Source organism: Bombina bombina, chromosome 5 (genome assembly GCF_027579735.1).
Source record: "Bombina bombina isolate aBomBom1 chromosome 5, aBomBom1.pri, whole genome shotgun sequence".
Taxonomy (NCBI): Eukaryota; Metazoa; Chordata; class Amphibia; order Anura; family Bombinatoridae; genus Bombina; species Bombina bombina.
The window spans coordinates 747,789,699-747,861,787 of record NC_069503.1 but is presented as its reverse complement, the minus strand read 5'-3'; the positions used below and the strand labels follow the sequence as shown (position 1 = coordinate 747,861,787).

The window sequence follows — 72,089 nt, the reverse complement described above, 5'->3', positions numbered from 1 at the left end:
AAAGTTGAAAGTATATAAATACTGAGCCAGTTACAGAAATGTGGTTTGGGGTATGTCCATTTGATTTGAGTGGGTAGCGATTTATCTCTTCATCTAGTTTGTTTTTAGTGTCTCTATTCTCCTGTTTGAGTAGGCCCTAATAATTGTGGTCTGTAGGGAGTTGATAGGCCAGGGGTGCTCTAGGTTCCAGAGAGGGACTAATTAGTAGGCCTTAGGTCTTTTTTTTTTTTTGAGGAGATAAGAGAACAGTTTAGTTACAAAAAAAGAAAAGAAAAACGCAATCACAGGGATCCTGTTGCATAGTTAGGCAAGTGACAAGAAGAGGGTATGCCACAAAAGGGTACATGAAAAGTTTGTGTGAGGCATACAATGAAAACAATCAAGTCTATTAGGATGGGTTACGAATTATATGCTGAAAACAAAGATAGAAACCAGAAGTTCTTGATCCTGGAAATGTTAAATTAGTCCTAATTTTTTATATATAATATACTGTTTGTCATAGTGAGTAGTGATCTGGTGTAGTTGCGTAAAATTAAGAAACACAAAAGGAGTAGAATAAGTGGTGAGAGCACCTACACAAATAAGTGAGTGATAATAGTATTTGGCTGCTAATGTAAACTTCGATTGGGGAAGTCAGCAGACAAGAGCTGCTTTAAATTGGGATGGGGGGTAGAGGGGGGCGGGTGTAGAAATGTGGCTTCTAAGTAAGTCAATAAGTGTAATATGGTATGGAGAGGACACTGAGCATGTTTTGGGGGAGGAGTATGGGTCAATTAGAATATTAAGGGGTAGTCGCAGTAGGACAGGCTATAGGTAGGGAATGGGAGGCTGATAGAAAGTATTTATAGGGGAGCATGGGGTGTCAGTAGATATGTCAGTGAGGGTAGGAGGAGGGTATGCTGAGTGGATGGAGCGTTATGTTAAGTAGGAACTGGAGTTCATACTGGGAATGAAAGATGTGGGTGGAGGAGGAGGAGGAGGGAGTATATATTCCTATCCGTTATGACAGAGGTTGGTAAAAGGATAGGAAAGTGCATGGAGCTATATGAGCTATAGAGTTGAGGGTAAGATAGGTCTGTTTACGAGTGAGGGCTGTTCAGCATGCGCGTATTGAAAAGAACATTGAGATAATCGACTAGTATGATGAATAAGGTTAGAGCTGGGGAACATAAAAAGGTTAGATTAACTGGAGCATAGGTGTTAAATAGGTGTTATCCAACAACAGACTTTTACCTTTTGTGGCTTTATAGCCATTTGCCGAGTAAGATACACTCGATAAGGGACTAAGCTATTTTGGTAACATCAATTTATCCATATTTGTTCATTTGCACTGTTTATGTTTGTTATTAGTGTTATTAGTGTTTTATATTTTGCCCACTAATTAGCGCGCCTTTTTTTCCCTCTCCTGGGGATACTACATTTTGTTAAACTATAGTTCTATGTCTTGAGTTATATTAGCATTGGTATATGTCCCATGGTGGAGGTATGTTGGGGTACCTAGGATAGATTCATGCGGCTTTGAGTAAACTAAGGAGTAAATGCAGTACATGTTTAGATACAGACATAATATATAAAGCTTAAAGAAGACCTGTATTAGTCGAGATACCAAGAACAGATGTGCAAAACTTTAGATAACTGTGAACAAAGTGCGGTTTAGTTAAATGCACTAATCTTAAGCAAACATATAACATTTTTAGGCAGATGATACACTATCCTGCTTTATATTAGTGTGAGGATGCGTCCCAGGGTGAAGCTATATTGGGATTACCTACGGAGCTTTGAATAAACTGAAAGTTAAAGGGACACTGAACCCAATTTTTTTCTTTCGTGATTTAGATAGAGCATGCGATTTTAAGCAACTTTTTAATTTGCTCCTATTATCATTTTTTCTACGTTCTCTTGCTATCCTTACTTGAAAAAGAAGGCGTCTAAGATTTTTTTTGGATCAGAACTCTGGACAGCCCTTTTTTATTGGTGAATAAATGAATCCACCAATCAGTAAGAACAACCCAGGTTGTTCACCAAAAATGGGCCGGCATCTAAACTTACATTCTTGCATTTCAAATAAAGATACCAAGAGAATGAAGAATACCAAGAGTTGAATGTTGGGATTTGAGTATATCAGTTGTGATATCCAAGTATAATCACTGCACCATTGATTCAGCATGCAAAGCTGCAGAGGTCTCATATGAAAACGAGCAAAGGGGATCGCGTCCGATGCTGCAGTCATAAGACCTAAAACTTCCATGCACATAGCCACTGAAGGGAATGATCCAGACTGAAGGTTTATACAAGCTAAAACCAATTTCCTTTGTCCCTTGTCTGTTAAAGAAAGATTCATGGACACTGAATCAATCTGGAAACCTAAAAAGATGACCCTTGTTTGAGGAATCAAGAAACTCTTTTGTAAATTGATCCTCCAACCATGCCTTTGAAGAAACCACAGTAGTTGTTTCATGCGAGATTCTGCTAATTGAAAAGACTGAGCTAGTACCAAGATATTGTCCAAATAAGGAAACACTGCGATACCCTGCTCTCTGATTACAGATAGAAGGGCAACGAGATCCTTTGAAAAGATTCTTGGAGTTGTCGCTAGGCCAAATGGAAGAGCAACAAACTGGTAATGCTTGTCTAGAAAAGAGAATCTCAGAAACCGATAGTGGTCTAAATGAATTGGAATATGAAGATAAGCATCCTTTAAGTCTATTGTGGACATAAAATGCCCTTGCTGAGCAAAAGGCAGAGTAGTCATTATAGTCACCATCTTGAAAGTTGGGACTCTAACAAAAGGATTTAAAGTTTCAGATCCAGAACTGGTCTGAAAGAATTCTCTTTCTTTGGGACAATAAATAGATTTGAATAAAACCCCAAACCCTGTTCCTGTAAAGGAAGTGGAACAATCGCCCCTGAAAGCTCTAGATCTGAAACACATTTTAGAAAAGCCTAAGCCTTCACAGGATTTGTTGGAACATGAGAAAAAAAGAATCTTCCCACGGGAGGTCTCATTCTGAAACCTATTCGATACCCTTGAGACACAATATTCTGAATCCACTGATTCTGAACAGAACCTGACCAAGCTTCCTGAAATAATTTCAATCTGCCCCCCACCAGCTTAAATTCTTACCCTGGAAAGATAGAGATAGTAATCTAGATTTAGACACACCATGTCAGCATTCCAAGATTTAAGCCATAAATCTCTTCTGGCTAAAATAGCTAAAGACATAGATTTAACATTGATCTTAATAATGTCAAATATAGCATCACAAATTAAATGATTAGCATGTTGAAGCAGAAGAATAATGCTAGACAAATCAGGATCTTCTACCTGATGAACTAAACTGTCCAACCAAAAAGTTGAAGCAGCAGCCACATCAGCAATAGAAATGGCAGATCTAAGAATATAACCAGAATGTAAATAAGCTTTTCTTAAATAAGATTCAATCTTTCTATAAAGGATCCTTAAAAGAAGTATTATCTTCCATAGGAATAGTAGTACGTTTGGCAAGAGTGGAAATAGTTACAAAATTGCAAATACGGAGATGCAGCATCTTGGTTAAAACTTGTCTTTACTATCTTCATAAAACATAAACCATGTACAAACAATTGCCCATTAGCGTGATGTTAAGCTTATGCGTTTCGGCAGTGGTGCCGTACTCATAGCTCCCTAGATTTACCTACTACTTAGGGCTTTAAAAAGGGGGTAAAATCATTCTATTCGCTGCTGGGCAAGGAGATGATAACTCTTGATTTGAGGCTTACCTTTAAAAGTACAATGCCTCAATTAAGCACTTTATAATTCTATAGCTTAAATGTAACAAAGTTTATGTTATACATATTACATTTAAAACTGTCAAACATTTTCAAAACACTACAAATTGTGTTTGCATGTTACTTGGTACATACTTTTCTCAAATAACGGGATTTATTAATGGCTATATGCCTCTAATGGATAAATAGAGTGACATAATATAAGCTATACTGAGTAGCTAAATAAGTACGCCACTGATAGCGTTTACCTGTCTGGAAATCCCTAAGACCTACACCATCTAAGACATACAATGGAATTAAATACAGTATCAAAAAGCATTAAATTCACAGTATCTTGGAGTGAAGAATCAATTTTCTTGAAACTAAAGTGTATAAAGATGGTCCCCTGTTAAAAACAGATTTTTACAGGAAAGACACGGATAGGAACAGTCTTTTACATTTTCCTAGAGCCCATGCCCCTTCTCTTGTTAAGTCACTACCCTATAACCAGATGCTTAGAGTGAGGTGTATTGTAAAGGATTAAACTCTGGTCTTTAGGTGATTAAAAGAGATGGGGACTAGATTTGTGGAGTGAGGTTATCCTTATGACATGATTCAAGAAGTTATTGATAGAGTATTAAAATCCCCAAAGGAAAGGGTTAACAATGAGAATTTACAGAAGAAAAACGCCCTGACAGGATGGTGTTTATATCAGTATTTCAGTGCCTGTAGTCCAAAAGTACAAAAGATTGTCAGGAAGCATTGGCATGTCCTAAGAGAATGTAACCCAGAGGGGCAAGCATTCCGCTAGCCTCCCGTGCCAGCCTATACTAGACTCCCTAGTTTAAGGGATAGAATTATTAAAGCAGATGTGGGCAGTAAAAAGAAATCTAAGCAGGGGTTTATTACCTCAGAAAATAATGGCTGTTTCCCTTGCCTTAATTGTTCTAGCTGTAACAATATGATAAAAGGAGATTTATTTATTCATCCCCTCACAGGACAGAAATTCAGGATTAAGGGTTATTATAATTGCAATGTCAACTTTGTAATCTATCTGATTAAGTGTCCGTGTGGGTTAATCTATATTGACGAGACGACACAGAGGGTCATGGACAGAATTATCCAGCATAAATCCAATATTATTACTAAGGATTTAAAATGCCCCAGTCGCTTATCATTTTCTAAATAAGGGCCACACTATTGCTCAATTGAGATTTCAGATAATAGATTATATACAATCACCTAGGCGGGGTAGTAATAGATAGCCTTTTGGATTCATAAATTGGATTCTTTAGACCAATGGTTTGGGTGAAGCGCTGAATCTAATCTCCACTGCCTCACTGAAGGAACTATCCCCTTCCTGGATAGTAACAATTTAAATCACCAAAAAATATTAAGAAACAGTGGGCGCATAAAGCGGGAGATAAAGTGGATATGTCTATTAAAAATGTCTCTATTAAATATAGACAGGAAAATAACTTCAATATTCAATAGAAAAAATTCAAAATAATAATAATAATGTTCAATCACTCTCAACTATAGTTGTTCATGCAGCCATTCACACACTTCCTAAAACTCTAAAATATATCAGAATAATTCAAAATATATAAATGCAATCTAAATGAATACTGGGAAATCAGACTAATATCCAGAAGTGTAATACACTTCTAATGATAACTAAAATGAAATGTCTATTTCGTTAAAAATCTGAAAAGTCTGAAAGATTGAGGTATATGACAGGCCCGCTACAGCAGGGTTAAATGCAAAGTATATAGTCTCTTTCCATAAAAATGTCCCAAATGTAAGCAGCCAACAGCCGTCGGTATTAATCACCGGCGCTGTGTTATGTTTGCCAAGAATGTTTATGTGGAAAACAAAGCTAATTTGCCTTTATGGGTTTCTCCGTTATTAGTCTGTGGGACTTAAGGCTATCCGCCTTCTTACCGTAGTTCCAAACAGTGTCTCAGTCACTCTGTTTAAACACTGTTTGGAACTACGACGGCTGTTGGCTGCTTACATTTGGGACATTTTTATGGAAAGAGACTATATACTTTGCATTTAACCCTGCTGTAGCGGGCCTGTCATATACCTCACTCTTTCAGACTTTTCAGATTTTTAACGAAATAGACATTTCATTTTAGTTATCATTAGAAGTGTATTACACTTCTGGATATTAGTCTGATTTCCCAGTATTCATTTAGATTGCATTTATATATTTTGAATTATTCTGATATATTTTAGAGTTTTAATAAGTGTGTGAATGGCTGCATGAACAACTATAGTTGAGTGATTGAACATTATTATTATTATTATTGTTTTGAATTTTTTCTATTGAATATTAGTTTACTTAAATTTTAATAAATATTTATGATTATACATCAACGGTACATTTGAAGTTATTTTCCTGTCTATATTTAATAGAGACATTTTTAATAGACATATCCACTTTATCTCCCGCTTTATGCGCCCACTGTTTCTTAATAAATTGGATTCTTTAATCCCTAATGGAATAAATAGGGAACTGGATTTAAGTGTATTTATGTAAAGAGTGAAAATTAATATATTTGGAAGATTTAAATGTAAGGTTTTTTTTCTTAAACAGTATCTTTGGTATTCTAGAGATTAGATCTTTGCTGACAACATCTGTGTTAATATGTGTTTAATTTTAGAACTTTGTATTGGTATAGGTTTATACCACTAGAGGTCAGTATAGCTAAGAAAATGTATGCACACATTGTATGAACATGACTAAGGGTACATAACCCGAAACGTCGTTCCTGTAAAACCTGCTCCTCCCTTGTGAAAATAAAGAGATTCTTTTGAAGATTACAAGTGGTGCTGCTGCATTTTTGTACTATATTACACTGTGGGATTTTTGCAGTAATCCTTTGACAGTGTGCACACACCTATGGGTTTAGAGTGCTGGATATTGTTTGTAAGACATACAGTGTTACGATCAGTTACATGTGTGAACCCGATATACTATATATATATATATATATATATATATATATGTTATTACAACTAAACCCAAAACCTTTTGGAAGCCTATTTCACAATTTCCATATTGCATACATATTTTATATGTAAACAATGAGGTAATTTACCATACAATTCAGATATATGTATGTATGTATATATATATGTATGTATATATATATATATATATATACCGTATTTTCCGGCGTATAAGACGACTTTTTAACTCTTGAAAATCTTCTCAAAAGTCGAGGGTCGTCTTATACGCCGGGTGTTGTTACATAACAGTACGCACTAGCTGACCCATAGAGACCTTTGTATCCATGACAATGACGCTTTACTATTACGGGAACTAAGATACCGGTAGCGGAAGTTTGGGTGCTTGAAGATGCCATATTGGAAGCGGGGGAGAAAAAAGGGAGAGAGAACATAGAGAAAGGGAAATAGATTTGAACTGAGAGGTGAGCGGAATGGGGGAATTTGTGTGTTATGTATGCGGGTGCAGGGGTTGGCGAGGCTGCTTTGAGTAGGAGGCGCAGTCTCGAAACGTTTAGGAAGTAAAGCGAGAGACCGGGGTGCTGGGCCCTCCTTAGTTGTGGGATGTGATGGTGGAGCTAGTGTTCTGTCATCAGCCTATAATAACATAAGGTAAACAACGCCTCTCTGTGGCTGCCCCATAATGTGTGGCCGAAAAGCAAGTCTAGTTGCTGCTGTAAGTGATGGATGTGGAGCGATCATCACTAGTATATAATGAACCACAAGCAGTGCACATTAACTATAAGGAACAAACTAGCAAAAACTTGCTGCGAGGAAGGGTTAAACCTTTGTCAGAATATGAGTTGTACCCAGTTAGACGCTGGTAGCTAAAGAGTTAAACTACAAGCGTTAAACAGGCTGCTGATTCAAAGTATACATATGTCAGTAATATAAATAAATATGTAAAATAACTATATTGTTTTAGGAACTAGACAGAACTTTTCTCAGACAGGGAGTAAGGGTGATTAATATCCTAATCCTAATTTCATTGAGGGGGTAAGGGGGTAGTCTTATACGGCGAGTATAGCACAAACCCTATATTTTTAACAGGAAAAGTAGGGGGTCGTCTTATACGCCCAGTCGTCTTATACGCCGGAAAAGACGGTATATATATATATATATATATATATATATATATAAAAGATTTGATAAAATTAATAACCAGAAATATTAGTGGAATTATAGCCAGCCAGATACCAAGATTATACACTTTAAAACGTTACATATGTATACAATTCATTAATCTTGACATTGACTACTCATATTTGGTTCCAAGAAATTATTAGTTCCAATAATTAATAAGGTCATATTCTGAATTAAGGCCTTTAGGGTATCTGGTTTGAAGCTGAAAAATCCAGAAAATCTCTCATTTTGCCAAGGCATGGTCTCTGCCCCCGCCCTCTCTTACCCACATTTACTGTTTCAATAATGGTCTATTTAAAGCTTGCAGCTTCCTTATTATGGACCCTATTAAAATGTTGGACTAGGGGGGTGGTCAGAGTACCTGCCTTAATGTTAGAGAGGTGTTCCCTAATACGAGATCGTACCTCTCTAGTCGTCATACCTACGTATTGCAAATGGAACCTGGTGCAACTAGCCAGATATACTGCATACACAGTTCTACAATTCATGCACTTCCTATGATTGTACATTTTATTAGTGACCTCACTCTTAAAGCCTTCCCCTATTGTGAGGTGTTCACATGCCTTGCAAGTGAAATTGCTACATCTATACACTCCCTTAAATCTTAACCAGGAACTTGTATCTTCTTCTCTGTGTGGTTTTCAATTGTGTGGGTGCCAAAATATTACCCAAAGAGAGTCCTCTTCTAAAGGCACATTTTCAGCCTTGTTGTATAGTATCTGCCAATGCATCATCTGCTGCCAGTAATCTATAATTTTTCTGCACAATACCACAAATTTTGTGATACTGTTCACTAGGGTTGCACCGATACTAGTATCGGTATCGGTACCGATACCAAGTATTTGCATGAGTACTTGTACTCGTGCAAATGCACCGATACTTAAACCGATACTTCCACTTCCTACCCATATGCTATCTTGTGGCGTTTTTTTCAAATTGCATGTTCCCATTTCATTTTAAACTGGAGTGGAGACTAAACTAAAAAAAAATTTTGCTACTGTTCTGCCAATACAAATTGCTGTTATTTGTATTATTGTAGGAGAAATCACTGTACCTCGTTCAGACAAACCCCTGAAGAACTGGGCAGTTAATAAACAGATTTCCAGCTCTGGCTAAAACGGCCCAAAAATATCTTTCTGCACCATGCAATAGTGTGGAAAGTGAAAGACTGTTCAACTTAGAGTTGAACCTCCATACAAATGTCAGATTGATGTTATATAACAGCCCTACAACCCAATTGTATCACCCCTTTAAATGTAATATTTTATTGTAATATTTTTTATTTATAAACATGTTCAGTGAACTTTTTTATTATTTTATAATGTCTTTTGAATTACAGTCCTTTATAATTATAATGAAGGAATCTTAAATAATTAGTCTGTATTGTGCTTGGTAAACTGTCACATGACATAAAAAAAAAAAAGTATCGGTAATTGGTATCGGCGAGTATTTGAAAACAAGTATCGGTACTTGTACTCGGTCATAAAAAAATGGTATCGGTGCAACCCTACTGTTCACTATAATCAGTAACAAAAAATGTCCCTTTACTTTCATCTTTGTGCTGTTTTTGTCCCTTTTCAATAGATTTAGTAAGTAGGTCCTGTCTCTTGGTATTAGCCACCTCCTTTTTATCCCTTGGATCACATGTGGTCTATATCCCCTGTCTTTTAAGCGTTCAGTTAGTAAGTTAGCATGCGTCTCATATTGTTGTTGCGTGCTACAATTTCTTCTTAGTCTTACAAATTGTCCTTTTGCGACTGATCTGAATAACTGCTTGGGATGATTGCTTCTGGCAGGGAGAAGGGTATTACCGGTGTAGCCCTTCCTGTTGAACATTTTCCTGTTGAACTTTTGCACCTGTATACAGTCTGCAGGAGAAGTTGCCTAGGTAACTATTAGACTGGTTGGTCATGTGATCAAGTGAAACTGAAAGAAGAGTGTAAGACACAGGAGGAAGCAGACATGTCAGAGCAGTGAAGGTGTGTGTGAGGCCTGGCTGTGAGAGAGCTGCAGACTTCATCTTGTGAAGTAACAGCATTCCTCTGCTGATTTAGTGTATGCTGCCAGCTGCAGTCTGACCCTGTGAGAGAGCTGTGGAGAAGAATGCAGACAAAGTAAATGACTGGCAGACCTTGGAGTTTTCTTTCAGCCTGTGCAGATGAATCCTGTTTAGTGGTAAGAAGTATCCTCTCCCCTTGTCATACTGACAGGGCATTCTGTCCATCACAGAAACTTATAAACAGCTCTTCCTGTGGATTGCAGTTTCCTATGAGCTGTAACTGTTTAAATGCATGTGGATTACCTTAAAGGATTACTTTCTGTTATAACTTTTAAGCTAAACAACTAACATATTAAAGTTAATAAACATTAATTAAAACCTAATGACCTATATTTTCTCCAAAACGAAGTTTCATAACGTTCTAAAAGTTATATCTTTTATTCGCCGATGATGTCACGTTATCCTGCCCACTATTTTCAGCACTGAGTGTTCAAAATACTTAAACCAATAACTTTGTGTTTAAAGCGCCATTTTTGAAACCTAGGTATTGTAAACGGATTGGTACAGAGCAAAGGATACCCACGGAGTGGGTTTGGAAAACAATTAAATTTGCAGAAAAGATTTCTGATATACGGTAGAGATGTGTTAATGAAATGCTATTAATAAAAAGCGTATTTGGGGTAGTTAGTAACAGGCATAGAAAATATTTACTTACAGTGGCCCTTTAAAGGGCCCCAACATTTCTGTGCACCAACTGGTACCCATCAGCCATTAGGGTGAAGCCTGAGGGTGGGTTCGCAGGTGGTTTGGGAGGGTGCTGGGCCTGGTTAGAGAAAGTTGGTGTGTTAGTTAGCCACTGTATTTCTTGCCCTATTTTTATTTGCCATAATCATTTAATACATGTTCATACTGTTTTACTGTTATTACTGTGTGTGTTGTAGTTATTTATTATGTTCCTGTCTGGGAAACCCATTCTTGCCCTGGATGCCCAGTCAGGTGGAGGCACTGCCACAGTCATGTACCCCAACTCCCAGGTAGCAGAGACTCAGGATCAGCCTGCAGAGCACATTAAGGTAGCTGGGGTAAAGACCCACAGGGGTAATTGTGGGCCTAGGCCAAACCCCGTTACATTTGGTGGTACTGCTGAGATAAATTGGGGTACACCCAGTAAGGATAGGTTAATTCCCCGGCCCACGCTCCCATTTGTAACAGATTGAGCCCAGCAACAGAAGGTACCATTGCATCATGCAGTGATGATATGCCAGGTACCTCCCTATAGTGAGATAAAACATGTCACCAAGTGCGTAGAGATTGTACTGGGAATAGAGATGGCTACCATCAGAGATATCCTGCATGATTCATACGGTCAAACTTACATGTTAGTATATTCCCATGCAGATTTGAGAGGCCGTCATAGACCTACATGTCTATACCTTCTTGAAGCAGCTCCTGAAGGATGTCGCTTAGTGTACACTCTCCCTGATAAGGAGCAAGGGGTTACACTGCAGCAACCCTCCAGTATAGGCCAAAGAGACTTTAATGTATCAAGTTATTCCCAGATTCTGTCCCCTTTGTCAGAAAAACCCGCCAGGAGATTACCGGTTACCCCTGTAGAGACTGGGGCCATCCCCAAACGAAATGTCTACTTTTCCAGTGTGCAAGGGACAACTGCCCCTAAGACCCCAGATCTAGTGGTTCCCTCATCTCCAACATCCCCAAAACCAGGCGATTCCCTATTGAGAGCCACAAGTTTAGGAGAGAGTAACATATCTGAAATACTGCAAAAACTCTCAGAAGCCATAGTAACAGCTACCCATACCCACAGTTACCGTAAGCTGAAAGTCTTTTCTGGGAATCAGCCTGTACCTGCCGGGGAGGAACCCTTTAAGGCCTGGAAGGATAATGCTGTAAAATTATTGGAAGAATGGTCTTGTACGGATAACATAAAAAAACCAACGGATAATGGAGAGTCTTCGTTTCCCAGCTACGAATATGATAAGGTTGTTTAGGGGAGTGAATGAACAAGCTACCGCACAAGATTACCTGAAAGTTTTGCAGGATGCGTATGGAAAATCAGAGGACTCTGAAGCTTTCTCATGTTCCTTCTGTTTAGTGGCTAGGAACTTGATTAATAGATCATCAGACTATATCAATCGATTACAATTATCACTGGGAAAACTGTTTCATAATGGAGCAGTCACTGCATCTGAGTTGGATGCTCGACTATCCAAACAAATTCAGAAGGGAGGCCTTAGCAATGATCCAGTCATGATCATGTTAAGAGTTAAGTTGGATGATCAAGTCTTGTCCTATTCCACACTGATCCGAAAAGCAAAAATACTGGAGAACCAAATGTCCCCATCTCCTCCACAAAAAGGAAATTCTTTTAAAGCCGCAGAGAAAGAGGATATGGAACGGTTCATCCTTAAAAAAAAAAAAAAAAAGGTAGCTGAATTAGAATTATTGTCTAAGTCATCGCCAAGAAGAACAGATTATTCTCCTACCAGGAGGCAGCACCGCAGGGAGACCACAGGAAGGTTATTCCCAAAGGAACAGTCCCCCCGAGGGAACTGTTTTAAGTGTGGAAAATCAGGGCATTTCAAGTGGGAGTGTCCCACTAATTCATCAGAGACAGGAGTGGAAGTGCTAGCTATTGAGCTGGAGGAGGCTCAAGTTATCAGTCCTTTCAGGAAAAGAGAAAAAAAAACACACCCATGTTATCTGTGGGGGTCAAGATCGGGCCCAAATCTCTGATACAGTTACAAATAGAAGATATTCATGCCTCGGCCTTGTTAGATACTGGATCCCAGGTCACCATCATTAATAGAGACTTCTATGACCATCATCTAAAACATATTCTCCTGGAGCCAGCAGGAGAGTTGCAGTTGTGGGGAGTGGGATCTCAGGCCCAGCCTGTAGAGGGATGTATAAGAGTAACAATAACCATCCCACAGTTAAACACAGGAATGATCTGCCCTATGGAATTGGAAGCTCTTGTGTGCTCCATGAAGAAAACAATGTGCGCCCCAATAATTTTGGGTACCAACACAAGAATGGTGCAGGACATGTTCAGGGCCTACCTAACTGAAGTGGGAGATGTATCTCTAACCAGACTGATGGCACTCTTTCCCTAGAACAAGGCTGACTTCCATCGACTAGCCCTACAAGCTAGACCAGGATCATGCCACTACTCAGGGAAAGAACCTTTATTTGTAAGGCCTGGAGAGACTAAGACTCTACGAGCCATAGCATCTATGCACCATGAAATATCAGGAGGAACCAGGCAATACCTCATTGAGTCCTTGCCTGAGGAGGATGCAAAAAAAAAGGGTGGACTCTCATACCTGAGGTGAAAGACTGGCGGAATCACTGGTGTAAAGATTTTACCATAATAAGAAACTTAACACCCACAGAGATCAGAATTGATCGTCACCAGAAGATTGGTGTGATTCACTTATTGGACCAAGTCTCTTCAGTAATGTCTGTAAAGGCAGAACAGGGAGGTGATCATGAAGGACCTATAGTTTTTGAACTGTAAGATTCTCCTCTACCACAAAAGTGGAGAGATAGCCTCCGATCCAAATTAGCTACTCGAGAGAAAGTCTTCTCCTGGAAAGAAATGGATGTGGGATGTGCAGAGAGTGCCACACATGCTATCAGACTTTCTGACCCAGCTCCTTTCAGAGAAAGATCAAGGAGAATACCCCCTCGAGATGTGGAAGATGTCCGGGATATACTCAAACAGATGGAAGAATCTGGCATTATTGAAGAGTCCAGAAGTCCATGTGCCTCACCCATAGTGGTAGTTAGGAAAAAGATCAATATACTCTGCCACGGATAGAAGATCTGCTAGATGCCCTTTCTGGAAGCCAGTGGTTCAGCGTCCTGGACTTGAGGTCTGGGTATTATCATGTACCCATGAAGGAGGATCAGGAAAAGACAGCTTTCATCTGTCCCTTGGGATTCTACGAGTTTACCAGGATGCCCCAAGGGGTCACTGGAGCTCCCGCCACCTTTCAAAGGCTGATGGAAAAGACTGTGAGGGATATGAATCCCAAAGAGTGCCTAGTCTATCTTGATGACCTCAGTGTTCGGAAGGACACCAGAAGAGCACGAACAGCGATTGCTGAAGGTTTTGGAATGACTCCAAGCAGAGGGTCTGAAATTATCAATAGACAAATATCGGTTTGCCCAGAACTCTGTTACATATGTAGGTCACATTGTTTCCGCACAAGGTGTGACAACTGACCCGACCAAAATTGAAGCGGTGATGAACTTGCCCAGGCCAGATAACATCAGTGAGCTGCGCTCATTTCTTGGATTCTGCGGTTACTACTGGAGGTTTGTGAAAGACTATTCAAAGATTGCTCGAGAGATACACAACCTGTTATAGACTACCTCTGATATAGAGGGTGCTAAGGCGCCAAGTCCTAAAGACTCCTTCTGAAAGAAATGGACCTCAGGATGCGAAGAAGCCTTCTTAATCTTGAAGAAAAGACTCACAGAAGCTCCTGTATTGGCCTATGCAGATCCTGAGAAACCATATGTGCTCCATGTTGATGCCAGTATGGAAGGCCTAGGGGCCGTATTGCTTCAAAGCTACCCGGAAGGGTTAAGACCAGTGGCCTACATAAGTAGAAGTCTAACTGGTGCAGAGAAAAACTATCGGGTCCATAAGCTAGAATTCTTGGCGCTCAAGTGGGCAATTGTGGACAAGTTACATGACTATTTATATAGAGCAACATTCGAGGTAAGGACGGATAACAATCCGCTTACTTATATTCAAACAGCAAAGCTGGATGCCACAGGACATAGGTGGCTAGCAGCATTGTCGAACTATAGTTTCAGCCTTAAATACAAACCAGGCCCTAAGAATGTCAGTGCGGATGCTCTGTCCCGCAGACCTAGACTTCCTCCTCATGAAGTAAAGGAGGAATGGGAAGAAATCCCTGTGCCTGGGGTAGGAGCCCTGTGCAAAACATATGTAGTGGCTGAGAGGCAGGATGAGTTCTCTGAACTCAGAGGAATAGACTCCATGTGTCACTCCCCAGAAGCCGTACCAGAGGTATTCTGTGCTCCAGCAATGTTCTAACAGTGGTCTCACATAACCAATGAAGACAAGAAGAAAGCCCAGTCACAGGACTGGTATATAGGGACAGTCCTCAAGGCAATGAGAGCCAAGAACCCTAAATTACTGAGCTCTCTTCCCATTGGACAAAGATATGTACCAGAGAGAATGGAGTAAACTACATCTAGAAGATGGAATCCTTTATAGAATTATAAAATACCATGACCACCCTGGTCGAAAGCAGCTAGTGTTACCTCATAGATATCGGGGAATGGTCCTGAGAGCCCTCCATGATCAACATGGGCATCTTGGGGTAGACAAGACCTATGGCCTGGTACAAGACCGGTTCTATTGGCCTCGCATGAGAGAACATGTTGAACATTATGTGAAGACCTGCAGAAGATGTGTTCAGAGAAAGACTCTGCCTGTGAGAGCTGCCCCTATGGGCCACCTGAGAAGTACAGGACCCCTGGATCTTGTGTGCATGGACTATGGATTGAGAATGATACTACTGGAATTGGGAATGTTCTGGTAGTAACAGACCATTTCACAAGATACGCTCAGGCTTTTCCCACTAAAGACCAGAAGGCTGTGACCGTAGCCAAAGTCCTCTGGCAGAAATATTTTGTGCACTATGGTCTGTCCAATCGAATACATTCTGATCAAGGTAGAGACTTTGAGAGTAAGCTGATCAAAGAACTGTTGGATGTTGCAGGTTCACAAGTCTAGAACACCCTACCAACCTGAGGGTGATGCCCAGCTTGAGCGTTTTAATAGGACACTCCTAGACATGCTCGGGACTCTGAAACAAGTAGAGAAGCGGTTCTGGAGTAAGCATGTAGAAGCCATGGTCCACGCATATAATTGCACAAGGCATGAATCTACAGGATTCTCATCCTATTTCCTAATGTTTGGAAGGGAAGCCAGACTACCGATAGATGTTGGGGGTGTCCCCAGATGGGACAAAGTCAGACTCTCACTTCCAGTATGTGAGGACCCTCAGACAAAACCTTCAGTGCCTATGAGTTGGCCACTCAAGCTGCGGCAAAAACGGAGGAACGCAGACTAGCAATAGCCACAATAGTCTAACCTTATTTATTGATTCAAAGAATTCAGAAAAAAAGATGTACTGCGCCTTTAAATAATAAAAGCGCAAAAATTTCTCTTTACTGAGCCAAATTATACTAAACAGTTCAAATTTGCCAAAAATCACTACACTATTTGAGAAAAGGCTAAAACACCCTTTAAAGAGAATTTTTATTTGTAAATAGACTTTAAACAACGATAACAGCCCCTGCACCTAGGGTATTCGAGATTGATTTAACAACGATCCGGTGACTGAAAATCAATTGTAGACCCCACTGGAGCTAGTGCCTGCTACCTTCTAGTGAGGAGAAAACTGCGTGTGTGCAAAAATAGGCCCCGCCCACCGTGGGCGTCTCATTAACTGTCTCCATAACCGCATGGGAAGCAGTTTCAATAAGCCATGTGGTCCCCTTTATACACACATTAAAGTGTCACAGCTGCCTCTCCCAGTGTCAAGCCCCTATTGAGTTACATATACCATAGATCAATATGTATATAAAACAGTAATTTCAGTAACACCATCCATATAGGTCTACTGCTTACCCCTTTCCTTACAGGGAATAAGGTCAGCCAGTTCTGATATAACAAGTCTCCTCAGAAATAAAAGACTAAACATACCTCAATGCTGCTTGTAGCATGACACCGTTCTCCACACTGAAGATTTCTCTTGCACTACCTTCAGAAGCTCTGTGGGAACGAGAATGGATCTTAGTAACGTCTGCAAAGATCATCAACCTCAGGGCAGAAAAAAATAAATAAAAAAAATGGATCTCTTCATTCCTCTTGGGAATCCAGACTGACGATTTCTGAGGAAAATAGTACTCCCCGGTACCATTTTAAAATAAAAAAAATTCTTGATTGAATAATCTAAAACCAACACCTCACTTTACCTCTTCCTATTACTAACACAGCCAAAGAGAATGACTGCGGGTGGAGGGAAGGGAGGAGCTATATATACACACACAGCACTGCTGTGGTGCTCTTTGCCACATACTGTTAGCAGGAGGTTAAATCCCACAAGGATGAAATCCGTGGACTCGTCATCTTGTAGAAGAAAAACCTTACCTTTTAATCTTCACAGCAGCTCCAGCTTCCTCCACCCATCGCAGAGCCTCTTCCTGAGTCTGAAATGATAAATCAGGCTTCCTCCAATCAGGGTGTTGAATCAGACGCAGATTCCCCTGGAGGGGGAAGCTGTGATTGGAGGATGACCTATCCATCATTTCTGACATCAGAAATGGCTTGCAACAACCAGAGGCAGCTGGAGCTGCTGTGAAAATAAAAAGGTAATTTTTTTTCTCAACAGGAGTGAAATGTAAATTGATGAATTAAAGTGCCCCTGTTTTTAATCAAATTTTTAAAAACCGGGCACTTCAGCATCAAAAGTGACACTTTAATGACTTGCAAGGAAGCATCCGTAATAAAGGAATTGGCTAACTTAAGGGACTTAATCCTGTCCTGGATCTCCTCAAGAGTATCTGTCTGAAGACTCAAACACATCGAACCAGTAAGCTGCAGCGCTGGTCACAGTGGCAATACATACCACAGGCTGCCATTGGAGACCCTGGTGAACATACATCTTATTTAGCAATACCTCCAATTTCTTATCCATTGGATCCTTAAAAGAACAGTTATCCTCTATGGTAATAGTCCTCTTAGCCAAATTAGAGATCGCTCCTACCTTAGGAACTGTCTGCCATGACTCCTTAATGGAATACGCTATAGGAAACATCTTCTTGAAAATAGGAGATGTAGAAAAGGGAATACCAGGTCTCTCCCACTCCCGTGCAATAATTTCTGTAGCACGGTCAGGTACTGGAAAAACCTGCACTGCGGAGGGAACATTAAAGTACTTGTTCGACAGCTAGATTAAAAAGTTACAGTGCATCTTTATTAGAAGTGATCGAGGGGACTTCCGGTGGGAGGAGCTGGCTAGGAACAGAGCACGCCGAGTTGTGGCGTGGTGCTTCGTCAACTCGAGAACCATTCTGTCTCCCCTACTGTATTTCTCCCGTTGCTGGTGCGGTTCTTGCACCCTAGGGAGCTGGGCGAATTTCACCAAGTGCCCAAGTTGGAAGTCCGTGAGAGCTAAGATTAGGCTCCGTTGCTAAGAGCCGCAAGCGGCGCTGCCGCAGGAGACCACCCAGTTCAGGAATAACTTGCTACACTAACTGACGGCGATAGAGGTTCGCACCCCTCCACCCTCTGTCGACTGGTCCCTAAACAACAATCTGCACCGTAATCCTGGAGTCCTGCATGTGTGGGAAAAGAAACAGCTAGACGGCCTGGTACCGGATCCTCTGTGGGATGGGTACTGTCCCCTAGGGTACGACACTCCTCCAAACCAACTTACTAACAGAAGTGGCAGGCTAAACTGGTCGGGTAAATCAGGCACAGCACGGTGTTGGCAGCTTCAGGTGTACAGCTCAGTTGATGGAGCTCGCTCTCTGGATGGAGTCACTGCCGCGCTACTGCATTGCCCTGACCCCTGATGCCGTGTGCCTGTAGGTGAGAGTTGTTCCAGTATCTGGTAAGGATCAGAGGGGATCTTGATTTCTGCTGATACTCTGCCTGGGACTGTTTGAGCTCATATCGGCTGAGGTCCCTACAAGTCAAGAAAGTAAAAGCGCAAGTATTGTGCCCCTGCAAAGGGACTGGTTACATGACTGTCTGCAATTTTCCTTTTTCTACCTAAGAGAACGTTTTTCTATATTGCCAATGCCTATATGGTAATGTGAACTCAATCCACCTTGGAGCAACTGATACAACTTGTGGAGTGTGTATATGATGTCTGCCCTTGTATTAGTGTTTTGTGCAGCCTAACTAGCATACTGTCTGTAAATAACCTATACATCTGCTTAAGGTCCTCACGGAATAAGCGGCACAAACAGGGGAAAAAAGGCAACATAATATTAAGATAATCAGAGCTAAAACTCTGGAAGGATGAACTGTCCGTGTTTGATATGCAGTGAACTTGAATAAGTGCTAATCAGGCAGTAAAGGCTCAAAAGAGCTACTAGCCAGTTTATAAGTACAGGTAGCCCTCAGTTTACGCCGGGGTTAGGTTCCAGAAGGAATGGTTGTAAATCGAAACCGTTGTAAATTGAAACCCAGTTTATAATGTAAGTCAATGGGAAGTGAGGGAGATAGGTTCCAGGCCCCTCTCAAAATTGTCATAAGTAACATCTAATACATTATTTTTAAAGCTTTGAGATGAAGACTTTTAAATGCTAAACAGCATTATAAACCTAATAAAATAATCACACAACACAGATTTCACTTGCATTTTTCTGCAAACAGTTCTTTCTATGCATTCCAATCTGGACTGATTTATAGACAGGAAGATCTTGTTAATTTAAAATCTGCTCGATAGCTCATGTCTGGTTAAACTGATTCATTTCAGCTTGCTTGGCTTTGCTGCAAAACAAGCGGACAGCTCCACCTACTGGCTATTTTAATAAATGCACTGCTTCTCAATGCTTTTCAATAGCAGTCACATGACTGGAAAAAAAGGTTGTTATTCTGAAACGGTGTAAATTGAACCGTTGTAAAATGAGGGCCACCTGTATAGCTTTGTTGTTTTTCTGTGTGTGTTTCTTCTGGCAACTAGCTAAATCTGAGGGTATACCGTAAGCTGTGTGCATATTTCAAGTGAACCTAAGCAAGAGCTGCTTAGGCAGTAAAAATTCAAAAGTTTTTTGCTCTATCATCAGCCAGTTTATAAGCACAGATATATTGTTTTCTTTCTCCTTTTTTCTCCTTGGTTTTTCTTCTTGCTTCTGCTGGTATTTAGCTAAACTTAAGTGTGTACTTTAAGATAAGTTTTTATGATTAAACAACTAAAAATCTATGCGCTGGTGGTAGATAATACTTCACATAAAAATCAGATACCCCAAGTCATCTGAATAAATAGTTTTAGTAGCAGTTATGATTGTCTTATATGTGTGCGCCTGTGTGCAAACACTGGCTTAATATCTACCAAATGACAATGGTCTTAGTAGTATTTGTATTTCTATGTCTATGTTTATATAAAGAAATGTATAGAAAAAAACGTTTTTTAGTTTTTAAAGAATTTTCATAGAATAATATCTTAAAATTATTAAGTTCTAATTCAAAAATAAAAATAAAAAATAATAATAAAAAAATATACAAAGATTATTGGTTAAAAATAATATTCTTTTATTAGAATCAATATAAAACAGTCAGTCGAAATTCCTTAATCTTAAAGTGGTTATGTGAGAAAGTTGGTACCAACCAATTGTATTGAGGTGTAGCTAAAATTAGTATATGATATATGTGTGTAAAATTAGCAAGTCCAGTTTATACCTTGGTAGGTATTTAAAAATACTTTTTGTAAAAGATTTGGCTTTTCGCTCATAAAATGCACCGAAGGTAGAAAATAAGGTATAATTGGTAGAAATACAGTTGTTAGAGATCGTTGTTGAAGACAACTATTGACACCTGGTTCAACAATAGGTGTTTATTTTCAGCCTTTTTGAAATAAGCCTTTTTGTGATATGACCAAAAGATTTAGGCTAGGTGTTTGAGCCGTTTTCTGTATGTCACAGTAATTATATCACAACAGTTATTGAACACTTAGCTTGTCTTTTGCGATATTATTAGTCAACAGACTTTGAATAAGGTACCTTATTTGCAGTTCCAAGTCATATAAGAAGCTTGAGAAAGGCTCTTTGGAGCTGAAACGCGTTGCTTTGGATACAGACTGCTTACTGATCACCTTGGATACAGACTGCTTACACTGCACTGGGGAAACCTTGCTCTTTACCTTCTGTCAATCTCGCATTTGGTGGGCGTGTCAAGACCGGACACGGAAGTGACAGAGGCAACTTTCACAGGAGACATACACGCTGCAACAAGCGCTCCTAGAAACTTTGAAAGGACAAAGAAAGTTTCTCATCTATACCTCATTTGGACACGCAAGAACCTTCTTATATGACTTGGAACTGCAAATAAGGTACCTTATTCAAAGTCTGTTGACTAATAATATCGCAAAAGACAAGCTAAGTGTTCAATAACTATTGTGATATAATTACTGTGACATACAGAAAACGGCTCAAACACCTAGCCTAAATCTTTTGGTCATATCACAAAAAGGCTTATTTCAAAAAGGCTGAAAATAAACACCTATTGTTGAACCAGGTGTCAATAGTTGTCTTCAACAACGATCTCTAACAACTGTATTTCTACCAATTATACCTTATTTTCTACCTTTGGTGCATTTTATGAGCGAAAAGCCAAATCTTTTACAAAAAGTATTTTTAAATACCTACCAAGGTATAAACTGGACTTGCTAATTTTACACACATATATCATATACTAATTTTAGCTACACCTCAATACAATTGGTTGGTACCAACTTTCTCACATAACCACTTTAAGATTAAGGAATTTCGACTGACTGTTTTATATTGATTCTAATAAAAGAATATTATTTTTAACCAATAATCTTTGTATATTTTTTTATTATTTTTGAATTAGAACTTAATAATTTTAAGATATTATTCTATGAAAATTCTTTAAAAACTAAAAAACATTTTTTTCTATACATTTCTTTATATAAACATAGACATAGAAATACAAATACTACTAAGACCATTGTCATTTGGTAGATATTAAGCCAGTGTTTGCACACAGGCGCACACATATAAGACAATCATAACTGCTACTTTAAGATAAGTTTACCTGATAACATTAAGTTGTGTGGGAAATTTATACTGGACTATAAATTGTTTGAAAGAATTATGGAAATTATGATAATAACTATATAGTAATCTCACTCTTTTTGAGGAAGTCTACTCTATAGGCTATTCTATAGCTGTACTGCACAGCGGTTCCTATCCTAGAATATAAATATCTAAAATATCATTATCTTAAGTGCGAAGGTGCTGCATTATAGTTTCTATAACATCCCAAGCAACTTACATTTTAAAGGGAAAAAAAACAAAAAAACAAAAAAAAACTGTATCTTTAAATACTGTCTTTCCCCCCCCCCCACCAAATCACATTCACAATATTTCCACTGAACTAATTTGTTCACTTTTTTTCTATATGTGCGTGTATATATATATATATATATATATATATATATATATATATATATATATACACATATACACGCATCTGTGTGTGTGTAGACACAATATTTTAAGTATTTTTTGAGCCACACCCTCAATTTTTTTTTTTTAATTTTTTTTTGTCAATATAATAACACAATTGTATTAATTAATTTTTCACTTATACACCTTATTACTTCAGTAAATAGGGTTTTTTCTTTTTTTTTTTTTTCACTTGGTAGTGCTCTCTCTATTTAGTAGAGTGCACAGTAAGGGGGAAAAGCCAGTGTGATATATGGACAGATATATTACGACCTCTAAGTTTACTTCCCCAAACATGCCAGTTAAACAAAAAGATAGGAAGAATCGTATATCAGATACCTTACCTGAAGCAGTAAAAGAGACATTAGCACTTAAAAATGACATTCAGCCATTAATAAATCAATTGTCAGAAATTTTTTTACCTCATTTCGAGCTGTTACAGTCCCAGATGGCTGGTCTCACGGCTGAGATTAGGCAATTCTCTAATAGACTTAATGAGGTGGAAAATAGAGTATCCGAAACAGAGGATGCCATAAATGATCAAGCAAGTCAACTATCTAGTCATACTAAAGATATTAAAAGTATACAAGATCGTCTAACAGATCTTGAAGATCGGTCCCGTCGCAATAATTTAAACATAGTGGGACTACCAGAGGCTAGTGAGTTTACTGACCTCCTACATTTTGCATCTATATCTCTCCCTCAAATACTAGATTTACAACAACAAAATACACCCCTATTGATTGAAAGAGCACACAGAATAGGCCCTCAGAGGAGATCAACTAAGGGGATAATTCAAAACAGACCTGTTATGATTAAATTCCAAAATTACCAAGATAAAATGACACTCTTGCGACTGTACAGGAAAAATGGCCCAATACATATAGGGGATGCCAAAATCCTGATTTTTCAGGATTACTCCAGTGAAACCTCCCAGAAAAGGAAAATTATGGCTCCCTACTGCACTAAGCTAATTGACGCAGGACATAAGGCTAGGCTAGTTTATCCAGCCAAAATAATGATAGAAGACAAAGACACTATACACACCTTGATAAATGAAAAAGAAGCAAGACAGTTCTGTAATGACCTAAAAGTTAAGCTATAATTAAGGAACTGGCCAAAAGCTTGTAAATAGACGATGGGGTCCCCTGCGATGCCGTCACTTGACAGGCTATTCTTTTTAATTTCTTATTCTTATTGTGTTTATATATATATATATATATATATATATATATATATATATATACATATATATTTTTTTTTTCTCTTTCTCCCCTCCTTCCCATCCCCCTCTTTCCCCCCTGCTCCTTCTCGGGTGTCTCTCTCTATCTGATTTTTAGTTAGAAAACAGGAGACATCCTTAAGTTTGTTTCATGGAACATAGGGGGTATAACTTCCCCTATTAAGAGGAAGTTGATTATCAAACAATTAGGTAAGCATAAACCTGATCTTGCATTCCTGCAAGAAACCCATCTTAAAATCTCAGAAGTAAATAAATTAAAGTATAAATGGGTTGGCCATGTAATTGCATCATCATGTAATAAAAGGAAAAGAGGAGTGGCCATACTGTTTAATAAAAATCTGACATATAAAGTGCTGAAACAAATTTTAGATAAAGAAGATAGATGGCTAGTGGCTGAGATTGAGGTAGGAAATATTAAATATATCTTTTGTAACATATATGGACCAAACCAGGTTGATACGGATTTCTGGAATAAACTCACAATGCAATTATCTCAGTATATTGGGCAAAACCTGATTCTGGTGGGAGATTTTAATTTAATCCCAACTGCATTGTTAGATAGATGTACTACAAAGACGGCTCATTTTACCAATGCAAAGGCTAAAATATTTTCTCAGATTTGCAGAAACCTAAAAGTTCATGATATCTGGCGTATTAAATACCCAGATACGCAAAGATTTTCCTGTGAATCTAAATCCTACAGAGCACTATCTAGAATAGATTTTTTTTTTATTTCAAGTCCAATGTTAGCAATGAATATAGATGCTCAAATAGCCGATATAGTTATTACAGATCATGCTATTATTTCCATAAATATATATACTAATAACCCAATTGTTAATTCAGGAAACAATTTTTATTTTCCTAGTTATCTATCCCAAGATAAGAAGTTTGTTGATTGGCTGGCCCAAAAATGGCAAGAGTATCAAGGTTTCAATAAAGAATATCTTGAAAAAACTGAGATTTATTGGGAAACCGCGAAAGCGTATCTGAAAGGTGTAATTAAGGCATATATGGTTAAAAAGAAGAAACAAGCTAATGCACGTGAAGTACAATTGGCTAGCCAACTTAGTAATGCCTACAATAAATATATTAATAATCCTGTTAGATCGCTTTGGACTAAATATCAGATGGCTAAACAGGAATGGGATCTCTTTTTTAAAGAAAAAACGATGTGAGAAGACATAAGAATCAATGCAAAGTACAAGGGACAATTCGGTAGATCAGCGAAATTCTTGGCTAGACTGAATAAGACAAGGAAAAAAAATAATATAATCGAAGCAATCAGATATGATCAAGTAAATTATACAGACCCATCAGATATCAAAGAAATTTTCTATAAGTATTATCAAAATATCTATGCAGCGGCTGAGATAAATATTGAAAATAAAAACAGCTTTTGGAGTAGAGTTAAAGTTCCCCAAATTACATCAGCTTTTCTGGAGACCCTAAACAGTCCCATTACTACTAAAGAAGTGGCAGAGGCTATAGATCAAGCTAAGAATAACAAAGCGCCTGGCCCAGACCAACTGCCAGCAGAATTTTATAAGATTATCCGAAATGATTTGCTCCCTATTTTAGTTAAATTGTTTAATGACTATTTCCCGGCGTCGGCTGTTACATTAATTCTTAAGAAAGATAAAGACCCTCTTAACCCTGCTTCGTACAGACCTATATCACTCTTAAATGTAGACTATAAACTACTTACGTCTATAATGGTGAATAGACTTAAGACAGGAATAGACCAAATAATACACAAGGACCAATCTGGGTTTATTCCGGGGAGATCCTCTATTAGAAATTTGAGACGTGTTACTACCATCATAGAATATTTTTGGGTCAACAATCAAAAAATAACCAGGAAACAAGATCAGGCGATATTAACAGCCAACGCCGAGAAGGCCTTTGACTCAGTAATCTGGGACCATCTATATACTTCCTTGGATAGATTTGGTTTCAGGGGGGAATTTTTATCAGTGATTAAGTCTATCTACAATTCACCCACCTCGTATATTTTATTTAACGGTACACCAACCACTAGATTTCAGATTCATAAAGGGACAAGACAGGGATGTTCCCTGTCGCCCCTTTTATTTAATATTGCTATAGAATCTCTTGCAATCTTACTAAGAAACACCTTAGAGGGCATCGATATTGGTGATCAAAGAATCATCCTATCGCTTTATGCGGATGATTTGCTACTATTTTTACAAAACACTAAAATTAGTATCCCCCTGGTACTTGAAATCTTCAGACAGTTCAGTTCCTTCTCTGGCTATAAATTGAACCTTAGCAAATCTGAAATTTTATGGATAAATCAAAATATAGATAGCTGTAAAGAACACCCATTTCAGGTAGTAGAAACTATAAAATATCTGGGCATCAATTTAAACAGAAATCCTAACTATTGGTCTCTTTTTTTTTTGCTAATACAGAGGAGAAATTGAGCAGGTGGACACTGTTCCCAATCTCGCTCTCAGCCAGAGTTATGCTGATTAAATCTGTTCTTCTCCCGCAATTAATATATCTGTTTCAAAATCTTCCTCTCTTTGTACTAAACAAAGATTTAAGGCGCTTTTATAAAAACTGCGCTTCTTTCCTATGGAACAAAAAAAGATACTGTCTCTCGCGAGCTAAGTTACATTACCCACCAGAATTTGGAGGATTTGCTCTTCCTGACATAAAATGGTACAATAATTGTATTTTGGCACGTTTTGCTTTAGATTGGATTACAGAAACTAGTTATTTCTCTAATCTTTTAATAGAAAGACAGTTGGTTGCTCCTCTCTCCCTTAAGGCTTTAATTCATTGTCCAGTCATCCAATTACCAAAAGATATTAAAAAACTGTTAGTAATACGTAATGTGATCTTAGCATGGCAAAAGCTATGCGTTGCCCTTGATGTAGATTATCGAATATCTGCACACCTTCCTATCATAGGTAATAACTTATTCCCCCCTGGTCTGTCATCTGACATATTTTCAAAGTGGGAAGAGAAAGGGCTAATTTATGTTTCACAACTATTAGATAGTGACTACAAAGTAAGAACATTCGAAGCCATTTTTCACGAATGTAATATACTGAATAATTTTTTTTATGCGTACTTACAACTTAGGCATTTTATAAATGGATTCCACAATATTAGACAAGATTACAAAGAATTTGGTGTACTTAAAAATTATATTACCTTACATAAAAATAGTATCCATACCATTTCGTTAACTTATAATATTCTAATGTCGAAACAAGGGCAACTAGGCTTAGAAATGTTAACTAATGTCTGGAGGCCTTATTTTCAAGAAATAACATTAGAAAAGATTAAATCCAGTATTAAGCGAGTAAAAGAGGCTAAAATTCCTACATCCTGGAATGAATCACAAAATTAATTAACAAGGTGTATATTACACCAAAAATGTTAGCTAAGTGGACAGGCAGCAATACAGGGGAATGTTTTAAATGTAAACAGCCCGATGCTGACCTCCTGCACTGTCTGGTTTTGTCCTAAAATTAAGCAATTTTGGTTTAAAGTATTTTTTTGGTGGTCCAAAATCTCAGGAGAATTTTTTAATAGATGTATTTCAAGTTTTCTTCCCAACTAAGGAGATTACCATAAAATTTTCTAAGACGATTGATACATTAATCTTATTAGGTCGTATTTTAATTTTTCGAAGCAGGAAAAATAAGAAAGCTCCCTCATTTAATTTATTTAAACAGGAAGTTTATTCGCAAATTATGTTTGAACAACTAAATAGTGACCCTTTTCTTCAAATCAGATTCAATGTTTTTTTGATAAATGGCTTCTTGTAATATTGGACCAACCACATAATTTACAATATTCACTAACAAAGTGCTTTCACAAATCAGATCTTTTTGGTACATTGATTCTCAGGAACATATTCCCAGTAGACTGGTACTAATAAATTATTTATGCTTAGACATTTAACATGTTGAGATGGAGATTTAGGAGTTTCCTTCCTTCCTGTCCTTCCCTTCTCCCCCTTCTTTCTGGGTTTTTTTTTGTAGCTTTTTGTAGTTTATTTCATTATTTTTTAGGTAAATAAGAAATAAATGCACAACAGCATGAGAATGGAAGTTTATGATCGGAGAAAATATTAAGTTGAGAATGTCATGATATTTTTGTCACTATACAGTAATTAGTGCAGGATTTAAGTACCATTTTTGTCTTAGTTAGCAGAGGAGGTTCTGCCCAATGTTATAAATAAGATACAAATGGAAAATAGTTTTTTTTGTTTTGTGTTACCTGCATGGTCTACAAAGAATTTTGTGTAAGTGTGACAAATGTGTTATTGAAATGTATTTTGTGCTTGAGGATAAAAGATTTAAAAAAAAAAAAAAAAAAAAAAAAAAACTTGTTCAGCTTACTAGAATTTTTAGTGTTGACCATAGTCGTGTTGAGTCATACAGAGTAGCCAAAATCTCCTTAAATAAGCGACGGTGTTCTAGCTTAAATCTGAAGGATACCACTTCAGCATTAGGAATTACAGAGTCTGAGATTTCACCAGACACTACAGACGTGTCTTCTTCCTCAGACTTTTGAGAAAGGACACCCTGGGTAGCCAGAACTTGATCAGAAACCTTGCTAATGGATGCCTTAAGTTTCCTTTTATGCCTTCCCTGCAGGTGTCTTTAACAGGAGACAGCTGAACAACATTCGCCTTAGCCAATGGTGGCTCATGATCAAACATTTTATCTCTGTAACTTAAAGTTCTCTCAATGCATGAGGAACAAAAAGGCACTGGAGGTTCCACCTGGGCATCAAAACAAAACTGGCATGTGACAACTTGTAAAGCCTCTTGATCCATCTCAATGATAATACAAGTTTTGATTTCAAACAAAAGTACTGTGCCTAAGAAATGTTGATTGTTTAAACGTTAAAATAACCCTAGGCAACCTAAACACTTCAGCAGCTTTACTGAGCTGCCTACCTGTCTTGCAGCCCTTAGAAGTAGCTTCCCTTCAGATGAGCCGATGCAGATCTGTGATGGCAGCACAAAGGAATGAGACACCGGAGTAGCCAACTGCGCAGCTTGTCTCCAAACAGTCATAACTAAGCGCGCCAAAGAGAACCGCCTCTACAAAGACACTCCCTTATGTACGGAGCAGGCCTGGCGGATTAGTCTTAACTGCCTGTGCAAATAAAGACTGATCTGAGCCACCAAAATAAGCCTTGCTCAGTCTCAAAGGCCTGCAGCACTGCCAGATTAACCCATTAATCAACTGTTTAAAAAAAAAAAAAAAAAAGTCCAATTATGTTCAAACAGCCCTTAGCTGCTAAAAGTGCCAGATTCTCCTTATGAAAATATGGCACTCACCTGAAGAAATGCTGTCCCGCAGCAAGACAGCTCATCTGGTTTGAGAGGATGCAGAACCTCAGACCTGTGAAGAAACTGAGTATTCCTACTCAGGCTCTGATTAGGGCAGCAAAATCTTGGCAGTGAGGATTGTACCACACAAGTTCCCAAGTGCTCAAAAGCAACCACTGCCCTGATCTTTTGTGGGTTCTAGCCTTAGTCCACGTCAGCCTCTTCAGTAGAATAACCCTGCTTTTATAAAAAGTATAATCTGGATTGAAGACTACTTATCAGACACCCCAAATTTCACCTCCTTGCATTACAGGCAAAGAGAATGACTGGAGGTTGTGGGTAGGGAAGTGATACTTAGCTTTGCGGTGGTGCTCTTTGCCTCCTCTTGCTGAACAGGATTGATATTCCCAACAGTAATTGATGATCCATGGACTCATGTCAGAAAGAAATGCAGTTCAAGCACCCCACATTGTATTTTGCAAACCGTACATGTAATTACATTCTCTGCAATCACCGTTTTGATACAGTTCATTACGCCAAGAGTGGGAGCTTTCAGGGATGAATCTACAACCTTTATAGAAAATTTTAACTGGAGAATTATTTTTTTTAACTTAGTCACTACTTTGTTATATTGCCTACTAAAACTTTTAAAATCAGTAGGATTTTAGTCAAAATTAAACTCAAGAAAGCATGCAATTTTAAGCAAATTTCTAATTTACTCCAATTAAGTTTTCTTCGTTCTCTTTGCATCTTTAATACAGCAAGAATGTAAGCATAGGAGCCAGCCCATTTTTGGTTCAGTGCATTGATTGGCGTATAAAAGTAGCCACCAATCAGCAAACACTACCCAAGTGTTGAACCAAAAATGGTCTGGCTCCTAAGCTTACAACCAAATCTAACAAAACAAAAAATCTGAGTAAACTAGCTTTAAATTGCATGCTCTGGCTAATCAGTTTAATTTTGACTAAACTATTCCTTTAGCTTTTGTCCTCTTCCATTTCACCCCCACCCAAAAAAAAAAAAGTTGTCCCTATTCATATGCCTGACCTTTTGTCAGGAAGTCATCAGTGTGGGCTTACGACAGCACCTTTATGTAAAGCATTCTCTAATATTGGTTGAATGATCATAGGTAGTGCAAGTTTACCTTTGGTATTCCTTTCTTTAAATGAGGAATGTGTGATTGGAATCAGACTGCAAGATAGAGTTTGCTTAATTTTTCTTGTAGAGTTCTATTTCAAAGGAGGAGCCAATACTCCATGTATTTTTGGAAAACATTACTGATGTGAAAATGAAATAAGTCAAACATATTTCAGTTGTTGCCAACGTGGTTACCAGACATTAGCATGCTAGGTTTTATACCACTTAACATGTACATTGGGACAATCTGCTGACAAAGTAGCATCCCTTTGTTGCTAGACTTGCTCTGTCCCATCAAATTCCTATTGCAACTCCCTTATTTTATGATTTGCTTGCACAGCCACTTGTGTTTTTTTTTTTTTACAAATGACATCTGAAATGTTAATTTCAAAGAGGATAGATAATCCAGTTAGTACCCATTCCCAGTTTTGCATAACCGACACAATACACTTGACATTTGATTACCTTTTATCTATGCCTATGAAGACTGACCCACTATCAGTGGTTTTTTTTTTTTTACACAAACTTGCATTTAACCAGTTCTTTTATGCTCATTCCCATCTTGCCTGCAATTTATACCCAGGCTATCCTTCAACGATCAGCAACAAAGTATGGGGTTAAAATTGCATGCTGTACCTGAATAAGTTTAATTTTGACTTTAAGTGACCAGCATTTCACCTTACAGAAACGGATAGTAGATGAGAACCAAAAAGGCCCCTCAAGTCTACCTATAATTTGTGACAAACTCTTTTTTCTAAGCACTGTTGAATCGAGTAGTTGAGCTCTGTTCCAAATGCAAAAGGGCATGGGTCAAAATGAATCATTCCTATATCTATTACTCAATCTCCCAGTTTAAGACCATTGCTAAAGAGTACATATATTAAAGCAGACTTCCAGATAAAAAAAAACCTGACTTTTATTAAAGTATATACAAACACCTCACATCAAGGTTAGCATTAAAACCTATATACAAGCTCATAAAAAATACATAGTATTTGCTTTTTTAAATAAGTGACCAGCATTCCAACTTACAGAAACTTTAAACTAGTGCAGAAGCAGCCTGCTTAAACTGCATTAAGTGTGACATTTGTAAGGCCACTTAAGTTTGTTCAAAACAATTTTCAAGTTAGGCAGTCTCCTATTCTGTATCTTGAATGCTTATGTTTTGGTCATCTGAATATACTTCGTCTTCACACCTTGCTTCTTCCAAGTCTAGATTTTTTAGATCTTCAATGCTTCTTGGTGCAGATCCTGTCAATCTCTAGGGTAGGAAAATGAAAGAAAACAAATGTTTAGCTACACATTTGATTAGGGAAACACTGGTGGAAGGCATCGAGAGGCTAGACATTTTTTCAGATTGCTTTGCTCATAAAAAGAAAGCAGAGAAACAATCTTTGAACAATGATGGAATTATTCATCCATAAAGATATGGTAAACCCAAGCATATAACAAAGCAGATTGCCAACAGTGCCTCCGCCTGCCCACAGCACTGTGCTCTTCATTGAGGTGATGTTTCCACCTCTAGACCAATAGCTGTGTGTCAAATGACATCCTAGTACAGCTAGAGGTGGAAAAGTCACCTTAATGGAGAAGAGCGTTGTGCCATGGGCAGCCAGAGGCACGGTTTGAGATACTTTCTTTACAGATAGGCCGAGTTCAGCATTTTTTTTTACAAAACTGAGAACACTATTAGCAATGGTAAATCCTAGCTTTTTTTCCTTTTTAATCGCTAGGATCCAACAGTGTTACAAGTGAAGGGGGCTTTCAATCATTAAGTATAAAATATATCATGCTGAAAGTTAATTTGTCTGCAGCGCATGCCGTGCTGAGTACCTCAGGCCTCACATGGAGAAACGCTATTTAATAAGGTGATGTTTCCCAACTCCTTAGCCAATAAGGCTAACCCCCTTCAACTGCTGATCTCTACACAGACTAATGCCCATATAAAGTAGACAGTACCCTAAGTATGGAATCAAAGTTGAAAATTCATAAAATATACCCTTAACACTGTTCAAATACATGAAATGCAATATATGATCTTTATAAAATTAAAGACAGTCTACTCTAGAATTTTTATGGTTTAAAAAGAAAGATAATCCCTTTATTACCCAATTCCCTGGTCTTGCATAACCAACAGTTATATAAATACACTTTATACCTCTGATTACCTTAGCCTCTGCAGATTGCAACCAAATCTCAGTGCTTTTGACAGACATGCAGTTTAGCCAACCAGTGCAGACTCCTAAATAACTCCACAGGAGTGAGCACAATGTAATCTATTTGACACATGAACTAGTACTGTTTAACTGAAAAAAAACTTTCAAAATGCTCTGAGCTAGGAAGTTTAACGGTTTAGAAATCAGTTTGAAGCTACCTAGGTTTAGCTTTTCAAAAATACCAAGGGAACAAAGCAAATTTGATAAAATTGGAAAGTTGTTTACAATTGCATGCCCTATCTGAATCATGAAAGTTTAATTTTGACTAGACTGTCCCTTTAAGGTTGTCCTTAAACTGATAGTGGTTTCTGAAGGGAATAAATCTCAGGTTTATTACCAAATTGTATAGAAGTTCATTCCATAGATGGAATTATATATAATTTGATCATAAACTGCCTTCATAAGTTAGTTAGTAACTTATTTTAGTTAAAGCACTTAAGGTGCACAGGCCAGTATATATTGCAACTTTCATTTGTCAATTAATGTTTTTAAAGAATGTATGCTTTATTAACTTACAGCAAGCTTGCTCACCTCAATCATATTTGCCATATATTGTACATGTCCAGCAAGTTCCATAAGTTCGTCATTTTCCTGTTTTAAACGACTGATCTCTTCATTTTTGCTGTCTATTTCTTTGTGTAACTGCATATAAAAATACATACATTTAATGTTGGATATTTTAGCTATACCATCCTAACACATGGCTGCATCAAGGTGCTAAATAGCTATTACCTTTTCATTCTCCTGCAAGACCTCATACAGTGCTTTTCTTCTTTCATCTGCTATGTCTTTCCAGTACAGATAGGTTGGATTTTCTGTTTATGACAAAACAAAAACTTAATTACGAGGAAACAAAAAAAAACAAGCCACACCACAAGATAACACATTACCACCAACTTACCTTTTACCATAAGATCATACGCTTCACTTGAGTTGCACTGATTTTCTCCATGTTCTGTGTCAACAGCAATTTCCACTTTTGCTTTCTTTGAAGTCAACTGGTCATTCCATAACTTTCTTTTTGTAGAGTTTTTTCCTGCCTTGAAAAACAAGCCCTATCAGTATTTGCAAAAGTAAAACAAGCTTTTCCTTTGGTTTGCTGTCAGACTAAAAACACTGTTTTGCAAAAATCTTTAAAAGGTTATAATGCAAGATTTGCATGAAGTGCTTAATAGACCAGTAAATACAGTAGAACATTTTCTAAACAAATGCATGATAAATTCCAAAGTTTCTACTACCCACTCCTGTATAATGTAAGCCATCAGCCAATCACAAGTGCATATACAGTCAAAAAAAAAAATTCACACCCCTGTTAAAATGTCAGGTTACCGTCATGTAAAAAAAATTTCAGAACCTTTTCTACCTTTAATGTGACCTGTAAACTGTACAACTCAATTGAAAAATAAACTGAAATATTTTAGGTGGAGGGAAGTAAACAAAATAAAATGTGGTTGGATAACCTATAACTGGGGATGTAGCTTAGAATTAAGCAATCACATTCAAAATTATGTTAGTCAGTACACACCTGTCATTTAAAGTGCCTCTGATTAACCCCAAATAAAGTTCAGATGTTCTAGTAGGTTTTTCCATACATTTTCTTAGTCGCATCCTACAGCAAAAGCAGTGGTCTGCAAAGAGCTTCCAAAGCATCAGAGATCTCATTGTTAAAAAGGTGTAAGGAGAAGGGTACAAAAGAATTTCCAAGGTATTAGATATACTATGGAACACAGAGAAGACAGGCAAATGGAGAAAATATAGTACAGTGACATTACCAAGTAGTGGACGTCCCTCCAAAATTGAGGACTAAGAAAACTGGTCTGAGGCGCTGCCAAGAGGACTACAGCAACATTAACCCCTTAACGACCAAAGACCTACCAGTTACATCCTCTAAAAACTGTCAGTGACAATGGACGTACCTGGTACGTCACCCGTCTAATTGAGCGCTGGAAGAGATTGTGATCACTTCCAGCAGCTCTAAGGGTATTGCCACTGGCGCTCAGTGCCAGCCATTGATGGTGCCAATCGTGGGTGGGAGCTGCTGCTGGGTGACGGCCCATAGATTGTTACTTCCTGTCCCTGTACTGTAAGAGTGCACACAGTCGTGCCACATTTGTATAATATAAATGATTTGTGAAGGATGCAGAGGGAGGTGAGAATTTAATGTTGGGCAAGGGATCTGGGACGGGGAGGGAGGGCAGCTACCCTACAGAAGTTTTATTTAGAAATAAAGCTTTTTTTGGGGTGGCAAACGGTACTGGCAGACAGCTGCTAGTACCCATGATGACAGCAAATAAGTAGAGGGGGGAGGATCAGAATCTAAAAAATGCTTTTTATTTTGGTAATGGCAGACTTTGCCAGTACTCAAGATGGAGGTGACAATTTTTAGGTGGGGAGGGAAGAGAGCTTTTGAGGGGGTCAGGGAGGGATGCTGATCTCTACACAAAAGAAAATTAACCCTACATGCTACCAAACACCTTAACTGTTGGGCATAATACAAGTGGTGCACAGTGTCATTTAAGAGCCTTCTAATTGACAAAAACGCCAAAGACATGTGTCTGCTATTTCTGAAGGGGATCCCAGAGAAGCATGTCGAACCATTTGTGCTATAATTGCACAAGCTGTTTGTAAATAATTTGTGAGAAACCTTAAGTTTGTGAAAAAGTTAGTAAAATTTTTTTTTGATTTGATCATATTTAGCAGTGAAATGGCATGAAATATACCAAAATGTGCCTAGATCAATAATTTGGGTTGTCTACTAATAAAAAACAAAAAACCACCACATGTGAAGGGTTTAGGGATGCCTAACACATAGTTACAATGTAAATGGCTTATTTTGGAAAAAAAACAATTTGGAAATAGCAAAGTGCTACTTTTACTTATTGCCCTATAACTTGCAAAAAAGCCAAACATGTAAACATTGGGTGTTTCTAAACTCAGGACAAAAGAAACTATTTAGTATAGGAGTTTTTTGGTGGTTGTAGATGTGTAACAGATTCAGGGGTCAAAGCTAGAAAGTGTTCTCCCCATATATTTTTTAAGAAAATGTTATAGTAAATAATGATGAAAATTTTATCTTTAGAAAGTCCATATAATGGTGAGAAACAGTATGTGTGGGTACAGTAAATGAGTAAGGAAAATTACAGCTAAACACAAACACTGCAAAAATAGCCCTGGTCCTTAAAGGGACACTTAAAGGGACAGTTTACTCAAATTTTCTCCCCTTTAATTTGTTCCCAATGATCCACTTTACCTGCTGGAGTGTATTAAATTGTTTACAAGTAGCTCCTTTACCCTTATATTGGCATTTGAAATTGTTAATTTAGCATGTGGTATCCCCACCTATTCTGAAAGTTTGTGGCCGCGCGTACCAGCTATAGATAAGCTTTGTAAACACAGCCAGCAGAAGAAATTACACTCCCAGTGTGATAAAGCAGAGATAAGGTAATAAAATGTTGATTTTCCATTGTGGTGATTGTTTTAAGGACAAATATAAGATAAAGAAGTAGGTATATGTGCACAATGTGATACAGTAATGAGATCTGATTATACCTACAAGCTCAACCTATTTTATTAGGCTGTGGCTTCAAAACACAAAATCAGAGCTTTAATATACAGAAATAAACCTTAAAAAGCTAATTTTCATACATTTTTTACTCTACAATTGCTTTTTTTTACCAGTTGCAAACACATTAAGGGAAAAACTATTTTACAGTATACTGTCCCTTTAACCCAAATTTTCAGTGTGATTCAGATAGAGCATGCAATTTTAAGCAACTTTCTAATTTACTCCTATCAATTTGTTCTCTTGCTATCTTTATTTGAAAAAGGCATCTAAGTTTTTTTGGTGCAGCACTTTATTGGTGGATGAATTTATCCACCAATCAGCAAGAACCCAGGTTTTTCCACGAAAAATGGGCCGGCATCTAAACTTGCATTTCAAATAAAGATACCAAGAGAATGCAGAAAATGTAATAGGAGTAAGAGAGTTTTAAAATGTCATGATCAAACTGAATCACGAAAGCTAATTTGGGTTCAGTGTCCCTTTAAGGGTAAGAAAATAGAAAAATGGGTCTGGTCACTAAGGGGTTAAAGAAGCTGCATGAATATCTGGCAAGTACAGGCTGTGTGATACATGTGACAACAATCTCCTGTATTAATTTGTCTGGGCTATGGGGTAGAGTGGCAAGACTGAAGCCTTTTCTTACAGGGGGGGGGGGGGTGACCCCAAGTCTGGCTAAATTTTGCAAACATATCTGAAGTCTCCCAAAAGCATGTGTGAAAATGTGTTATGGTCTGATGAAACCAAGGTTGAACTTTTTGGCCATAATTTCAAAAGAGGTTTGGTGCAAAAACACTGCACATCAAACGATCATACCCACAGTGAAGCATGGTGGCGGCAGCATCATGCTTTGGGGCTGTTTTTCATCAGCTGGAACTGGGGCCTTAGCCAAAGTAGAGGGAATTATGAAAAGTTCCCAATACCAGTTAATATTGGCACAAAACCTTCAGGCTTCTGCTAGAAAGCTGAACATGAAGAGGAACTTCATCTTTCAGCATGACAACGACCCAAAGCATACCTCAAAATCAACGGCTTCACCAGAAGATTAAAGTTTTGGAATGGCCCAGCCCGTGCCCAGACCTGAAGCCGATTCAAAGTCTGTGGGGTGATCTGAAGAGGGCTGTGCACAGGAGTTGCCCTTGCAATCTGACAGATTTGGAGTGTTTTTGCAAAAAGTGGGCAAATCAAGATGTGCCATGCCGATAGACTCATACCCATAAACACTGAGTGCTGTAATAAAATCAAGGCGCTTCAAAGGATTAGTTTAAGGGTGTGCACATTTCTAACCATATTTTATTTTTACTTCCCTCCACCTAAAAGAAGTTTCAATTTAGTTGTACTGTTTAAAAGGTGGAAAAAGTTCAGAAATTATTTCTCTTTTTTTACATCACAGAAACCTGACATTTTAACAGGGGTGTGTAGACTTCTATATCTACTGTAGGTATATTCTGTGAATTCTTGCACAAACCCTACTGTATGTTAAAGTTTCAGTAAGTGACCCATAAATTTTTCTCATCAGTCCCAGCAGACTCAACATTTAATGGCGTGTTATAGATGCAGCAATAACACATGTATAGTTGCTTAGACATAAGTAAATATTGGGATTGGCCAGGTTACCACTGCTGCTACTGTGATCTGACTAAATTATTAATGGTAGCAATTTGATTTGGATCAGTATGCGAGAAATGGGTCATTTTTGCCCATGCTTGGTAATGTAAGCTGCATTCTCCCACTTCATTGTCAGCTGTCAACTCCCTAAGGGCAGTGGCTACACTGAAATTTGTAATGCAAAATGAGCACTTAAAGGACAAGTACAAAAGATTTGCATAAATTGCATGCTGGACAAAGCAATATAACTTAGTCTGAACTTCATTATAATCTCAACTCTTGAGCATGTTTATAAGTTCACAGGGTATATGTATACTAGTCTGAAGTCATGATACAGGGCGCAGGAAAAAGAGAATAAATTTGTCAGAAAAAAAAACAGTTTTGAAATTCTGATTAGGTGTGACTGCATAGTCTATTATGCACTTGTTAATTGTGCAATTCTACTGCATTGAGGGGTCTTTTAACATCCTTTTTACGGCAATTGTTTTTCAATAGCTATACTTCAACCACCAGTCCCATTATTTGGAGGAGCCAATCTGACTTTGGACTGCAGACCATGCTAACCAAGGACATAATGTTAGTATAATACATTGTTTTGCAGTCATCAGTTGAAGGGCCACTAAAGTGAAATTTAAGCATGAAAACCCACTTTCCAATTAAGTTATCAAAACACACATTTTTATATTCACACATAGATGCTCCAGCTGAGTATGTGCAAGTACAAAGTATATGCATTGTGATTGGCAGATTGTGTTACATGGTACAGGGGAGCAAAAATTGGATTAACAGAAGTTTGCCAGAAAAAAAAAAAATTCCACTGCTCATTTCAAATTCATTGATTTAACATTGTGTATTGGTCAATTTCTCTGCATTTAGTGGTCCTTTAAGAAAATATTTAAAGCATGGTTAGCATTGATAAATCTGCAGAGTGCATTCCAAGTTATGAGAAGAAAACTCAATTATAAAAGCTAAATGTAAAAAGTGGCAAAATTATGTATAATGCAAAGTTGTCCTCCAAACAAGGCAAAATGTGGATGGTGTTAGATTAACCCCTTAATGAGACTATATGGAAACAGTACATTATCAGTTTTAAAAATCATGTACACTAGTTTATATGCTATTCTATAGTAGAACTGAATATTACAATGAGTTCAGTCTCTTTAAAGGGACATTGTACACTAGATTTCTTTGCATAAATGTTGTGTAGATTTAGAGAGCCCATTTGTAACAATGTATGTTTGCTTTTTTTATTTTTAAAAACAAAATTCAGATTTCTAACCAAGCCCCAGTGTAAAGATGTATATGCTTGTTTACAGACTCCTGTTTGTGTAATCTGTATTTTCATATGTAGGGGAGTGTGCTTTCTTTCATGTAATTAGCAAGAGTCTATGAGCTAGTGACGTATGGGATATACATTCCTACCAGGAGGGGCAAAGTTTCCCAAACCTCAAAATGCCTATAAATACACCCCTCACCACACCCACAATTCAGTTTTACAAACTTTGCCTCCGATGGAGGTGGTGAAGTAAGTTTGTGCTAGATTCTACGTTGATATGCGCTCCGCAGCAAGTTGGAGCCCGGTTTTCCTCTCAGCGTGCAGTGAATGTCAGAGGGATGTGAGGAGAGTATTGCCTATTTGAATGCAGTGATCTCCTTCTACGGGGTATATTTCATAGGTTCTCTGTTATCGGTCGTAGAGATTCATCTCTTACCTCCCTTTTCAGATCGACGATATACTCATATATACCATTACCTCTGCTGATTCTCGTTTCAGTACTGGTTTGGCTTTCTACAAACATGTAGATGAGTGTCCTGGGGTAAGTAAATCTTATTTTCTGTGACACTCTAAGCTATGGTTGGGCACTTTGTTTATAAAGTTCTAAATATATGTATTCAAACATTTATTTGCCTTGACTCAGAATGTTCAACATTCCTTATTTTCAGACAGTCAGTTTCATATTTGGGATTATGCATTTAAATTATTCATTTTTTCTTACCTTCAAAAATTTGACTCTTTTTTCCCTGTGGGCTGTTAGGCTCGCGGGGGCTGAAAATGCTTCATTTTATTGTGTCATTCTTGGCGCAAAAATTCTTTTCCGTTTCCGGCGTCATACGTGTCGCCGGATGTGGCGTCATTTTTGGCGCCAAAAGCATTTAGGCGCCAAATAATGTGGGCGTCTTATTTGGCGCTAAAAAATATGGGCGTCGCTTTTGCCTCCACATTATTTAAGTCATTTTTTATTGCTTCTGGTTGCTAGAAGCTTGTTCTTTGGCATTTTTTTCCCATTCCTGAAACTGTCATTTAAGGAATTTGATCAATTTTGCTTTATATGTTGTTTTTTCTCTTACATATTGCAAGATGTCTCACGTTGCATCTGAGTCAGAAGATACTACAGGAAAATCGCTGTCTAGTGCTGGATCTACCAAAGCTAAGTGTATCTGCTGTAAACTTTTGGTAGCTATTCCTCCGGCTGTTTGTATTAATTGTCATGACAAACTTGTTAATGCAGATAATATTTCCTTTAGTAAAGTACCATTGTCTGTTGCAGTTCCTTCAACATCTAAGGTGCAGAATGTTCCTGATAACATAAGAGATTTTGTTTCTGAATCCATCAAGAAGGCTATGTCTGTTATTTCTCCTAGTAAACGTAAAAAATCTTTTAAAACTTCTCTCCCTACAGATGAATTTTTAAATGAACATCATCATTCTGATTCTGATGACTCTTCTGGTTCAGAGGATTCTGTTTCAGAGATTGATGCTGATAAATCTTCATATTTATTTAAAATGAAATATATTCGTTCTTTACTTAAAGAAGTATTAATTGCTTTAGAAATAGAGGATTCTGGTCCTCTTGATACTAATTCTAAACGTTTAGATAAGGTGTTTAAATCTCCTGTGGTTATTCCAGAAGTTTTTCCTGTTCCTAATGCTATTTCTGCAGTAATTTCCAAAGAATGGGATAAATTGGGTAATTCATTTACTCCTTCTAAACGTTTTAAGCAATTATATCCTGTACCGTCTGACAGGTTAGAATTTTGGGACAAAATCCCTAAAGTTGATGGGGCTATTTCTACCCTTGCTAAACGTACTACCATTCCTATGTCAGATGGTACTTCGTTTAAAGATCCTTTAGATAGGAAAATTGAATCCTTTCTAAGAAAAGCTTATCTGTGTTCAGGTAATCTTCTTAGACCTGCTATATCATTGGCTGATGTTGCTGCAGCTTCAACTTTTTGGTTGGAAACTTTAGCGCAACAAGTAATAAATCATGATTCTCATGATATTATTCTTCAGCATGCTAATAATTTTATCTGTGATGCCATTTTTGATATTATCAGAGTTGATGTCAGGTTTATGTCTCTAGCTATTTTAGCTAGAAGAGCTTTATGGCTTAAGACTTGGAATGCTGATATGGCTTCTAAATCAACTCTACTTTCCATTTCTTTCCAGGGTAACAAATTATTTGGTTCTCAGTTGGATTCTATTATCTCAACTGTTACTGGTGGGAAAGGAACTTTTTACCACAGGATAAAAAATCTAAGGGTAAAAACAGGGCTAATAATCGTTTTCGTTCCTTTCGTTTCAACAAAGAACAAAAGCCTGATCCTTCATCCTCAGGAGCAGTTTCAGTTTGGAAACCATCTCCAGTCTGGAATAAATCCAAGCCTGCTAGAAAAGCAAAGCCAGCTTCTAAGTCCACATGAAGGTGCGGCCCTCATTCCAGCTCAGCTGGTAGGGGGCAGGTTACGTTTTTTCAAAGAAATTTGGATCAATTCTGTTCACAATCTCTGGATTCAGAACATTGTTTCAGAAGGGTACAGAATTGGTTTCAAGATGAGACCTCCTGCAAAGAGATTCTTTCCCGTGTCCCAGTAAATCCAGTGAAAGCTCAAGCATTTCTGAATTGTGTTTCAGATCTAGAGTTGGCTGGAGTAATTATGCCAGTTCCGGAACAGGGGATGGGGTTTTATTCAAATCTCTTCATTGTACCAAAGAAGGAGAATTCCTTCAGACCAGTTCTGGATCTAAAAATATTGAATAGTTATGTAAGGATACCAACGTTCAAGATGGTAAGTTGGTAACTGTAAGGACTATCTTGCCTTTTGTTCAGCAAGGGCATTATATGTCCACAACAGATTTACAGGATGCATATCTGCATATTCCGATTCATCCAGATCATTATCAGTTCCTGAGATTCTCTTTTCTGGACAAGCATTACCAGTTTGTGGCTCTACCGTTTGGCCTAGCTACAGCTCCAAGAATTTTTTCAAAAGTTCTCGGTGCCCTTCTGTCTGTAATCAGAGAACAGGGTATTGTGGTATTTCCTTATTTGGACGATATCTTGGTACTTGCTCAGTCTTTACATTTAGCAGAATCTCATACGAATCGACTTGTGTTGTTTCTTCAAGATCATGGTTGGAGGATCAATTTACCAAAAAGTTCTTTGATTCCTCAGACAAGGGTAACCTTTCTGGGTTTCCAGATAAAGTCATGGACACTGAATCTAACAGACAAGAGACGTCTAAAATTGATTGCAGCTTGTCGAAACCTTCAGTCACAATCATTCCCTTCGGTAGCCTTATGCATGGAAATTCTAGGTCTTATGACTGCTGCATCGGACGCGATCCCCTTTGCTCGTTTTCACATGCGACCTCTTCAGCTCTGTATGCTGAATCAATGGTGCAAGGATTACACAAAGATATCTCAATTAATATCTTTAAAACCGATTGTACGACACTCTAACGTGGTGGACAGATCACCATCGTTTAATTCAGGGGGCTTCTTTTGTGCTTCCGACCTGGACTGTAATTTCAACAGATGCAAGTCTCACAGGTTGGGGAGCTGTGTGGGGATCTCTGACGGCACAAGGAGTTTGGGAATCTCAGGAGGTGAGATTACCAATCAATATTTTGGAACTCCGTGCAATTTTCAGAGCTCTTCAGTCTTGGCCTCTTCTGAAGAGAGAATCGTTCATTTGTTTTCAGACAGACAATGTCACAACTGTGGCATACATCAATCAAGGAGGGACTCACAGTCCTCTGGCTATGAAAGAAGTATCTCGAATTTTGGTTTGGGCGGAATCCAGCTCCTGTCTAATCTCTGCGGTTCATATCCCAGGTATAGACAATTGGGAAGCGGATTATCTCAGTCGCCAAACCTTGCATCCGGGCGAATGGTCTCTTCACCCAGAGGTATTTGTTCAAATGTGGGAACTTCCAGAAATAGATCTGATGGCGTCTCATCTAAACAAGAAACTTCCCAGGTATCTGTCCAGATCCCGGGATCCTCAGGCGGAGGCAGTGGATGCATTATCACTTCCTTGGAAGTATCATCCTGCCTATATCTTTCCGCCTCTAGTTCTTCTTCCAAGAGTAATCTCCAAGATTCTGAAGGAATGCTAGTTTGTTCTGCTGGTAGCTCCTGCATGGCCTCACAGGTTTTGGTATGCGGATCTTGTCCGGATGGCCTCTTGCCAATCGTGGACTCTTCCGTTAAGACCAGACCTTCTGTCTCAAGGTCCTTTTTTCCATCAGGATCTGAAATCCTTAAATTTAAAGGTATGGAGATTGAACGCTTGATTCTTGGTCAAAGGTTTCTCTGACTGTGATTAATACTAATTTACAGGCTCGTAAATCTGTATCTAGAGAGATATATTAAAGAGTCTGGAAGACTTATATTTTTGGTGTCTCATCATTTTTCTTGGCATTCTTTTAGAATACCGAGAATATTACAGTTTCTTCAGGATGGTTTAGATAAGGGTTTGTCCGCAAGTTCCTTGAAAGGACAAATCTCTGCTCTGTTCTTTTTCACAGAAAGCTTGCTATTCTTCCTTATATTCATTGTTTTGTACAAGCTTTGGTTCGTATAAAGCCTGTCATTAAGTCAATTTCTCCTCGGAGTTTGAATTTGGTTCTGGGGGCTCTTCAAGCTCCTCCATTTGAACCTATGCATTCATTGGACATTAAATTACTTTCTTGGAAAGTTTTGTTCCTTTTGGCCCTCTCTTCTGCCAGAAGAGTTTCTGAATTATCTGCTCTTTCTTGTGAGTCTCCTTTTCTGATTTTTCATCAGGATAAGGCGGTGTTGCGAACTTCTTTTAAATTTTTACCTAAGGTTGTGAATTCCAACAACATTAGTAGAGAAATTGTGGTTCCTTCATTATGTCCTAATCCTAAGAATTCTAAGGAGAAATCGTTGCATTCTTTGGATGTTGTTAGAGCTTTGAAATATTATGTTGAAGCTACTAAATCTTTCCGAAAGACTTCTAGTCTATTTGTTATCTTTTCCGGTTCTAGAAAAGGCCAGAAAGCTTCTGCCATTTCTTTGGCATCTTGGTTGAAATCTTTAATTCATCTTGCCTATGTTGAGTCGGGTAAAACTCCGCCTCAGGATTACAGCTCATTCTACTAGGTCAAGTTTCTACTTCCTGGGCGTTTAGGAATGAAGCTTCGGTTGATCAGATTTGCAAAGCAGCAACTTGGTCCTCTTTGCATACTTTTACTAAATTCTACCATTTTGATGTATTTTCTTCTTCTGAAGCAGTTTTTGGTAGAAAACTACTTCAGGCAGCGGTTTCAGTTTGAATCTTCTGCTTATGTTTTTCATTAAACTTTATTTTGGGTGTGGATTATTTTCAGCAGGAATTGGCTGTCTTTATTTTATCCCTCCCTCTCTAGTGACTCTTGCGTGGAAAGATCCACATCTCGGGTAATCATTATCCCATACGTCACTAGCTCATGGACTCTTGCTAATTACATGAAAGAAAACATAATTTATGTAAGAACTTACCTGATAAATTCATTTCTTTCATATTAGCAAGAGTCCATGAGGCCCGCCCTTTTTTTGTGGTGGTTATGATTTTGTATAAAGCACAATTATTCCAATTCCTTATTTTATATGCTTTCGCACTTTTCTATCACCCCATTTCTTGGCTATTCGTTGAACTGAATTGTGGGTGTGGTGAGGGGTGTATTTATAGGCATTTTGAGGTTTGGGAAACTTTGTCCCTCCTGGTAGGAATGTATATCCCATACGTCACTAGCTCATGGACTCTTGCTAATATGAAAGAAATGAATTTATCAGGTAAGTTCTTACATAAATTATGTTTTTCTTGATTTACCAGCCCATTTCAGGGGGTCTCCCAGCCTAACCTCAGTGCTAGACTGGGAGCTTCTAAGTAAAGTTTTAAAGTTCAAATTGTTTTATACTGTATTTTTGTGTGCATATTCTTTATAGTAGTGTGTATTACATGCATTTATGTGAAAATTAGTGTACAGTCATTTTAAGATTAATTAAATCATGCCAGAACAGTTGAGAAAATCAGCTTGATAGTAAAGCGTTCTAAAATGAAGCGATTTAACTCAGCATTGTCTTCACTGTCCTTAAAAATAGGATGATTCTTTGACATGGAGCTAAAGACTGCTACATACCTCATTAGCCCTCCCAACAAGACATCCAGTTGCAGATGGCTGGATTACTTTAAGAGTCCTTCTTGAAGAGTCATTTGTTTTAGCCTCGAAAAAGTTCTGAAAGTATATAAATGCATGCATGTTTAGATAATGAATTGTGGAACATTAAAGGGACGGTCTACACCAGACTTTGTATTGTTTAAAAAGATTAATACCTTTATTAACCATTCCCCAGTTTTGCACAACCAACAGTTACAGTAACACACCTTTTACCTCTGATTACCTTGTATCTAAGTGTCTGCAAGACAGATTGCTGTATTAGAATATTTTATACTGATCTTACATATCTGCTGCTCACCATAAATTCAGAGGCCAATACACTTTAATCTAGTGCTTGGTTTATGCTACAATAAGATATTTGCTCATTTAACAGGTTCCCTTAAGGTTTAGCCTAAAGTCAAACAATGGCCTGTTTAAAAGTCTCACCTTGATTAAAAAGTAAATATGTGTTCAATTGAAAACCAGACTCTTTAACATTCATTTCTATGGCCACCATGGTTTAACAAAAAAAAAAAGAAAAAAATATCTAGCAGTAGATATGTACAATACAACCATGAGAAAGTTACTGATTCACACTGTACTTAGCATGACAGTTTTCCCACGGTCAGGTTATACTGCTGATTATTATCTTTGCAGTTATTTTACTAAACAAAGGCCAAAGACTGTGGGAACTAGAATCATTGCCTCTAACAATTTCTAAAGCTTCAAAGTTATGGATTAGCTGACATTTCACCAAATTACAACACTTGATACCAGCAGCTCATATGACAGGTAAATGCTAGAGTTCTTATCTCATGGGAAAATCTTACTTGTTCCTGTTGGAAGTGAAATTAATGAAAAAAAATGTTTTCCCTTCCCATGTATCTTAGACAGTGTACTATAATTTTTTTTATCCCCTTTAATATGTTCCCAGTGATCCATTTTACCTGCTGGGGCATTTTAGTTTACAGCTTTACCTTTTTGTAATTTGAAATAGCTGCTTTTGCATGATGATTTATCCCAACCTATACTGAAAATTAAGATACTCAGTGGTTTTAGAAAAGCTATAAACTAGTTTAGAAGAAATGTTCCCAGTGGGTTGTATGGCAGAGAGATTAAATATGTCAGTTCTCACTTTGAATATGAGGATCGCATAGCGATGAAAACTAACAAGTCTGACAACTGAAATGCAACCTAATCAAACAGACTGAGCTTCCAGAGTTATTTCCTATACAGGAATACCTAAAGGAGCAATTTTTCCAATACATTTTCAACTCTTCAGTAATTGGAAAAAGTAGTATAAAGAGGGCAACAGATCTGCCACTTGGCATTTTATATATGAAATACCCTTTTATCTTTGTCACATGTTTGTGTAGTATTTACAATCTGACACTCAAACCAATAGTGCCTTGATAGAGGCAAAACAAGTTTGATATTTTCATGCATTTACACACATTTGATACTGTACAGTAAAATTGTCTCTTCATGTGTTTCCAATAACTTGATAGACCAGCTGCAGAGTATAAGATTTAGTGTTCTGCCCAGGACTTTAGCAGGTGCACCTGTATTGCAATTCACCCATATAGAGAGCAGCTGCGCTATGTTAACATATGCGTTGAAGTAAGCTCTGAGAACACTTGGAACAGGAATACAGGGTGGGCTGTTGCATTTTGATTGACAGCACTGCCCTGCTACTAAAGGATTTAAAAGTGACTCCAAGGGCAGCCGAGAAAGCATTCAGATGCAGAGTAAGTATAAGCTAACATGTATTGCAGAGCATAACACGCAAACACAGTAGCTTTATTTCTATTTATAGCACTTTTTAAAATTATAAATTGAAGCCTTTTATGGCTTAAATTTTGCTGGGTGGTGCACCTGCTAAATTGGTGCTAGAGAGAACATTGACAGGCAACAGCGATTGCAAATGCTGAAATAAAAGTAAATACGCCATTTGTTAACAGTTTAACACACCAGCAGGTAAAATTGATCATTGTGAACAAAACAAAAAAGGGAAGAAAGTTAGGTACTGCCCCATTAACCTTAAAGACTATGAAGCAGATGAACAAGTAGGGTGGATCTTTCTATCTAGTTCACAGCTTTCACAAGAGCCACATCAAGTTGGCAGGCTAGGAAGCTAGAATCTGGCAGCTGTGTATTGTGAAGCTCAGCAAAATCACAACACATTTGTTATTCCCCAAATAGTAAACTGCAAGATTTTAGAGCATTAGAAAAAAAAAAATATATATATATATATATATATTTTAGAGCAGTTGCATGACTGAGACTTGCCTTTATAGACATGGCCTTCTGGATTTCAGCCCTCTTAGCGTTGGTATTCATTTTACCTGCAATTAGAAACATTTGTTTTGAGATCTGCAAATTCACTAGGATCAAAGCAATAAAGTAAAAAGCCTTGGGACTCACTGACTTACTCTTCTGTTATGAGGAAAATTTTATAGGCATATTTCAGGGTAATGCATAGTGGGTTAGTTTAACACTAGATATCTATCTATAATCCAGTAATAACCCAAGTGTCCATAGTATTGGAGTTTATTTGAAAGACTAAAAAGAATGTTTCTGGATTAGTGTGATCCACCCCCCTTATCAGTGCTTAGCATCACAGACATTGCATTCCATCTGAGTTCACAGCAGCTTGCTTCTAGGCATGCGCCAGCAGATAGTGTTATGTATTGGGTACTTGTAAAGCACAGCTAATCACCCGTAAGGGTCTCAAGGCGCTGCTCATTTTATAGACCTCTGAAGGATGAAAGGCTGAGTGGACCCTGCCGGGGATTAAAACTGCAACCCTTGGGTCGCTACAGAGCCACAGTGCATTAGCATGCTGAGCTATCTGTCCGGTATTCTACCAAAGGTGGAGATAGATACAGCCATATAAGGAATTGTGTGGGGGCATTAGAGCTTTACAATTCAGAAACTTAAAAGGGTTAATGGCAAGACACTGCAGTATAAATTTGCAAGTAATTAAAGTACTTTTAATATTTTGTCTCTACCGCAACTTTATTTATGTCCCTTTAAGATATGAACGAACAACTGTTTGCTCGAAACACTCACTCTCCTGATGGGTAAATAAAGGTCTATACTATGTGAAAGACGACAAGACTGATTTATCTTTGCGATTTGGAAGGCTCAATACCTGTCTATTCCCAAGTAGGAAATGTTAGTGGTGTTTCAACATTACATTAGAATGTATAAGCGCTAACCTCTGAAATATTTGGATAAATTGCAACAAAAAATAACTTTCAATATACTACATCTTAATTTAACAGATTAAAGTGAATGTAAACTTTAATGAATTAAAGGACAGTATCAAATAATCTTAAAAACCAGGGGCACTTTAATTCATTAAAGTTTACAAAGATTTTTTTTAAAATACCTGTGTTCGGGTAAACATAATGCCAACCCTCTGCCCGTAGAACTTGCTTTCTTTAGCAGGATGACTAATTCAAGCTGCCTCCAATCGTTGACCCATGAGCTGGACACCAAAGGGACACACGATTAGTCATCGTTCTGCTAAAAAAAGCAGGAGCTGCGGGCAGAGAATCGGCGTTTACCATAACGCAAAGGTAAGTCTTTAAAAAAAAAAATAAAAGCATCTTTATAAACTAATGAATTAAAGTGACCGTGTTTAACATTATTTGAAACTGGCCTTTAATTCATTACAGTTTACATTCACTTTAAATGTAACATTTGCTCAGCAACATATTTAGCAGATTAATGCACACTATTTAGAACAGTGCTCTCAAAGTACAGGCCATAGAGCCATATGCAGTCCTCAAGATCTGGCCATCCCTTGTTTAATAAGTAAACCATTGATTTGGGCTGTCAACTTATTTTAGGGTTCTAAAAGGGTGTAACTAGTTTGTCCTATATAGGCACTCAAGATAAATATAAAGACAAGCGCCCAGTGTAGACTACCACCATGCACTGAGTCAGCTAAAAATTTTTTACATTGCTATAAAGTTCCAAGATGATAGCTTCACTTGGCACTCGATAGAGACAATTGTGTCTATTGTGGGCTACAACTCCCACTAAGCACTACTTGGCAAAATGTCATTTCCAGACCACGTACTCTGTTAAAGCAACCCCCATGGGAGAACACTTGCCAGTGGCCCCAGATACTTTGATACCCCAGATTTAGATGATTGAGACTGCACTTTCCATACCAAGCAATAAATTGAATCAGTCATAAAAAAAGCACTGGGGTCAAAATTAAGTTTTCAGCTATAAGCAAGTTATTTATTAGAAAATCGGCTCAATAAGAAAGGACAGTAAAGGTAAAATTAAACTCATGATTCAGACAGCATGCAATTTTATTTAACTTCTCCCAATTTACTTCTATCAACTTTGCTTTGTCCTTGTATCCTTCATTGAAGAGTATATCTTGGTAGGCCGATAGGAGCTTAGGAGAGTGCACGTGTCTATTCCATGGAAGCAGTGTTTGCAACTATTTAGACTACTATAAACCATGTTTAAAACTTCTGCCACATGGCTAAATACACGTGCACTCTACTAAACTCAACTAGGATGAGTTTACTAGCAAAAGGACACCAATAAAAAATAAGCAAAATATTAGTTAAAGGGTCTACACAACAATTAACCTTTTAACGACGTTATATTCCGTCATTAACACTGGGCTTTAAAGCCATTATGACGGAATAGAACGTCATAACAAACGGCTGTCATGAAGCCTTCTGTGCTTCAAGGACTTGATCGCGGTCTGGAGGGCGTTCCTAGGGTTGTAGGGACGCCCCCCAGATGCGATCCAATAATTGAAATCTTGCGATCTTATGCACGATCGCGTAGTTTCAATTTGTCTACATCGGAACGGGTGTTCCGATGTAGGCACTTTAACCCTGACACGAAAGGGTTAAAAAGATAATGCCTTCACTACCCATTCCCCAGTTTTGCACAACCAACATTGTTAGATTAATATACTTTATAACATTTAAAGGGATAGGAAAAAAACTTGCATAGTTCAGAAAGAGCATGTAATTTTAAGACTTAATTTCACTTCTATTTTCAAAGGTACTTTCTCTTAATATCCCTTGTTAAAAATGAACTGAATGAAAACCTTCACTAGTGGAAGCTGCTAATTGGTCCTGCACACATTTGTCTCTTGTGATTGGATAACTAGATGTTTTCAGCATGCTGCCAGTAAGTAGTGCAATGCTGTCCCTTCAGCAATGGATAACGAGAATGAAGCGAATTTAATAGAAGTCAATTTGAAAGTTGTTTAAAATTGTATGTTCTATCTGAACCATAAGAATTTTGGGATTTACTATCCCTTTAAGCCTCTAAATGTCTGCCTGTTTCAAAGGCTCTACTGTGAGTTAATCACATGTCTTTGCAGTTACCTTTCACAACAGGAGACCGAGTTCATGTGGGCCATATAGATAATGTGTTCACGACTGAAAAGTTATTTAAGAGTTAGTGCAATATAGTACTAAATGCAACGCAATAGATTTTAAATAGTCATGTGATCAGGGGGTTGTGAGAAGATGCATACAAGATCATAGGTAAAAAGTAAACTAAATTAACTTGGTTGTGCAAAACTGGGGAATGGGTAATAAAGCTCTTCAAAATTATATTGTAGACCGTCCCTTTAAAACTAAATTAGAAAGTGCTGCAGTGTCATGCGCTACACAAATTAGTTATGATTAACTGTTGGCTAGTTTTAATGGGTAACTAAAAAATTATGTTCCAAACAACCATAAAACTAAACGACACAAAGTTGCAAATGATTATTACACGAAATAAGGATTAGCATTGCAGCTACACATTAGATAAACGATAGCAAGGTTGCGAGAAGTTCTAACATGCCTTGCGTTAAATTTAGGACAAATCAGGGCAATCCCACTGCTCAGCAAACGCTACTAGTGAGTTATAGCCATTCGGTTGTATCAATCAAATATTAGAGGCGTACGGCTGGGAGTCGGGGACATCTCTAGCAATAGTGTCAGGCGAAACCCAGCTACACACTCAAATACTGCTAGGCCTGAGTATACAACATGCTACTATCTCACAGTGAAGAGGAGCAGCTACAGGCTGCAATCAGCCAAAAGAACAGTCCAGGCCCAAAGACCACCAAATGGTAACAAACTAGAGGCAGCCTTAGCGCTGCAGTAAGGAGAGAAAGAAAAAAAAACTGCCAACAAGAGAAATGTATTTCTAGAGTTTACCGCACTAACACAACAACGTATATAAACAATTAGCAAGCGTTAAATTTAAAATATCTAAACGGCGAAATAATAACGCATTCAAATTAGCCCGCGCGCCACACTCACCTGTAAACGCCTCAAGTAACAAGCAATGAACAGATTAAAAAAATACTTTCCAAAAACCCGCGCGCCGCCTCTTTTATATGCTGCGCTTGCTGTGTCACGTGACTCCACGTCCCACCTCCTCAGTATAGGAAAGGACATTGCGTTTTGTTTTGTTTTTGGTTGCTGACGTAGTGTGAAAACTTAGTAAACTAACCAGCTATCGAACCACCCCAATAATATTGTAGCGTGTGAGGGTTGTTACATTGTCAAAGTATTCACGCTATTAGCTAGCTCTAAATGGCAGCAGAATCTGTTGACTCATTACAACTAAAGATAGTAAAAATCGCACATTTTTTTCTTATGGTTCAGAGAAAGAGGGATTGTAATTCTTATGGTTCAGAGAAAGCGGGATTGTAATTTTTTGTCAATTACACACATATCTTAATTTGTGCAAACAACACACAACACACACACGTTAAAGGGACATTGAACCCGAATTTTTTCTTTCTTGATTCAGATAGAGCATGCAATTTTAAGCAACTTTCTAATTTACTCCAATTATCAAATTTTATTCGTTCTCTTGCTATCTTTATTTGAAAAAGAAGGCATCTAAGCTTTTTTTTGGTTCATACTCTGGGCAGCATTTTTTTATTGGTGGATTAATTTATCCACCAATCAGCAAGAGCAACCCAGGTTTTCACCAAAAATGGGTCGGCACCTAAACTTACATTCTTGCATTTCAAATAAAGATACCAAGAGAATGAAGAACATTTGATAATAAGAGTAAATTAGAAAGTTTCTTAAAATTTCATGCTCTATCTGAATCACGAAAGAAAAATTCTGGGTTCAGTGTCCCTTTAATTACTAGCCTTAAAGTGATGGTAAACTCTCCCCTTTTTAAAATCAGATCTGGAATGTAAGCGCTATTTTAGATGGAGTTTAATTCATTAGCTGTAATGAAGATGCAGTATAACATGCTTTTTAATATAGATATGAAATTCAAATACTGCATGCTCCTCCGCCCACTTCAAAAGTAAAATTTTCTATGGCACTTTTGTTGTAGCTAGAGCATTGATTGATCATTTAGCTGACAGGAAAATTGACTTTTGAAGTGGGTGGTGTAACGTGGGATATTTGAATTTCATATCTATATTAATAACTAAGTTATAGCGCATCTTCATTGCACATGATGAATAAAACTCCATCTAAAATAGCGCTTACATTCCACATCTGATTTTAAAAAGGGGAGAGTTTACCATCACTTTAACCTTCAAATTTATACTGCATTGGCCGAGTCACCATTAACCCTTTTCTTTTTAGTTTCTGAATCGTAAAGCTCTAACTCCCCCCACACACACACACACACATTTCCTTCTATGGCTGTATCTATATCTATTGTTGTTTTGGTAGAATATTATTGTTATTATTATTATTGGTTATTTGTAGAGCGCCAACAGATTCTGCAGCGCTATAAACAAAGGGGAAGTACAACAAAACAGTTATAGGGTAGAGGGCCCTGCCAAGAGTTGCACTGTTGTAGTCAGCTCTTAAGAAGGTGAACTACAAACAGCTGGACTTTTAGGCTTACATGCTAAGAGGGTTCAGGGGATTGCAGGGGAGGAGAGGAACTGGTATTAGGAAAGATTAGCGTAGGTTGTATGCGTCCCTGAACAGTAGAGTCTTTAGGGAGCACTTGAAGCTTTTAAAACTAGAGGAGAGTCTTGTGGAGCGAGGCAGAGAGTTCCATAAGATGGGAGCCAGTCTGGAGAAGTCCTGTAAACGGGAGTGTGATGAGGTGACAAGAGAGGAGGAGAGTAGGAGGTCATGAGCAGAGTGAAGGGGACGGGAGGGAGAGTATCTGGAGACAAGGTCTGAGATGTAGGGGGGAGCAGTGCAGTTGAGGGCTTTGTATGTAAGAGTGAGAGTTTTGTGTTTGATCCTAGAGGCAAGAGGAAGCCAGTGAAGGGAGTGGCAGAGAGGTGCAGCAGATGAAGAGCGACGTGTAAGGAAGATGAGTCTGGCAGAGGCATTTATTATGGATTGTATAGGAGCTAGGCGGCAGGTGGGGAGACCAGAGAGGACAGAGTTGCAGTAATCAAGGCGGGAAAGAATGAGAGAGTGGATTAAAATCTTAGTTGTGTCTTGTGTAAGGAAGTGTCTAATATTAGAGATGTTTTTAAGGTGGAAGCGGCAGGCTGTAGCCAAGGAGTGAATGTGAGGAGTGAAGGAAAGATCTGAGTCAAGTGTGACCCCGAGACATCGGGCATGTGGGGTAGGGGTAATGATGGAGTTGTCGACAGTTATAGAGATATTGGGGGTGGAGATTTTGGAAGAAGGGTGGAAAATGAGGAGCTCAGTTTTGGAGAGATTTAGCTTGAGGTAGTGAGAGGACATCCAGGAAGAGATGTGAGAAAGACAGTTAGTGACACGGGTTATCAAGGATGGAGATAGTTCTGGTGCAGAGAAGTAGATTTGGGTGTCATCAGCATACAAATGATATTGGAAACCGTGGGACTTAATAAGGGAACCTAGTGATGACGTATAGATTGAGAAGAGAAGGGGACCGAGGACAGAGCCTTGCGGTACTCCAACAGAAAGGGGTGACGGGGCAGAGGAGGCCCCAGAGAAGGCTACACTGAAAGTACGGTTTGACAGGTAGGAAGAGAGCCATGAAAGGGCTGTGTCACAGATGCCGAAGGATTGGAGAGTTTGGAGCAAAAGAGGGTCAAGAAGGGAGTTTAACGTAAGGAAATGGGATAGGCGTGCATATACTAGTTTTTCGAGAAGCTTTGAAGCAAGAGGGAGGAGGGAAATTGGGCGGTAGTTGGATGGGGAGGTAGGATCAAGGGAAGGTTTTTTGAGGATAGGTGTGACCAGTGCATGTTTCAATGATGAGGGAAATGTACCAGTGCTGAGGGAGAGGTTGAAAATGTGTGTTAGTATAGGGGTAAGGGTAGCAGAGAGAGAGGGGAGCAGCTGTGAGGGGATAGGGTCAAGGGGACAGGTAGTGAGGTGAGAGCGCAGTATAAGTGCTGAAACCTCTTCCTCAGTAACAGGGGAGAATGAACTAAGTTTCAGGTTATGAGGGTTGTGGTTGAGTGAGAGTATTTGAGGGGGGGGAGAGAATGGAATTGTGTTGAGAGCTGATTTCATGTCTGATGGAATCAATTTTGTTAATGAAGTGACTGGCAAAGTCTTGAGCTGACAGAGAAGTTGTATTTGGAAGTGGGGGAGGGCGGAGGAGAGTATTGAAAGTGGAGAACAGACGTTTTGGGTTTGAAGAAAGATTAGAGATAAGAGTAGAGAAGTAATGTTGCTTGTGGAGATTAAGGGCAGAGTAGTAGGAGTTCAAGATGAATTTGTAATGAAGAAAATCAGCTGAACTCCGTGATTTTCTCCAATGCCGTTCAGCAGTACGGGAACATCTGCATAGGTACCGTGTCAGAGGAGTATGCCAGGGCTGGGGATGAGTGTGTGATTTCCTAGCAGTTGTAAGAGGGGCAAGATTGTCAAGGACGGATATAAGGGTGGAATTATAGTGGCAGATAGATTGTTCAGGGCAGGAAAAGGAGGAGAAGGATGAGAGGAGCGGTTGAAGGGAATTAGCAAGTTGTTGCTGATCTAAAGACCTAATGCTTCTGTGAAGTTTGGTGTGAGGAGTAGAAGGTGGGAGAGTTGTAGGAAGGGATGATATGTTGCAGGTAAGGAGATGGTGGTCAGAAAGAGGAAAAGGGGAGTTTGAGAAGTTTGAGAGAGTGCATCGATAGCTAAAGATCAGGTCAAGGGAGTGACCGTCTTTGTGAGTGGGAGAATCAGTCCATTGTGACAGACCGAAAGAGGAATTGAGTTGCAGAAGTTGTTTATCAGATGAGGCAGTGGGATTGTTAAGGGGGATGTTGAAGTCGCCAAGAATAAGGGCAGGGGTGTCTGAGGAAAGGAAATAAGGAAGCCAGGCAGCAAAGTGATCTAAAAATTGAGTTGGGGAGCCAGGGGGGCGGTATATGACTGCAACACGTATAGAGAGGGGAGAGAATAACCGAATCATGTGTGCTTCAAATGAAGAAAATGTGAGTGAAGAGAAGGGCTGTATTTGTTGGAAGGTGCAACGAGAGGAAAGTAAAATACAGACACCACCTCCTTGTCTATTGCCAGACCTAGTAGTGTGGCTGAAATGGAGACCCCCATGTGACAGTGCAGCAGTGGATACTGTGTCTGAAGTAGAGAGCCAGGTTTCTGTAAGAGCCAGAAGCTTAAGAGAGTGGGAGATAAAGAGATCATGGATAGAAGTTAACTTGTTGCAGACAGAGCAAGAGTTCCAGAGTGCACAAGTGAAGGGGGAGGGGTTTTTAGATGTAAGAGGAATGAGATTAAGGTTACCAGAGTTTAGTTTATGAAGTCTATTGAAAGGCACACAAGGATGTGAAAGGTTAAGAGGTTGTGAGGGACCAGGATTAGGGGAGATGTCGCCAGCAGCTAGTATGAGCAAGAGGGAATACAAAAATGATGGAACATGCCTAGAAGCTGTGTGAACTCAGTTGAAATACAATGCCTGTATATAAACACTGATAGGGAGTGGAGTAGACTGCTCCAGTCAGCATGGCTTTGTAACAAATTTTGCTTAATTTTTTAAAATTATTTTAAAATACTTGCCAGCAATTTTGAAACAATTTTTTATGTAAACTATTTTTTACTTAATTAGCCCTTTTAGGATATACACAGATCTCAACATGTTTTATGGCACTTTAACCTTTGAATGCCGTTATGCCGTTCTATTCCGTCATAATTACACTGGGCTTTAAAGCCGTTATGACGGAATAGAACGTCATAGCTAACGGCTGTCCTGAAGCCTTCTGTGCTTCTAGGATTTGATCGCAGTTTGGAGGGCGTTCCTAGGATTTTAGGGACGCCCCCCAGATGCGATCCAATAATTGAAATCTCGCGATCGTATGCACGATCGCATAGTTTTAATTTGTCTACATCGGAACATTGTTCCGATGTAGGCACTTTAACCCTGTCACGAAAGGGTTAAAGGACCAGTAAATACAGTGGATTTGCATAATCAAGAAATGCATGATACAAAGACATTGCAATAGCACTTAGCCTGAACTTCGAATGAGTAAAAAGATTTTTTTTTTTTCTAGCAAATTTCAAAGTTATGTCTTTTTCCACTCCCCCTGTATCATGTGACAGCCATCAGCCAATCACAAATTCATAAAAGTATATTCTGTGAAGTTTTGCATAAGGTCAATAGGAGCTGATGACTCTAAAGGTGTAAATATAAAAACACTGTGCACATTTTGTTAATGGAAGTAAATTGGAAAGATGTTTAAAATTGCTTGCTCTGTCTGAATCGTGAAAGTTTTATTTTCACGTGAGTGTCCCTTTAAAGAAAGATACAACAAACAATGTGCATTTTTCCCCATCTACCCTTAATTTTTTTTTTCACCCTCAGCTACAAAGCTACATTAACAAAATAACAACAGATACAATCAAGTAAGAAACGCAATATACTATGATGTACCAGGGAAATCATTATTTACTTTACTTTTCTATAAAACTATTTTCTTGTAGTGCATTGGCATGAAGAATATTGTTATTTCTATAACAACAATTCTGCACTTAAAGAGACAGTAAGATAGAGAATACAATTTTAAACAACTTTCCAATTTACTTCTGTTATCAGATTTGCTTTATTCTTTTGGTATCTTTTATTGAAGAGTAAAAGTAGGTAGACTCATAATAGATCAGGAGTGTGCTTATGTCTTTAGTACTCTATGGCAGCAGTGTTTTGCAGCATTGTATAACAAAGATACAGACAATGTTGCAAAACATCTTCAATAAAAGAAACCAAGAGAACAAAGCAAATTTGATACTAGAAGTAAATTTCAAAATTGTTTAAAATTGCATGCTCTATCTAAATAATCAAAGTTACATTTTGACTTTACTGTCCCTTTTACAAAGAAATAATGTATTGTCTCCAAACAAAAGTGGCCCATGAACAAACCAAGGGGGTTGGTGTATACCTGACTCTGTTGCTAGCCTACCCATTGTGCAAATAAGACCATGATATACATTTTGAAATGTAAATTTGAATATTACCCAGTCAGTAAAATATGTGTCTTTTGGGGTGGGCAAATTTATAAAGTGTCCTTCATGGATATTTGAATTACAAATTTAGGGTATTTAAATATTTACTTTTTATCAGAAACTATTACAAACTTTTCTTTGAATTAATTGTTTTTTTTCAAAGACAATCTCTAACCCACAATGTCAGTTTAGTATTATTTTTTTAAAATACTTCCCTACATGGCCATTTAGAGAAATGTATCTAAAGGAAAGAGGTAAAGACAACAGGTCCTCACTCTAATATGAATGTAAACAAAAAGTACAATCTATATATTTACAGTTTTATAAGTTCAATTATTTGCCTTTTCATTGTCCATGTGATATGTAGAGAGCAATATTGTGCTTTATCAATTGAAACAAGTTTATTTGTGTTAGAAAGGGTGGGACAGTTCCCTTGCTCTCTTGGTATTATTTCTCTAAACTTGGTATCAAGTGGATTAAAGATACAGAATATGTTAACCTTTTTTTCATGCAAATGAAAGAGCACTAAACTTGTTAAAACATTTTTATTATGTTAATAATAGATTGTTTTTAATTTTGAAGCCTTGAGGAAGAGCATTTTGGCCTTAGGGTATGATTGCTCACTGTTTGATAAGCAGATCTCCACTGTTTTTACTAGTGGACAGTGGCATGCCTGAGAGGCATAATATTATAATAATAATAATAATAATAATAGTAATAATAGTAGAGCAACAGATGTTTAACAGAAAACAAAGAAAACATTCACACATAACTGTATTGTTGGAAAATAAATAAAAGCCCTTCCTATTTTATTACACTAAACCTGGTGCATAATAGTTTAAGACTATGACATATACAAAGCCATGCACATGCTTATTTAAAAGAGGAGACATTTCTCTTTGAATTCAACAGTACAATGGGTTTATGCTTTCATCAAAAAGTAAATGTCAACTTTTTATCATATCTGAGTAGCTTCAAATGATTTTCCTGTCTTGACATGATTTTTGGATCTTTATGGCTACAACTAGTGCATAATGCATAAAAGAGACAAACAAAAACTCCCTTTAACCCCCTGAAGGTGCTAGTAGGAGTGGAACTACCATTGGAGCAGCAGGTGCAGTGGCACAAGGGCCAAAGTGCTGGAGGGGGCCCATAACATAGCCTGTCTATACAATAGGAGTGTGCAGAATGTGTACAGTCCTAATGCAGGGGAGCCTTTTATTAGTGCGGTCTGCAGGTCCATCTATCTATCTATCTATCTATCTATCTATCATCTATCTATCCTCAAATTCATTATACAGAATATCATGGATATTATTACTATTGCTTACTATTGAGTTACCTATGGGGGGGCCCAAAAAAACTTTGCACAAGCGCCCTCTGTTGTTTAGTTCGCTACTGAATACCAGTTTTCATAAACAACATATATAACAATAATTAATAATTGGAGACTATCATTGGAGAGATTTCTGAATTTCTGTTATTGTAATTTAGACGTGATTAAATGATATACAAATCAAGCTAAGATAGCCTGTGACATTGGACAATCAGCAAACATTAATGGCTAGATTACCAGTTGCTTGCTAACGTTAGCATGCGCTATTAAAATATCGCACCCAGGTTTACTTGCATGCATATTACAAGTTCACTGTTGAAGACATCGCGTAAAGGGTTAGGGCAAAATTAAAGTTGCATTAAACACTACATAAATACATTAAAACGAACAGTTACACTCATATATACACAATAAAAAAATATTTTAAAAAGTTATAATGGTTAAAAGGTATATGAAAAGGTATTTGAACGGAAAGGGTTATAATGTTTTTACATATATACAGGGAGTGCAGAGTTATTAGGCAAGTTGTATTTTTGAGGATTAATTTTATTATTGAACAACAACCATGTTCTTAATGAACCCAAAAAACTCATTAATATCAAAGCTGAATATTTTTGGAAGTAGTTTTTAGTTTGTTTTTAGTTTTAGCTATTTTAGGGGGATATCTGTGTGTGCAGGTGACTATTACTGTGCATAATTATTAGGCAACTTAACAAAAAACAAATATATACCCATTTCAATTATTTATTTTTACCAGTGAAACCAATATAACATCTCAACATTCACATTTTTTCTTTCATGATTTAGAAAGAGCATGCCATTTTAATCAACTTTCCATTTGACTTCTGTTATCTAATTTGCTTCATTCACTTGATATCCTTTGTTGAAAGCATATATAATTAGGCTCAGTAGCTGCTGATTGGTGGCTGCACATATTTGCCTTGGGTAATTGGCTCACCCATGTGCATTTTTATTTCTTTAACAAAGGATATCTAAATAATTAAGTAAATTAGATAATAGAAGTAAATTGGAATACTGTTTAAAATTGTATTCTCTATCTGAATCATGAAAGAAAATTTTTGGGTTTCATGTCCCTTTAAGGTCTACCTCTACTTGATGGCAGATGTGGCCTCTAAGAGGCCAGTTGTGGGTTAACTTAAACACATAGTTAGAGATATGTATCACATTCATCTGCTTATATATAAATGTATATTGTGTTTATATAGGTATTTTTGTTTTCTGTACATTATGATTGACCTTTTTTTGGTATATAGTAAAATAGTAATACATATATATGTACTGGTGTTCTGTATCTAAACTTTCTTCTCTATTTGGAAAATCATACGACACATGCATTTTTCCCAGAGTCTGTCCGGAATTTTTAAAGGGACTGTAAAGAATAAGAAATTACAAGGCACTTCTGTTGTAATGGTATATAATATAATAACATATCATCTAGGTCTAAATATTTTTAAAAACAAGCATCTTGTTTACTGCAATTGTTTTTTAATAACCAAACCCCACCCACCACTTGCATTATTTGGAGGAATCATCAGGGCTTGAGTCTGCAGACAACAATGCTAGTCACTCCAATTATGTTACTATAAAGTACATTGTTTTGCAGCTAAAGCCAATTAGAGATAGGGTTAGCAGGATCAGCCTTTTAAAGTCTGGATTGTGAACTTACACCTCTGAGAATTTGAAAATCCACAATTTTCAAAGCTAATTTACATGAAAACTGGGCAAAATAAATAATGAAAGTATATTGCAAATTTGTTTTTGCTATATAAAACCAAACATAGTATGTTAAAATATCAAGATATTAACTGTTCTTTTAATTTATACTATAGCTATATCAAAACCTAGAATTATTTCTAGAATAATTCTGCTTGTAAGAAATCTTTTTCAAACATAGACAATCATTGAAGTGATGTCTTATTTATGATTTCATTTATTCATTTTTTTTTATTTTTTTTATATGTTCATTTTTATTGAAAATAATTTTAAAACATACATTACAGTATTATAGCCATAAACAAGTTATCACTGTTAAACAATGAAAAAAGATAAAACAATATATTCCAACTGTATACCGGAGATTTGTGAGTTTGAAAGTCCATTATAGCTTGTTCTCAAGTGTCTTTTATCACTTTAACAAAAGTGACCGTATTTAACTCACATCATGTGCTAGCATCTGGCAAAATCTACTTACTGTAGACCACTGAAGTTTCTTGTTTAATCACATATATTTGTAAATTGACATTGCATGACTAGGTGGATCAGGTCAACAGTAATTATATTATACAGAACAATTTGGGAAACGTATTTATAAGAATGATTTCATATATTCTATACAGCAACTACTCCATATTTTCTTACTATTATGTAAAGTTTTAAGTTTAACTTTACATACTAAATGCATATATTTATAAGTTAGGATCTTCAAAGATGTTCCCTAGTTTTAGGTAATATGCTATTATTTATTTTACTGTATTATTTAGGAACATCTTTTAAGAATGAGCCAGATTCTATTTTCTAATTTTTCTTATCTTCAAATCTGAGGTTGTTAGATTGGATTGATCTTTTAATTGGTAGATGTAACAATATGTAGAGGGAGAAAATACATATTTAGGAAAAGGGTATTCTAAATGCACTTAGGTATTTTTGTGGTACTTTAGAGTTAGCATATTTGTTTTGTTTTTGTAATTTATGTATTGAGTCACAGTAGTTGAGTTACTTACAACATGTAATGTTTTTGTTATTGTGTCTATACATGGCTATCTACTCTGTTAAGTTTATTATTGTGTACTTAAAAGACATACAACCTAATAATTAATAAAATAAACAGAAAAAAGCATGAAAGTGATGACTTTAGAAAACAAAAGAATTGCTCTAAAAAGCTAGGATATATAACCCAGTAATAAATATATAGCTTTTATTTAAAAAGGCCTCACTTCAAACAAAAATCAGAGGGTTAATACTTAAACTGGAATAGGAAAGTCAAAATTAAACTTGCATAGAGCATGTCATTTTAAGACACTTTAAAAAATCACTTCTATTTTCAAACTTGCTTTGTTGAAAAAGAATATGCACATATCTTATAGAAGTGGGAGCTAGCTGCTGATTGGTGCCTGCACACATTTGTCTCTTGTGATTGGCTGACTAGAGGTGTTCATCTAGATGCCAGTAGTGCAATGCTGTTTCTTCAGCAAAGGATAACAATGGAATTAAGCAAATTTGAGAATAGAAGCAAATTGGAAAGTTGTTTAAAATTGTAAGTTCTATCCAAATCATGAAATAAAATGATGGGTTTTCCTGTCCCTTTAAAGGGATATGGAACAGTATGAGATTGTAATATAAAATATTTAATTATATGTATTTGAAAAAACTTTGCAATATACTTTTACTATTTATTTTGTCCAAATTTACTATAATTAATTCCACTTCTATACAGTCCTGTTGTCTTCTACTGAGAATGATTAGGTACAGATATAAAACAGACTGTGCAAACAAGGCTGAGAAGAACAAAAAATTATCTAACAGCCTTGGGCGAGATTACATATGCGGTTCAGGCTTCAGCGCAACTGCTGAAACCCGCGCCGCCCGTAATTTCACCTTGCACATAAGGGAATCATATAAACCCCCGCCGGCAGTTCATAAAGTGCCGTAAGTCGCATAAAATAGCGATGTCCAGAAATGTGCGTAAATGCACATTTCCTGGAGTCGTCAGTGACTTACGGCACTTTAGAAACTGCCAGCACATAAGAAAAAAAAAGTTAAATCTCCCGTAAATGTCTAGCCAAAAATAAACCTGACACGTAAAATCACCTATATCCGCAATCCCCCCACATCGCAACTAATAATAAAAGTAGTAATCCCTAAACCCCCTACAATGCAATATGCCTAATTAAACTATTAACCCCTAATCCGCCATTCACCCACATCGCAAAGTAACTAATTAACTTTTAACCCCTAAACCGCCAAACCCCACCATAGCAATAAACCTAATTAATCTATTAACTCCTACACCGCCAACCCCACACAATGCAAATAACTAATTTAACTAATTTAATTACTAAGCCCCCTAACCTTACACCCCTTAAATTAACCCCAAATTATATAGAATACTAAATTACAATTTAAATTAAAAAACCTAACAGTACTTAAAAAAAAAATAAGAATAAATTAATCTAAAATTACAAAAAAAAAGTCTAACATTACAGAAAATAATAAACCGAATTATCAAAAATAAAAAAATTAAACCTAATCCCTATGAAAATAAAAACACCCCCTAATCTAAACTAAACTACCAATAGCTCTTAAAAGGGCCTTTTGTTGGGCATTGCCCTAAGTTAAACAGCTCTTTTAAATTTAAAAAAACTAAGACCCACCACCCACCAAACCCCCCAAAATAAAAAAAACTAACACTAAAAAACCGAAGCTACCCATTGCACCTAAAAGGGGATTTGTATGGGCATTGCCCTTAAAAGGGCATTCAGCCCTTTTACTGCCCTTAAAATGGCATTCAGCTCTTTTACCGCCCAATAAAATCCCTAATCTAAAAAATAAAAAAAATTAAAAATTAAATAAAAAGCGTAAGTCTAACCTCCAGATAGGTACTCATGGTTCCTGAAGTCCGGCAATGAAGTCTTCTTCCAAGTGGCGACATTTTCTTCGATCACGGCGTCCTCTTCTATCTTCATCCAGGACCACGAAACTAAAGACCGGCGACCGCGGAGCCATGGAGTATGGAGGAGCCTCGCTGTACGATCACTGCTGTACACTGAATATTGAATGCAAGTTACATGTTTAAATATGGCATACCTTGCATTCCTATTGGCTGATTTGAATCTTCAAATACAAACCAGCCAATAGGATGAGAGCTACTGAAATCCTATTGGCTGTTCATATCATCGTACAAAGAGGATCCATCATACAAAGAGGATGAAGATAGAAGAGGTCGCCGTGATGGAAGAAGATGACGCCGATTGGAAGAAGACTTTACTAGGGGTTAGATTTAGGCTTTTTTTTTTGTAATTTTGTAATTTTTTTAAATTTTTTAGATTAGGGATTTTATTGGGCGGTGAAAGAGCTGAATGCCCTTTTAAGGGCAGTAAAAGAGCTGAATGCCCTCTTAAGGGCAATGCCCATACAAATGCCCTTTTAGGGGCAATGGGTAGCTTTGGTCTTTTAGTGTTATTTTTTTATTTTTTTGGAGGGTTTGGTTGGTGTTGGGGGTTACTGTTAGGGGGAACTTAGTTTTTTTTAAATGTAAAAAAGCTGTTTAACTTAGGGCAATACCCTACAAAAGGCCCTTTTAAAGGCTATTGGCAGTTTAGTTTAGATTAGGGAGTGTTTTTATTTTGGGGGGGGGGGGGGGCTTTTTTTTTTAATAGGGATTAGGTTACATTTTTTTATTTTTGATCATTTGATTTATTATTTTCTGTAGTGTAGACTTTTTTATTTTTTGTAATTTTAGATTTTTAAAGTAATGTTAGTTTTTTTATTTTAATTGTAATTTAGTATTTTTTAATTTTATGTAATTGAGGTTAATTTAGGGGGTGTTAGGTTAGGGGGCTTAGTAATTGAATTTGCGTTGTGGGGGGTTGGCGGTTTAGTAGTTAATAGCTTTATTAGGTTAATTGCGTTGTGGGGGGTTGGCGGTTAAGGGGTATATATACTTTATTAGGTAGTTTGCGATGTGAGTGAATGGCGGAATAGGGCTTAATAGTTTAATTAGGCATATTGCGATATGGGGGTTCAGAGGATTAGGGGTTAATAGAGTTTACTAGTTATTGCGGTGGGGGAATGCAGTTGACAGGTAGATATTGAGCATACGTTAGGTGTTAGTTTATATTTTCAGGGAGTTACAGGAGTTATGGTGCTCACATTTTCAGCGTAAGGCTTGCTGCACCTGCCGTTGTGTGGCAAGGTTAAAATGGAGTAAAATGTCTCAATTTTCGCTGCGTAAGTCCTTGCGCTGAATATGTGATACCAACTTGCAACGCGGTTGTATGTTAGCTTACAGGAGGAAAATTAGCGGGCGCCGTATATATGATAGCAAACCCGGACTAAACACTGTCGTCACCGGCTTTTGCGGGCGCCGCCACATATGTAATCTCACCCCTTGTTTGCATAAATTCTGTTTTATAGCTCGATTTATATCCGTCCCTAATTGTTCTCACCAGAAGACAGAGGTAAATAAAAAAACTAGTTCAAATATGGCCCACCCTATTACTCTATAGAAACTAGAATACTTTTTTGCACTTATATCTTCAATATTTAAAAAACAATAAATCATTCTAGATCCACAATGCAGCACAAATAATATATAATATATTTTAAATCATGACTTTAATTCTGGGAATATATGTATCCTGTTTGCAAGTGCAGTAGAAACATCCATTCCTTGTGGTTTGCTTTATATCTTTGTAAAAAAAAAAAGTAGAACTCTAATATAAGGATCACATATGAAAGAACATCAGAATACTGTGTCCTATTCAGAGTTATAGTAAATAGTTTTGATATTTTTGTCATTTGATTACAGGGACAAAATAAACAACCATTCTCAGAAGAAATAACAAACTTTTTTTGTATTGTAACTAGTTTCACTCATAGAAAGAGAAATACAAATTGAACGTTCCATTCACTTGCAAAGAGTATTAGCATAGCTGAATGCTATTTTCATTGCCACAAGAAAAACAAAGGTATAATAAACGCCCTATGTTTTGCAAATATTCAGACTTTACCTCCACCCTCTCGGAATCACACAATTATTATTTAGTTGCTAAAGAAAGATGTCATTCAAAACAAAGGGTCTGTTTTGTGAGGATATCAGAGCAGAAAAATAATGCGTCCAAAGACTTAATATTTGCCTTTAAATAAATAGATAGATAGATTTTTTTTTTTTTAACCAAGTTAAAACCAATTATAAGTGGAACGTATTTGCATTACACAGAAACTTTGTGATAGAAGTTCAAATGACCCCTTATGTGATAAAAGATTCTACATTTCAGACCTCTGGTTAATTTTCAAAATGTGCCCCAATTGCCCCCCAAATTAAGTGTTAGCTTCTATAATAATAAAAAATAGAATTTTTATTTTTTTATAAAATAACTGCATAAAGCAGTTATGAGGGTTTAAAGTTGGTGGGTGCTGGGTGTTAGAAAAAAAACGGCACTGAAAAGTGCCTTTACATAATGGTTTACGGGAAACTGTGTTCCCTGTACATATATATGTATATGCTTATATACATATATACATATACAGTATATTTATGTGTTAATATGTGTATATAATATAATATACATAGATATATATGTATAATATTATATACATATATATTTACAATCTGCTGCCCATACGCGACTTACCCCCTTTGCTGCGCTAGTTCCCATGTCTCACGGCATGAGAATGAGGCTCTTATTGGAGCCTATGGAAGTGCGCTCTCATGAGCACAATTGTTACTAACAATGCGAATGCAAGGTTGCGTTCGCATTGCACTATACTTGCAATACCAGTGCACATTAGCGCTCCACATGTAATCTAGCCCTTACTGTTTATCTGCAGAGAAGCAGATGTAGATAACTGCTGTAGTGAAATTATCTAGACATATAAGCGCTTCTCATTTAAAATATACTGTTAAAAGTTCCCATAAAGGCTGCAGAGACCTCCTGCATTATAGTCTGCAGTCACAGACGGTTGTGCTAAATGCTGCATATCATTATGACAGGCAGCATTCAGCACTCTCAGAACAGTGCACGGAACTTCTGTTTAGTTTGCTTGAATACCAGGAATACCAGTCAAACTTGGACTGGTATTCCTGGTCTGCAGGCAAGCACAACAGAAGCTCTATGCACTTTTCTGATTATGCTTAACACTGCCTGTCATAATGATATATAGCATTTAGCAGTACATTCATTAAAAGCGTCTAAATCAAAGAACACAAACATGCCTGAATTCTAGGCATACCGGTGTTCTGTCGATTTTTGCTACCCGTTGAATTTTGCTAACCTCTCAGTGCGCATCTGCAAACTTACGTCACTGCATTCCACATATGTTGTAAAGCATGTGTGGAATGCAGTGATGTATGTGCGCTCATTCGCACTGAAAGGGTTAGCCCAATTCCATGGGTAGATTCATTAAATTACAGTTAATGAATTTAGGAGTAACCTTTAATTGTGATGCTATATGGAGCTGTAAATTACTGTTGGAGAAACTGTTTAGTTAATTTTATTTACATATCGAGGGTGCACGTGGTGCGCATGCACAGACAAAGCATCAAGATTTGATATCTAGCCATCAAATTTTGCTACCCACTCTGTGCACATGAGCACACATACATCACCGCATTCCACACATGCTTTTCAAAATATGTGGAATGCAGTGATGTAAGTGTGCGCATGAGCATTGAGAGGGTAGCAAAATTCGACAGGTAACAAAAATTGAAAGGACAACGGTGCACCCAATTGTGGCTGCAGTGAAGTCTCAGACCGCATCCATGCCTCACTATTTTTGTTCAATTAAGGATCTCATCCCAGCACATGAGGAACCTGTGCAAAGCTATAGCCTGCCTTGCCTACCTTACTCCCACTCTAAATAACTAGCACTAGTTATCCCTCTTTCCTATAGACCATCACCATTGTAAAAATTAAATAAATAAAATCCCCATTTTAGGATAAAAATATCCCCCCTTGATTCTGCAGATAAGAAAGCAGAGGTGGCCATCTTGAAAAAAAGCAATGGCTAATCATAATATTGCCAATTATTCTAAATGGCCATTGAGAAAGAGGGACTCACCTGGTTTGATTTTACAGCACAGGCTTCTCTGCCGATCTGCAGGGACCCCTGTGCCTTCTCCTCCTTCCTCCCAGGCTGTAATTACTGTCTCCAGTAAAGGCATCATTCTGCAACCCTAGACACTAGGCCTTAGGCCTAGTTGGCCTAAGCCTAGATACACCCCATGAGCACACCAAATTATAAACATTTTTTGTTGTGTAGTTAACCCCTGCTGTATTGTTTACAGTAGTTGTCATAAACTTTAACTGTCTATCAGATATGGTGGTAAAAAAAATGACTTATGTACAAATATTACCGAAAGGCATTTAATAGTATGTACTACAGTTGAAAAAGGTTGTTTATATTTTAATACTATTCGGGTTCTTGCTACCATTATGGTAATTATTATTTGCTAAAGAACAAACAAAAAATAAATTAAAAAAAATACATATGCTTAAAGGGACAGTTTACTCCAGAATTGTTATTGTTTAAAAAGATAGATAATCCCTTTATTACCCATTCCCCTGTTTGTTGGTTATCAAAACTGGGAAATGGGTAATAAAGGGATTATCTATCTTTTTAAACAATATCAATTCTGAAGTAAACTGTAGGTTTTTTTAGTTTATTTTTGTTTATATAATATACTTTTTACCTCTGCGATTACCTTGTATCTAAGCCTCTGCAGTCTGCCCCCTTATTTTAGTTATTTTGACAGACTTGCATTTTAGCCAATCAGTGCACTGCTAACTCATAATTAGTGTAGGTAATTTTAAGTAAAAAGGCGCTGGACTTAATAACAGCTAAGCCTCACTATAAACTATCCTTTTCCTGGATAGGGGTAATCAACAAACGGGTGTGTAATATAAGTGGGGCGCTAAGAGTAGCACTAGTGTTAAAGTCAATGGTATTTGTAAGGTCTAACTTCTAATGAATGGGAATAAAAAAGGAGATAGTATTTAAATCAAAGACAATTTATTAAACAATATTATAAGGAGAAGCAGGCTACTTGTGCAACATATATAAAATTATCCAAATTGGATCACACAGGTATGGTCATAACGAGCATATATATATATGAATTCAAATCATAATAAAAATAATAAAAATGTGTTGCAACACAAAAAATCTTTTGAATTACAGCTGTAATAGTGCATATTCTAAAAAGTATAAAAAAATGTATCTAATTATTAAAAAGGTTTGCACGAATGTTAGGGCCCAAAAAGAGTGCCTATATTCTAAACGGCTGATAGACACTGTCCATCTAAGTATAAATATATGCCTTAATGCGTTGCTGCTTGTAGACTTGAAACAATATTTGGTATTCAGTCACACATAGAAAAATGGTGTTTTCTATCCACTTTATGGAGCTGGTGTAGTTTAGAATATTAGTTATAAAGTTACAAAGTGATTCTTCACTAACTAGTATCTATATATTCCAATATACTTTATTTCTTTTTCGGTGGCATACTTTGTTGCCAGTGTGCTAATAATTTATTATAACAGTATTGTAGTCGGTATATTGTTTACAATAAATATTCCAAACTTGCCTTTTGGTCAAAGTTATTTTCACTTTTTATAGTGATCTCAATGAGCGTCTTAGTGCTCCCAGGTGAGTGTAAAATAAGATACCCACTATGTGGGTTAATTTACTGACCTCCATGGTTTCTATAATCCCAGCTTCCCATGTAGCACTTGGATTGAATGTGTCTCCCACTGTAACAGGTTTATATTCACTGGTTTGTGGATATGAGACTTGCCTTAGAGGTTATTCTACCAATCACCTAGATTTCAAGATCCTCACCGGGTTCGTTCGTCGGTTAGATGGTGTCTGTGGATGAAAAAGGTCTGCCCTGTCGATTGTCTTACCAGCTGCCTGGGCTCTGGACTTTCCTCGGGTCTGCACGTTGGATGTGCAGCGTCTTTAGGTGATGTCACTGTGTGATGATTGTAGGTGGGAGTTTTAACTTGCGCAAGTTTCCCAATGTTTTTGTAGGTGTTGTCCGTTGCCTGCACTTAGTACGCAGGAGCAATCCATTATAGCTGGAACATCCTTTTTTGTGATAACGAGTACTTGAACAGTATATTTCAGTCCAAACTACAGTTTGATTTAGTTTCTACTTGGTTTCTTGGTTAACACAGCTTATCATCAACGCGTTTCACCCAACATTATTGGGCTTTATCAAGATGCTGTGTTTCAGTCATCTCCTAATTTAAATACTTTCCATTGTTTCCTCATTGGATCACTTCAGAATCTTTTGTCCAATCATGTTGTAGCTTTCATTATTGCTTAACAACTGTAATAAACAATAATAAATAATAATAATATTGTTTAATAAATTGTCTTTGATTTAAATAGTATCTCCTTTTTTGTTCCCATTCATTAGAAGTTAGACCTTACACCTACCATTGACTTTAACACTAGTGCTACTGTTAGTGCCCCACTTATATTACACATCCTTTTGTTGATTACCCCTATCCAGGAAGAGGATAGTTTATAGTGAGGCTTAGTTGTTATTAAGTCCAGCGCCTTTTTACTTATAAGGGCAATGCCCATACAAATGCCCTTTTAGGGGCAATGGGTAGCTTTGGTCTTTTAGAGTTATTTTTTTATTTTTTGGGAGGGTTTGGTTGGTGTTGGGGGTTACTGATAGGGGGAACTTAGTTTTTTTTAAATGTAAAAAAGCTGTTTAACTTAGGGCAATACCCTACAAAAGGCCCTTTTAAAGGCTATTGGCAGTTTAGTTTAGATTAGGGAGTGTTTTTATTTTGGGGGGGGGCTTTTTTTTTTAATAGGGATTAGGTTACATTTTTTTATTTTTGATCATTTGATTTATTATTTTCTGTAATGTAAACTTTTTTATTTTTTGTAATTTTAGATTTTTAAAGTAATGTTAGTTTTTTTATTTTAATTGTAATTTAGTATTTTTTAATTTTATGTAATTGAGGTTAATTTAGGGGGTGTTAGGTTAGGGGGCTTAGTAATTGAATTTGAGTTGTGGGGGGTTGGCGGTTTAGTAGTTAATAGCTTTATTAGGTTAATTGCGTTGTGGGGGGTTGGCGGTTAAGGGGTATATACTTTATTAGGTAGTTTGCGATGTGGGTGAATGGCGGAATAGGGCTTAATAGTTTAATTAGGCATATTGCGATATGGGGGTTCAGAGGATTAGGGGTTAATAGAGTTTACTAGTTATTGCGGTGGGGGAATGCAGTTGACAGGTAGATATTGAGCATACGTTAGGTGTTAGTTTATATTTTCAGGGAGTTACAGGAGTTATGGTGCTCACATTTTCAGCGTAAGGCTTGCTGCACCTGCCGTTGTGTGGCAAGGTTAAAATGGAGTAAAATGTCTCCATTTTCGCTGCGTAAGTCCTTGCGCTGAATATGTGATACCAACTTGCAACGCGGTTGTATGTTAGCTTACAGGAGGAAAATTAGCGGGCGCCGTATATATGATAGCAAACCCGGACTAAACACTGTCGTCGCCGGCTTTTGCGGGCGCCGCCACATATGTAATCTCACCCCTTGTTTGCATAAATTCTGTTTTATAGCTCGATTTATATCCGTCCCTAATTGTTCTCACCAGAAGACAGAGGTAAATAAAAAAACTAGTTCAAATATGGCCCACCCTATTACTCTATAGAAACTAGAATACTTTTTTGCACTTATATCTTCAATATTTAAACAACTAATACTGTATTATTATAAAAAATTTCCCTTTAAAAATCATAAATCATTCTAGATCCACAATGCAGCACAAATAATATATAATATATTTTAAATCATGACTTTAATTCTGGGAATATATGTATCCTGTTTGCAAGTGCAGTAGAAACATCCATTCCTTGTGGTTTGCTTTATATCTTTGTAAAAAAAAAAGTAGAACTCTAATATAAGGATCACATATGAAAGAACATCAGAATACTGTGTCCTATTCAGAGTTATAGTAAATAGTTTTGATATTTGTGTCATTTGATTACAGGGACAAAATAAACAACCATTCTCAGAAGAAATAACAAACTTTTTTTGTATTGTAACTAGTGGTTTCACTCATAGAAAGAGAAATACAAATTGAACGTTTCATTCACTTGCAAAGAGTATTAGCATAGCTGAATGCTATTTTCATTGTCACAAGAAAAACAAAGGTATAATAAACGCCCTATGTTTTGCAAATATTCAGACTTTACCTCCACCCTCTCGGAATCACACAATTATTATTTAGTTGCTAAAGAAAGATGTCATTCAAAACAAAGGGTCTGTTTTGTGAGGATATCAGAGCAGAAAAATAATGCGTCCAAAGACTTAATATTTGCCTTTAAATAAATAGATAGATTTTTTTTTTAACCAAGTTAAAACCAATTATAAGTGGAACGTATTTGCATTACACAGAAACTTTGTGATAGAAGTTCAAATCACCCCTTATTTGATAAAAGATTCTACATTTCAGACCTCTGGTTGATTTTCAAAATGTGCCCCAATTGCCCCCCAAATTAAGTGTTAGCTTCTATAATAATAAAAAATAGAATTTTTATTTTTTTATAAAATAACTGCATAAAGCAGTTATGAGGGTTTAAAGTTGGTGGGTGCTGGGTGTTACAAAAAAACGGCACTGAAAAGTGCCTTTACATAATGGTTTACGGGAAACTGTGTTCCCTGTACATATATATGTATATGCTTATATACATATACAGTATATTTATGTGTTAATATGTGTATATAATATAATATACATAGATATATATGTATAATATTATATACATATATATTTACAATCTGCTGCCCATACGCGACTTACCCCCTTCGCTGCGCTAGTTCCCATGTCTCACGGCATGAGAATGAGGCTCTTATTGGAGCCTATGGAAGTGCGCTCTCATGAGCACAATTGTTACTAACAATGC

The 72,089-nt window shown here is 37.3% G+C and overlaps 1 protein-coding gene across 2 annotated transcripts; it reads right to left on the bottom strand.

Moving 5' to 3' along the window:
• Window positions 1–30,775: 30,775 nt before the first annotated feature.
• On the bottom strand, window positions 30,776–51,121 carry GMNN (geminin DNA replication inhibitor). Of its 2 annotated transcripts, none has more exons than XM_053713111.1 (7): window positions 51,015–51,121; window positions 46,999–47,054; window positions 44,692–44,787; window positions 32,995–33,133; window positions 32,826–32,908; window positions 32,625–32,735; window positions 30,776–31,138 (listed from the first exon to the last, which is right to left on the bottom strand). In XM_053713111.1, the coding sequence occupies exons 2-7, from the start codon at window positions 47,047–47,049 to the stop codon at window positions 31,016–31,018; spliced, it is 603 nt and encodes a 200-aa protein (XP_053569086.1). In that variant the 5' UTR covers window positions 47,050–47,054; window positions 51,015–51,121; the 3' UTR covers window positions 30,776–31,015. The 2 variants fall into 2 exon arrangements, with proteins under 2 accessions (XP_053569086.1, XP_053569087.1); XM_053713112.1 differs by lacking the exon at window positions 51,015–51,121 and adding an exon at window positions 47,142–47,258.
• Between the last annotated feature and the right edge of the window lie 20,968 nt (window positions 51,122–72,089).

Bases quoted from the DNA above. Each gene is read 5' to 3' on its own strand.
- GMNN (XM_053713111.1), bottom strand. From the start codon at position 47,049: ATGAATACCAACGCTAAGAGGGCTGAAATCCAGAAGGCCATGTCTATA. The intron at 44,788-46,998 runs GCAAGTCTCAGT...ATATACTTTCAG, and splicing joins AGAAGGCCATGTCTATAAAG to AACTTTTTCGAGGCTAAAAC. The intron at 33,134-44,691 runs GTATGTAGCAGT...TTGTTTTTCAAG, and splicing joins TTGTTGGGAGGGCTAATGAG to GCAGGAAAAAACTCTACAAA.